Source organism: Odocoileus virginianus, chromosome 14, assembly GCF_023699985.2.
Source record: "Odocoileus virginianus isolate 20LAN1187 ecotype Illinois chromosome 14, Ovbor_1.2, whole genome shotgun sequence".
Lineage (NCBI taxonomy): Eukaryota > Metazoa > Chordata > Mammalia > Artiodactyla > Cervidae > Odocoileus > Odocoileus virginianus.
The window spans coordinates 56,261,362-56,333,450 of record NC_069687.1 but is presented as its reverse complement, the minus strand read 5'-3'; positions in this window follow the sequence as shown (position 1 = coordinate 56,333,450).

Sequence of the window (72,089 nt, the reverse complement as noted above, 5' to 3'; positions counted from 1 at the left end):
TGGTCAATTTCCAGAGCACTGAAATGGTTGCATTTTTTGGTCCAGTTTTATGCTTTTTGTTGGGAGAATATTAGCCTACTTTTCACTCCACTATGGCCAGAAATCTCCCTCCTCTGGTTTCCCAATAAGTGTGTGTGTGTGCTTAAGAAAGCAATTATAGTCTTATTTAGAAGAAGAGCTCTGGAAGATATGGACTCAGTAAATGTACTGTCCTATTAACATTAGACACAGGTGACCTGATTATCTGATATTTTACAGTATAACTGATTTCTGCATGAGTTATGTAGGAAGAAATGGTGGCTGTGTGAAAAAGATGTCTTCTATAATTTTTTTTTCATAGCCTCAATCGAGTGAGTAATTTCCCTGTTGTATCCCCAATGAGTATCTAACAAGAAACCTATTCACCCTCACTGGTTCACTAACAGTCCCTAAGCCCCCAGTTAATTACTCCTTTCATAGCTGTGGAAAATGGCAGGCTCAGTGGGTCTTATATTTGGGTCAAAGAAAAGCCAAAGAATGGATAGCTAGGACCTGTCCTTTAATGGGGAAATCTAGTGGTTTCAAGAGCTTCTGAATTTGACAAACACTTTTGGGGGGAGGCAGTTTGTTTTAGAAAATCAGGGCAACTTTTACTTTGTCAAATAAAACAAACACATCGGCCATCAACCATCATTATCATTACATATTAAAGACATCCTATCACCTCCAAAATAGGAAGGTTTTAGTGACTTATACTGCATGTAATTTTAAATTATTTTTATATGAGATAGGATTGTTAGCTGCAGATACATTTCTAGAAGGGGCATAAAAACATGTTTGTGTGCTATACAAACAGGGATAATACCCAAATATACTTTCAGTTGATTCCACCTGAGCCCACCCTGCATCCAAAGCTGGCACAGGTATTACAGTTCACACTGCAGATCCGAGACATGGGACACAGCAAGCAGACCACCAGACACAGATCCTTTTAATGCAGGATTTTGCTAACTACACATCTGTCTTATTTCAGGTTTCCTAGAAAACCAATCCTAAGGAAGAGCGTACATTCTAATGCTGTAAGGGTGGGTGCCATCCTGGAAAGCAGGAGTAGAAAAGAAAAACAGGAAAGCAGTGCATTATTGGGGCTTCTCAGGTGGTGCAGCAGTTAAGAATCTGCCTGCCAATGCTGAAGACATAAGAGATGTGGTTCTATCCCTGGGTCGGGAAAATCCCCTGGAGTAGGAAATGGCAACCCACTCCAGAATTCTTGCCTGGAAAATTCCATGTACAGAGGAGCCTAGCAGACTGCGGCCCATGGGGTCTCAAAGAGTTGGATATGACTCAGTGAGTGAACACACAGTGCATTACTGAGTTGGTTAAAATTTCACACAAAACCTCAGTGTTTATTTAAATACATGGGATGCCTCTAGAGAGGTTATACACAAACACTGCATGTTGTAAAAATTCCTTGGTGGCAGGCAGCATGGGTGATTTACCTGCTTATTCCTTCTTGGTGAAAGACATCCTGAAAGACACTGAGGTTGTATTATCTAGAACCTCCATGCAACCACTAGAGAAATCGAAGTTTTCATGCATCTGATAGGTTTGAATCTGAGTTCTGATGCTCTTGCAACACTCACTGGGGAGGGGTTACAAATGGAGGCCACGCTGAAACCCACTGGGCACCACTGGGAAAGGCAGAGATAACGAGGAGTACTATTAGATGGAGCAGGAGCAATGTAAGTTATCACAGGGGGTGCTCCAAGGACAAAATAAGCAAGAATCTGAGTCCTGGAGAAGGCACGTAGTTTCCAACAGCCATTTTCCCACTCTACCTGGGCATGCTATAACTCAGCTCAAGTCTGATGTTAATGACCTAGAGTTAGCCCAAATCCTACAAGCTTAGGGTAAAGTGTTAATTCTACCAGAATTGAGTATCAGATCCCACAGGTTAAGGACTCAGTCCTATATGACTATCCTCACCTCAGATGAATTAAAGTCCTGGGGTCCACCCCCATATCTGACAAACTGGCTACAAACTGGGTGTTCCTATGGTGCCCATAAGGTTCGATAATTCTCTAGAAAGACTCGCAGAACTCACTGAAAATGCTGTACTTTATAATTACAGGTATGTTATAACGGATGCAACGCAGGATCAACCAAACTTTGGAGTCACAGTCCCAAGTCAGGGCAGGGCAGACGGGGGAGGGGGAAGCTTTTCTCTATGGCATCAGGGAGTGCTATCCTCCTGGTATGTCAATATAGTCACTGTCCAGGAAGCTAAAGAGTCTCATTGTTCATAGTTTTTAATCTAGCCTTTATTATGTAAGCAAGATTGATGGAATCATTGGCAATTTGATTAACTTCAATCTCCAGCCACACTTCCCTCTCTGAGTATCAGGGGGCAGGACTGAAATCCCAACCTTCTAATCATGTTGTTAGTTTTTCTGGCAATTAACCTCCATCCCAAATAGAGCTAGGAGACTTGCTAGGATAAACTCGTATGTGGTCCAAAGGGTCTTACTGACACTTCTATCACTCAGGAAGGTTTTTTGAAGCTCTATGGCAAAAGAATCTGAACCCCTGGTGTAGATATAAGTCTACTGGAGATGAAAACCAAGTAACAGTTCTCATTATATTACTGCATGGACGAGTGAATCCAGCACCACTGCCAAGTGGCTTTCTGTGGCTCTTGCTTCGTCATGATGGTGGTGGTGGTGTAGTTGCTAAGTCATGTCCGCCAGGCTCCTCTGTCCATGGAATTTCTCAGGCAAGAATACTGGAGTAGGTTGCCATTTCCTTCTCCAGGGGATCATCCCAACTCAGGGATCAAACCTACATTTCCAGCATTGCAGGCAGACTCCTGCAATGCAGGTAGATTTTTTACCTCTGAGCCGCCAGGGAAGCCTGCTTCTTCATGTTGCTGACTTCCAAATAGATATTTCAACATGTCTTACTGGTGAGTCCAAGGGCATATGACTGCCTCTAGACATAAAAATACAAGTACTCAAAAACAAAGAAATTCTCCCCATTATGGGGCAAGTTCAAATGTGTCAATCGTTCACTGCAATGCTGTGTGCCATTGCATTTTTATTACAGAGTGACCCCAAAGCAGCTTTTTGGGAAAAGGTTATTAGACCCCGGAATTTTTTTTCAGAAGCACTTTACTGGCTCTAAGTGAGACATATTTGTTATTTACGATTATTGAACTTTATTCATGTCTTCAGACAGATTTGCAATGCAGTTGACTTTTCTTTACAGTCAAGGTTCTAATTTAAATCATTTGAAGCAAAAGGTAATGATACTGTTAGTGTAGATTATTAGCTGTCTTGTTTGGTCTTAGCATAGATTAGCTGTCTCTGCAGCCAGTGAAAGAAATTGTAAGCTAAGAAAAAAATTGTGCTACTATTACCTCCATATTCATTGGCAATTTAGTCATATCTAATAGATGTTAGTCATTCTATCTTACGATAACGTGTGAGCATAATACTCTCTTATGTTAATAAATCTCACAGAATTCTAGAAGATAAAGAAAATTTTATTCCAATTTTACAGAGAAAAAACTACAACTTTAAGATTAAAAAGTTAAGCACATAGATATTATTTGGAAACAAACAACCCAAGCAAAAAATGGGCAGAAGACCTAAACAGACATTTCTCCAAAGAAGGCATACAGATGGCCAACAGGCATATGAAAAGATGCTCAACATAACTATTAGAAAAATGCAAATCAAAAACGATGAGTGACCACCTCACACCAGTCAGAATGGCTGTCATTAAAAGTCTACAAATAACAAAAGCTGGAAGGGGTGTGGATAAAAAGCAATTCTCTTACACTGTTGGTGCGAATGTAAGTTGGTACAGTCACTATGGAAAACAGAATGGAGGTTCCTCGAAAAGCTAAAAATACAACTGCTATATGATCAGCAACCTCACTCCTGGGCATAAATCTAGACAGAATTATAAGTCAAACATATACATGTACCCTTATGTTGATAGCAGCACTATTCATAATAGCCAAGACATGGAAACAAGTTAAATGTGCGTCAGCAGACAAATGGATAAAGATGATACATATATGTGGTGTGTACACACATTGAAATATTATTAAGCCATAAAATAAATGAAATAATCCTATTTGCAGTAATATGGATAGACTAAGAGATTAGCATACTAAGTGAAGTAAGAAAGAAAAAGACAAATACCTTATGGTGTCACTTAGATTTGGAATCTAAAATATGACCCAAATGACCTATCCATGACATAGAAACAAGACTCAGACATGGAGAACAAACTTGCAGTTGCCAAGTAGGAGAAGAGTGAAGAGAGATGGATTGAGTTTAGTTAGCTAATGCAAACTATTATATATGGAAATGGATAAACAAGGTCCTACTGTATAACACAGGGGATTATATTCAATATTCTTTGATAAACCATAATGGAAAAGAATTTTGAAAAAAATGTGTGTGTATATATATATATATATGTATGTATAACTGAATCACCTTGCTCTACAGCAGACATTAACACAACATTGTAAATCAACATTATTTTTTAAAAAAAGATACTCTGTGGAAAAAGAAGGATACAAAGTTGGAAGGTGTAACTTGAAGGTCCGGGGCTTTTAACATCTCTCTCAACTGCCTGTGAAATATAAACTTTGGATACTCCAGTAATCTAGATTTTGTAGCTCTATCTTTTTAAATAGTTTTATATGATCAATTAAGTGTCCTCAAGAGGGAAATAATCCTCTCAAATGTTCTTCCAGGAAGTTAGAGTTTCTCCTTCCAGTTTAGCACAGAGCGGTCTCAAATACCACTTTCCTTCTCATACACTGCTGTCCTTCTTGTTCTCATCAGCATTAATAACGGAAACATCACTATACTAACCTTAGGAAGGTTCCAGGCTTTGTGCCTAATAGTTCTCAATCAGTCTTTCTCTTCTGGTTCATCTTGGCCCCTCCCACCTACGCGCTGCTTTGTGGTAAAGGCGAACTGTTTGGGATGTGAGTGTTTTACCTCCTCAATAAGGTGACATGGCCCCACATGACTGGGTGTGCCCTACCGTCACTACAGGATTAACCGATAGCTTGCACTGAGTCACTGCTTCTTGGTGGCAATGCAGATCCTGAATGACGGAACTCTGGCTTCTCTTAGGAATCAATCACCTTTTTGTTCTCTTTCCTGTGTAACCTTTCAATCAGAAGCTTTCATTTATAATAATGCAAAAACTAGGAAGTTACTGGTAAAAGAAATTGTGCAAACAGGGCCACCGGTAAACACTTTTAACCTGGAATCAGGAAGCACTTGGGGGCTTTAGTAATAGGAAGATGGTTTGGCACTGGAATTTCTTTTTTTTTTTTCCAGCAAAACTGTCCCTCTTTGCAGGTGAGAATAGGGAGGATCATTGTCATTAATGGGTCCTTTCTATGAAAACAAATAAATGTAAATAAATTATAACTAGAGCACCTTAGTCTGCCAGTGGCTGCATCTGTGTAAAACAGGAAACAGGGCTGAATCCTGGGAGCTGTCACAGGTCAATTGCTCTCAGCTTCTTTCTGACCTTCTATAGTACAATGTTGGTCTCATCCATTTTGGTTCTTGATCATGCATACTATATAATAACAATCTCTTGTTTTTGCAAGGATCTCATCACCCAAAATATGTTGTCCTGAAACATGAAATGAGAGTTGCTCCCAGGGTAATGTTAATTGGTGGTGTCTTATTTAGAATTATTCAGTAGTAATGTGGAAGTAGGGAGAATAGCATGGAATAGAATTAATGGGTGCCATTCAGCAGGCCTAAAGCTTTTGGACTCAACACACAGGAAGATACCTGGTAAGGGAGAAGACAGTGTTGGCTTCTCCATGGAAACAGATCTCATGCTTACTTGACCTGCACGTTATCTTTAAAGAGCAAAGATGTCAACAAAGCTAGATCAATATTTTTTTTCCCAGTAAATGTAAGGATTTAAAAATCTGAGAAGTTAAGATAATTCTAGAAGGAAAGAATAGTCTTTACAACAAATGATTCTGTGGCATCTAGATATCTGCATGCAAAAGAATAAAGCTGGATCCCTCCTTAGAGGAAAGAAAGGAGTAAAACTATAGGAATATATCTTCATTAACTCAGGTTAGACAAAACTTTCTTAGATATGACATTAAAAGCATAAGAAACAAAAGAAAAGATAAATTGAACAACATCAAAGACAAGAACATGGAAAATAAATTTTGTGCTCCAAAGGACACCGTAAAGAAAGTGAGAAGACAGCCTTGAGAATCGGAGGGTGAAGTGAAAGTCACTCAGTCACGTCCGACTCTTTGCGACCCCACATATTATACAGTTCATGGAATTCTCCAGGCCTGAATACTGGAGTGGGGAGCCTTTCCTTTCTCCAGGGGATCTTCCCAACCCAGGGATTGAACCCAGATCTCCCTCATTGCAGGCAGATTCTTTACCAGCTGAGCCACCAGGAAGCCCAAGAATACTGGGGTGGGTAGCCTATCCCTTCTCCAGAGGATCTTCCCAACTCAGGAATCAACCCAGGGTCTTCTGCATTGCAGGCGGATTCTTTACCAACTGAGCTATCAGGGAGGAGAATAGGAGAATACATTTGCAAATAGCATGTCTGTTATGATACTTATATCTAGACTATACACCCAACTTTTATGACTTAAAGTATAAAAACTCAATCTAAAAATGAATATAGGGTCTGAATAGATAGTTCTCCAGAGAAGATATAAAAACTGGCCCATAAGCACATGAAATGATGCTCATTATTAGCTACCAGGGAGACAGAAGTCAAAACCACAGTGAGATACCATTTTATACCCAGTGAGATGGCTAGAATCAGAAAGGCAGATAATAAATGAAATCAGATTAGGGTTGGTGAGGATATACAGAAATTGGAATCCTCATACATTGTTGATAGAAATGTAAAATGTGCAGTTACTTTGGAAAATATTGTGGCAATTCCTCAAAACACAGAATTATCTTATAACCCTGGAATTTCTCCTAGGTGTATACCCAAGAGAAATGAAAGCATGACCACACAAAAATGTGTACACAAATGGTACATGGCACCAGTATTTATAATAGGCAAAAGGTGGGGAAAACACAAATGTCCATTAGTTGGTAAATGGATTTAAAAAAACAAAACTGAACATCCATACATGGAAAACAAAAACTGTAAAACTTCTAGAAGAAAATCTTTGTTACAACGAGGCACTTATGTGACACCAAAATAAAAATATTAAAGAAACTGAACTGTTTCAAAATTAAAAACTTTTGATTTTTAAAAAAGCATTGCTGAGAAAATGAAAAGACAAACCACACACTAGAAAAAAAATTTAGAACCTAAAAACACTCTATTCTATGAGATGGAGTCCCCAACCTCCAGGATCTAATGCCTGATAATCTGAGGTGGAGCTGACATAATGATAATAGAAATAAAGTGCAAGATAAATACAATGTGCTTGAATCATCCTGAGTGCTGAAGAATTGATGCTTCTGAACTGTGGTGTTGGAAAAGACTCTTGAGAGTCCCTTAGACTGCAAGGAGATCAAATCAGTCTGTCCTAAAGGAAATCAGTTCTGAAAATTCATTGAAAGGACTGATGCTGAAGCTGAAACTCCAATACTTTGGCCACCTGATGTGAAGAACTGACTCATTGGAAAAGATCCAGATGCTGGGAAAGATTGAAGGAGGAGGAGAAGGGGATGACAGAGGATGAGATGGTTGGATGGCATCACAGACTCTATGGATATGAGTCTGAGCAAGCTCTGGGAGTTGGTGATGGACAGGGAAGTCTGGTGTGCCCCAGTCCATGGGGTCGCAAAGAGTCAAACATGACTGAGCGACTGAACTGAACTGAACTGAATCATCCTGAAACCCCCAATCTTGGTCTGTAGAAAAATTGTCTTCCACAGAACCAGTCTCTGGTGACAAAAGGTTGGGGACCGCTGCTATAAGAGAATAATCTGCCTGGTCATAAAGGAGTCAAAAAATTAATTAATTTAATCAAAATTATTCCACAAAAGACACATGAATGGCTAAATGCAACATAAAAAATGATCAGTAGGGAAATGCAAATTAAAACCTCAACTAGAGACCAATGCATGGGTTTTTCTGGTGGCTCAGACAGTAAAGAATCTGCCTGTAATGTGGGAGACCTGGGTTTGATTTCTGGGTTGGGAAGATCCCCTGGAGAAGGGAATGACTACCCATTCCATTATTCTTGCCTGGAATTCCATGGATAAGGGAGCCTGGAAGGCTTCAGTCCATGGGGCTGCAAAGAGTCAGGCACGACTGAGTGACTAACACACACAGAGACCAACGCATATTCACTAGAATAGCTATAAAAATAATGACAGTCAGTGTTAGAGAAATTATGGAGTAACAGGAACACTTATACATTCCTGGTGGGAATATCAATTGGTATACTCCATTTTTAAGAGTTTAATAATTTCTTAAAACTTAACATACATTTACTCTGTGTGTATGCACTCAGTCACTCAGTGGTGTCTGACTTTGTTACCCCATGGACTGTATCCCTCCAGGCTCCTCTGCCCATGACCATACAACCTATGTCCACCCCAAAACTTGCACATAAAAGTTTATCAGAGCTTTATCATAGCAGCCTCAAATTGAAAGTGATTCAAATCAATAAGCAAAATATGGAACCAATCTAGTACTGTTCATCAACACATAGAAATGAACTATTGATACATGCTACAGCATCAATGAACCTCAAAAATATTATGCAATATAGAAAAAGCCAGCCTCAAAAAACTACATATCACATTATTCCATTTTCATGAAATTTCTAGAAAACACAAATCTATAGAGGAAAAAAGTAGTCAGTGGTTGCTTAAGGCTGGGGATGGGAGCTGGAATTGACTGCAGACAGGTATGAGGGAATGTTTTAGATTGGTAGACATGTTCAAAGCTGGATGTGGTGTTTGTTGCACAACTCTATAAATTCACTGAAAATTACTGAATTGTATATGTGCAATGAGTGAATTTTATGGTATGTAAATTATACCTTGGTAAAGCTGTTTAAAAAATGACTGCACATATTTCAGAGGTCTACCACTGTAATTCAGGCCTTTGAGATGATGTAGTGCTTTGGTTTTAACCTGTTAGATTCTAGATAGAAGCTTCAACATGTTTATGGGTATACTGGAAGACAGTCTAGTCTAATAAATGCAATTGGAAACTAACTCATACCTTTTAACAAGAGTTCAATCTTTTTAAAAAGTTTCCTTTTTCTTGTTGGAGAAAGTATTTTTAAAATAAAATTAAAATGCTTCTGATTTCCTAGCACACTTCAAGAATCTTAAGGGAAAAATGCTTTGGGGTTTTTTTATTATTAGTATTGATTACATGTGTAATTAAAGGCTGAAAAAGGATCCCATCTGAAAGATAAGACATTCTCTCACTTTACTTCCCATTTACATGTCCTTTACTTATTTCAACAATATATGTCTGGTTCTATTTCTTAAGCTTGATTTTTCAGAACTCTCTGCTTCCATTTTATTGAATCTTATTTTTGGTGTGAACATATATTTTACTATTGTGTTAGGATTCTGCAGAGAAACAGATCAAGAGGATACACACACACACACACACACACACACACACACATATATATATATATACACACACATATGCATTATGAGAAAAAATTGGCTCACACCATTATAGAGATTAAGAAGTCCCATAACTTGCCATTTTCAAGATGGAAACCCCAGGAAAGTGAGTAGTATAATTCCAGTCTAAGTCTGAAGGCCTGAGAAGAGGGGAGCTAATGGTGTAAATTTCAATCCAAGATCAGAAGAACCATGTCCCAACTCAACCAAGCCAACAATAAGGGTGAACCCTCCCTTTCTCCATCTTTTTTTTTTTTTTTGGTTTTTAGGCCCAGATGGATTGAGTGATATCCAAACACATTGGGGATGGCAATGGGCTCCTCTCAGCCTACCATCCAAGTGCTAATTCCTTCCAGAAACACTCCCACAGGCACACCCAGAAACAGTGCCTCACCAGACCTCTGGGCATCCTGTAATCCAGTCAAGTGACACATACAATAAACCATGACCACCGTCCTATGCCTCCTTTCACTAGAGAAAATATTAATTCCAAAAACCATTTTCCACTTCTTTTCCTAGGATCTATTTCAACTGCTCCTTTCTGCTGACTTTGTGAACACTACCCCCAGTATCAAGTTGGCCATTTTCTATTTAGTATTCTCATTTGTAAAATTATATATACACACAACTTAGAATGTTACTTTGAAGGAGATAACCTATTTAAAGTACACAGTACTTTTACTTTCTGAGCCCTCAATGAAGATTGACTTCCTTTGCCTTTTCAACAAATGTGCACTGAAGGAATAAATATTGAAGATAGACCATTTGTAATAAAATCCCTCCATGAGAATAGTATTACACATGAAAATTAGTATATTTTTAGACCTGTCTGTGAAGTCTAGTTTATAATATTGCCCTATGGTTCTCAATCTGGGCTCATATATTGCCAAGTATATGTAATAGCATATAAAATTTATGGCAACCTATTATAAATGTGGATCATATTTTGGAAGTGGCTATTTTTATGCATATAAATCATCTAAGATTCTCAATTTTAGGTAAATAGAGCAAGGAATAAAATGCAAAATGCTCATAAACTTTTAAGTCATACATCTTCAAAAAGATTTCACAGAGAGAGGAATTTATGGAAATGAGGGGATTACACAGTCTTTGCACTCTGATGGACACTTGGGTGGGAAAATCTAATCATCTCTCATCCTGCTTCACAGCAGTATGTACAAAATGATACTTCAGAACCAATCTTCTAAGTTCAATACTGTTACTATGTGACAGTAGTGTTTTGGATGTTAGTTACACAGAGATGAGTCTACACTACTCCCATCCCTACCCTACTGCCCCTTCACTAGTTGCAACATACTTTGACTTGTCTGCCTCAAACAGTGAAGGATAAACCAAATTGAGATTCCTGAGCAGGGCGAAATGGGAGTTTATGGTTCTTGAGTGAAGATCTTAGGTAGCAGGAAAAGGGACTGAGGTGGAGGTCTTGCAAGATTTGGAGAGGGTTCAAGTCTGTTGCAATTAGGGTGGAAAGTAAAGTCTTGGGGAATGGTGAAGATCAGGTTACTTAGCAGGCTCTTGATAAGTAGCAATGATGGCTAAGGTCTTTAGCTGTAGGAATGTATCCAGGAATGATGGATCTGCAGCTTCAAGGATAGCCTGTTGATGCCGTGACATTACTGGCCCTGAGGCAATAAAGGGAAAATATGCCTGAGGGAAAACTATCTCAAGGAGGATGGAATAGCTGAATTGGTTGATAAGAGAAGGTTTTGGAGGCATTGGAATTAAAGAATCACATTAAGTGAACTGAAATTATTTAAGTGAAAGTCGCTCAGTTGTGTCTGACTCTCTGTGACCCCATGGACTATACAGTCCATGGAATTCTCTAGGCCGGAATACTGGAGGGGGCAGCCATTCCCTTCTCCAGGGGATCTTCCCAACCCAGAATTCAAACCCAGGTCTCCCGCATTGCAGGCAGATTCTTTACCAGCTGAGCCACCAGGAAAGTCCAACAATACTGGAGTGGGTAGCCTACTCTTTCTCCAGTGGTTCTTCCCAATCCAGGAATCGAACCGGGGTCTCCTGCACTGCACTGCAAGAGTCTCTTAGAAGAGAAATAAGTCCCTAGTCAGAGTGGATATTCATAGCAATCATTGGTAAAGAAGAGACGTCCATGTCAGGCATTTCAAAGCTGGGGAGAGTCCCTGTATACATCCTGGGAGAGTCCCTATGCCAAGATAGTGCGGGAGGTGTCTGAATGAGCAGTATGGTACAAAGGTCACGAGCTGGCCACCAAGGAGAGAAACCTGTCTCTCAGCTGCTTCTTGTTTGGTCTGTGCTTTACAAACAAGAGGGAATGCCACATACATATTGAGATTTCTGAATTTTATTTAAAAAACAACAACAAAAAAACAAGATCAGGAAAGACATCCTTGTCCTGGCAATAATTAGCTACAGAATGTAGCCCCCAGTTTTCCAAAGCCCTCATCATTTCCTATTGCCTCACACTGAGCTCTCTTCACTCAGGTGTGTGAATGTCCCCATCCTGGAGGCTTTTTAATACCTGCCAAAGACCAAGTATCTCAGGAGGCTCTGTAGCATTCATCTGTTTATTAGAATATAGTTAGGGGATCCTTCTATGTGTCAATTTAGCTACCTGTCCTGTCTTAGCCATTGTTAAATAAAATGAGGTATTACAAATTAAAAACATTTATATTGGTGTCTGACAGAATAGCTAATAATAACAGTAACTATTTCTAGGAAATGAAAATTGATATTGAAAAACTTCTTTCAGATTTTTCACAGATTCGGTCTGGCTAATTCTCCACACCTGAAAATCCTGTTTTTCTCTCAGCATCTGTTTTACTTAAAATGAATCAAATCTGCACTTAGCAGTGAGTCAACATGAGCCTGATGGTTCATACTGAATTCCTCAAGTACAGTGTTGGTCCAGTCTGACTTATTAACTTGTTTATTAATGATCTGCCAATGAGGGGAAGCCTGACAACTAATCTGAATGGTAGTGCTTCTCCTCTGGAGAATAAGATTTAAACACAAAATGAGCTATTTTTAGATGAACCAGGACACCTCTAGTATAGACTTCAAAAGGAGAGGTTTCTTTGTTCCATATTAAAAGGAAAAAAGGAAAACAAACTGCACAAATGTGAAATGCAGTCAGAACTGCTTGAGGCAAACATGGCCCTAAGAGATGTGGTCGTCTCAGAAGATTTCTCATGGAGCTAAAAGACCTCAGGCACCTGGCCCAATGCTCTTCTTTAGTTGAAAAAGTTGCTGAGCTGAAAACGGGGCATGTCTCTGGGGTAAGGGCACTGACTGCAGTGACTGGTGGCCGAGCGAGGCTGGGGTCAGGTCTGCTCTCACAGCCCAGGGCTCCCTCTCCTCCCCAGGGAGAGGAGGGTTCACACAGAGAGATGCGCAGGGGGTCAGATGCTTAGACTTGTCAGACACGGTGATGGATGCCCCGGTGCCCCTCCTACTTCAGCAGTAGGTGGGCTTTTACTGGAGCCCTCTCTTCAGGGTTGCTCCACACCGCTGAGCCATAACTCTGGAAAAGTGCTCTCTGCCCTATTGTTAGGGGAAGCACACTGACTGAAACCGCCCACCCTGGCCAGGCACCATAGTAGCCATTCGCCTGAGTTGTTTTATGGCAGGAGGTCCTGGTAAGGAACATGGAACTAATAAGCCACCACCAACCGGAAGAGTTCAGGAAAGATCAAAAGGAGACACCACATGTCCTACCACCTCCCAGAATCCTCCTCTCTGGCATCCATCTTGGCTGAACAAGGCGTGCACCACCAGGAAGGACTCTGAGTCAGAATGATTGGCTAAAGACAACCCGGAAACTAATCCCATCACCATAAAACTCGAGACTGCAAGCCATGTGGCAGCAGTTCTTCTGGGTTCCCCTACCCTACTGCTCTCCACCCGGGCGCCCTTTCCCAATAAAACCTCTTGCTTTGTCAGCACATGTGTCTCCTCAGACCATTCATTTCTAAGTGGTAGACAAGAGCCCAGTTTTGGGCCCTGGAAGGGGTTCCCCTTCCTGCAACAAAATTGTTCCTTTGATCTGAAGCTTTGGTAAAACCTGGACTTTTCCAGGCATTTAAAACCAAAAACTACTAGTCTATCTTGCACAAGACTTCTTTGGCCAGTCAGACTTTTAGCAAAGATGCCCAAGGTCTTTCTTTAACAGATTTTGCTGAAAACCAACAAAACAAAATTTAAAAAATGTTTTCTTCCTTGAGAAGATGCTGTTTATTCTGATGAGATCCTTATTATCCTTTTTCTTTTTTCTTTTTGGCTAGAGAGAATCCAAGCTTCCATATGTTCAGCAGTACTCAGCAGTGGCAAGGAAGCAATAACATGTGATTTGACTTTTGTTACTGCTCCCTGTAACTTGAGTTGACAGTCCCAAGTCACCTCCATTTCCATAGTGCCTTCTGCTACTGCACAAGCCACTCTTGCTCCCAGGACAGTTCTCTGGCTTGCACCTGGGTCTTTCAGACACAGTGGCTGAGGACAAAGGCAGGGTCTTCCGCATTAGGTAATGAGAACATCCTTTCAGCACCCTGGTGCGAGGGCCCCTGGCATAGAGTTACAGACCAGATATGCATCAGGATGGTGCAAAGCTGTCTTCTTTCTTTCTCTTTTCATTTCTCTCCCTGTCTCTCCCAAAATCTTCCTCAATAGTGGAACATGATCTAAATGTTTTCAGCATGCTATTAAACTCCAAACCAGATGCAAATGACTCTTTCATTTTCTACTTGGAAGCATGGCCAATTATTAAGCCACATCCCTAGGTCTGTAGTTCTGAGATCAGAGTTAACATCTCAATAGAAGAGTGGAGAACCTACCATTTCAGCTGGCCTGGGCCCCTAGAGGGAGAAGGAGCACATGTGCAATCCCCTTCCCAGGCTTGCAAGCAGGCCTGCTCACTTCACCACCAAGCCCAGGGTTTTCAGGTGAGGGGTAACTGGATTCTTCTCCAAGTTAATTTCCAAATTTCTCTAACATGTGGATAAAAATGTTTCCTGCCGTATCAGCCAACAAAAAATGCTGAACCCAGCAAGCCTTTAGCCGCTACCAGTGCTGAGCCTGGAGGGGAGTAGCATGGAGACAAATGGGTTGTCTACTATCAATCATTTAGCCTTTGAAACCACCTACAATGACAAACCCTGGGGGGACTCAGGATGGGAGGAACAGGATACTGGCCCTAGGTAGCCAAGGTGCATATCAAAGGAATGATTTCAGTGAGTCTAGACTCTTGCATCTTCCCATACAAAGAGAAGCTCTAAATTCACTAACTTAGTTATCTAGTTTTCTTTAAATAACCTTCTGATGATCTGAGTACCTGGTCTTTGTTGGAAAAACTCCTATATATCCTGGCTCCTCCCTTACCTTTTGAGAGCAGTCCATCAAAGTGATCTGAGAGGATGCATCCAGGGTTTGAAGGCCTCAGAAAGTCTGCTGAATAAAGCAAGAGCTCTCAACTTTAGGTTGTGCGTTTTTTTTTTTAGTTACAAACATTCTGCAGCTTTTTACCTTTCTATTATGACTGCTGCTCTTTCTCTTTATGGTGATGATGATGATTCTCTCTGTCAAAATTTCAGGTGATTTTACAAAGACTATAGGCAATTTATATTAATACAATTTCTGATAGTTTCAAGGGAACTGACCATTGGTGGCCAATGATGACTTCTGTCCACTCTAGGCAAACCTTAAGGTTCTTAAGGGGTTGTTAAGTAAAAAAGCTTGTTGGTTATTATTAAAAATAATGGGTCAGAGTCAGGAAGCTCCCCTGGAGAAGAGAATGGGTACCCACTCCAGTATTGCCTGGAGAATTTAATAGACAGAGGAGCCTGGTGGGCTACAGTCCATGGGGTTGCATAGAGTTGGACACGACTGAGTGAGTAACACTTTTACTTTTCACTGTCAGTGGATCAGGATAAAGTGATTAAACCACTATCAACTACTTTCTTTCAAGCTCATTCCATTTGATCATTGTTCAAGTGCATTTCTTTATTTCTTGGAGTCAAGGCACCAATGAGAGCTTTATTATTGATTAGTTATATCAATTGGAACATTTTACTTTGTTCTTAATTTTAACGATAGAAGTTTTGAGTTGAGAGAAATTATAATTTCTCTTCAAACACATGCTGAAAGGTAATGAGACAAATTTTTCTTTTCTAATTTTAGAGACAGAGAATGCACTGCTTCTGTGGAGCTCTAAATACAAGAGACATCACCTCTTACATTTCATTCCTACTATATCAAAGTTTGTTTTTCAGAAATGCAATAATGTTAGTTACAGAGAAGATAATAGATTGTCTGTTTTCAAAATTGAATAGCCTTAAAAGAATGTATATTTTAGTAGGGGAGATATAATGGTAACTTCTTATTGTAACATATATATGCTTCATATTTTCACTTTTTTTTTTTACAATGAAATGCATCTTAATGATATGTGCATTGAATATAGAATTTCTTTTTTTCCCTAAAAAGTCATTTACCTGGTGATACATCCTACATTTCATGGCATCTTGCAAAGGAAGACATAGTGATTATAATACCTTATGTAATACTGTAAGGCACTTTTAGTTCTACTCATTTGTATGTATTGTACACATTTTATATGTATGTATATTCACATTCTACAGAGAAAATACGTTTGACATCTTGTCTTCCAACACCCAGTCACGTGATCAGAATTCACTAGATAGTAAAAGCAATCATGATAGTGAAAGAGATCAGATAGTAAACGGATTTCAGAAAAGGACAGATGTGGAAACACAGTTAAGACCCTATTAAGAAATGCGTCTGTACATGAGACAAATTCCCCTCAAGTTGCCCTCAGTTCCCTGAGCAAGTCACTTAACTGAAGTTGAACTCTCGTCTGCAAAACCAATATGAAAAAGTAACTCTTGAAAGATCCCAAAGGACCTTTGCAATTTCTTTAAGCTCAAGCTCAATGGCAAAATGACAATACTCAAACATATTGATTGTTAATATTAATCTCTTATTTTAAACCAAAATAAGAGCCAACTGGGCCAATGTTGGCAGTTCCTTTCAGTTGTCTATTAATACCATTTCTACTTTCAAACTTCAGAGTGTGGTTTGATCTCTCAGGCCAGATAGAATAAACAATAGATTGTTTGAAGAAGAGGAAGGATAGTAGTTCTTTTAGGACTCCTTCAGTATTCATAAGAATAATGATGGGTAGAGGTAGTTCCAAAAGCAATTTGAAAAAACTTGAAGAGATGATGCAAACCCAATATTTCTCCCATAAATCACACTACAAGAGTATTTGATTGACCTGAATGAGACTTGTCAATATTAGGTAGTGTTGTGATCCTGGGGACACCAGGAAAGGGGAGAAGGAGTCTTTTGTGTGGTGTCAGTTCTTTCCAGTTCTGTGTTGCCATGTTTATCTAAGTCATGATGTCTGCTTTACTTAATCTCAGTCAAGCAGAGATTGCCATGTGTACAAGGCATGGCTTAATACCTGCTGACACTGCCATTCCTTGTAAAAAATGGGTATTGTTGTGTGCCTATATGGTTAATGTATTTATCTAGTTACTTATCACATTCCTATTCTATGGCCCTACTCAAACCTGTCTTTCCTTTGAGTAATCACAATGCTCCATTCAAATAAAAATTGACATGGTGTATACATGCCCCCAGTCAAACATTTAGCACTCAAATGAAGACTTAGAGAAAAGTATAAAGACTCTATAGTATACAGGGCATTCATAAATTATGCCTCTGATGAATGTCTAGGGCAGGGTTTTGATATTCCACTGGTTAACAGACCTTCTAAATTTCATCCAATAAAAGGACTCTTAAGCAGTGGCATACATGAAACATCCCAGATCACCACTGACAGAATACGCCTAAGGCTAGCAGTTATCTTGTCAGTATATCTACACTGTCCCATGTGCAGCCGTTTGCAGAGAAGGCAGCTGAGTTTCCTCTGCATTGTGATCAATATTGTACTGTGACAGGAAAAGCAGAGACTGTGTTAATTCTGTTGATGAGAAACTGGCTCAGAGCACAGGAATTCACATCAGGGATTTATCAAGATAAAAAATGGCATTCAAAATACTACCTTCCAACCTCTCCATGTCCCAAGTAAATGTTTTTGTGAGCCTATGAATGCACTAGGCTGAAAAAAATACATGTATTTTTTCCCTTATTTCTAGGCCTGGTCATGCTAATGGAGGATTCACTGTGCTGGGAATGGCTTTTTTCTTTTCCAAGAATCTCACAGCTAAAAGCAGAGCAGCAATGATACAGAAAAAATACTTTATGCTGCATAGATGTTATGTCCATAAGAACTAGTTTGAAATACCTTTCCTTCAAAATATCTAGCTATGCCACAGCTATTTTAAAGAACGATGAATGACTTGCCTCCTCCCACACCCTATACCCCCTAAGTCTACAGGACGTAACGGCCATTGCCCTGGTCACCTCTGATGAGAGAATGGGAAAGGACACAGAGCATCTCAGCAGAGCATTTCACCTTTCAAAGCATCTGAATTTCATTTTTCCTTTGGCATTTTCCACACATATCCTTTTACAACTTGATTCATGTCTTTTTAGCTCTGAAAAAAAATCTTCTCTGGCTGGAATGAGAAATCAGGAATGTGGGAATTCATACGTTGCGTGCATGTGTGGTTAGCGGTGTGTGTGCCATTTGTACACATCACTGACTGGGGAAGTTAAATCATTTTTGGATGCAATTTGTGGCAAGAGTACCCAGCATGCCAACTCCAGGTCTTTGAAGTAACATTCTGTACAGCCTGTTATTGAAATATTTCTTGCCAGCTTAAAGTAGAGGAAGTACCTACTGAAAGAGGAATATTTTCCTTTTCTTGCTATTCAAGCCACACAGGGACATTCTTTCAACTCATTAAAAAAAAAAAAAAAACCCTCCTAAATGTTTCTTTATTTTCCTTCCATCTGGTGAGGATATAATGACTTATGATATGAATATTTTCTCTCAAATTCTCCTTTAGCCTTGCATCACTTCTAGAACAGGATCTAATAAACAGATGTGTAAATAAGAGATGGTTAATGGACAGATAGCTTGGAGAAGGAAATGACAACCCACTCCAGTATTCTTGTCTGAAGAATTCCATGGACAGAGAAGCCTGGTGGGCTCTAGTCCATGGGGTCACAAAGAGTCAGACACAACTGAGTGACTAACACACGATGAGCAGACAGAGTCAAGAGAAGAGCCCATTTCAGGGGGCCAGTGACTGACTTGCGGGGAAAAGCTGAGAAGGATTAGCCTGCCCTCTTGCTTGGAGGACTACGGGTGCAAGTCCCAAGTCCAGGGAGAGTCCAGGAACCCTAGCATATCACATCTTCCCTTGACACTTTATGAATACAGATAGACTGAGCACTGTGGCATCGACCCCTTTGACAGAGTCGTCCTGAAGCTTTAGCTCCTGAATCAGGGAAGAGTAATGTGGAGGAACTTCCCTGGTGGTCCACTGGTTAAGAGTCCATGCTCTCAAAGCAGGGGGCCTGGCTTGAATCCCTGGTCAGGGAACTAGATCCTACATGCCACAAATAAGAGCTGGCACAGCCAAATAAATAGTTAACAAAATAAAATGAAATGTTTACATTAAAAAAAAGAGTACTCTGGGAGCACACACCCCATCATAACAGCCTTAGTCCCCAGCAGAGCCTCTCCTCAGATTCCCAAGGTTCACGAACTTATGGAGAGCTATTTAAGTCTTCAGCCTACTGGGTTTATGATGTGTTGAGAAGTAAAAACCCACATGATAAGAGAAATCTGACAGGCCTATCAACTCCAGCTGTTTACATCCAGGACATTTGATTTTCACCATGGATAGAGTTTTCCAACCAGCATCCCGCTGGAGGAATCACCAGCCTTGCCACAGAGGAGTTTTATGAGGTCTGCAGTTCCTGGATTTGCATAGTGATGGTCTGCTTTGCTTCTAACTCAGCTGAAGAGACAGAGGGAGAGCACACTGGCTTAACTGACTGAAGTTAAAAATTCTGATGCTGAGTGAGGCTGAGCTACTCCTCAGACCACCCCCCACCCCCCCACCCCCGCCCAGGCACACAGCTCTCTCTCTCTCTGGCTGCACCCTCCCAGAGAGAGCGGAATATCCACTGTCACCCGAGCCTGTAGAAGACTAGGATGACCTCATGACAGCTCAGCTAGGTGCCTCCTTTCGAGTCTGGGAAGCTGAGTCCAGAGGATACGGACCCTGTGCTCCAGGGAAAAGGATACAGGGGAGGAGTCAGATCAAGTGTGAACTAGGTGGTTGATGGATGCAACAGAAACCTACAATGTCACTGTCTCCCTCATGAGATCAAAAAGGTGCTGGCAGAGAAAACTTACCCAGGCACCAGCTGCGTATCTGGCCATTTCTTGAGGAAAAAGGAAATGCTTTCTCTAAGTATCACATGTAACAATGCTGTCAAATGACTCCCAAGGAGTGGTTGCCCTTCGCCTTCCTTTAACAACCATTATCATAGTAAAATCTGTTTTGCTTTTTTTTATTTTTTTTAACTCACCAACCCCATAATGCCACCCCAACCAGCAGTACCCTGGGATTCAGAAAGATGAGCTATCAGCTGTGAGACAGAGGCACAGCCTGAGGTCCACCTGGACCCTTTCCGTCACTTCTGTCAGTGTAAGAAGAGCTCAGAGAATCTGGGTGCAAGTTCTGTTAGAGGCGCTGGAGGATGAGGTATGGGCCCTTGTTTGCAAACCCTCTTTCCACACCCCTGACAGTGACCAATGGATCCCCATGCCCTGAGTCAGGAACTGGAGGTCCCATCAGGGGAAAAAAAAAAGTGAACAAGATGCGATAGCCCCAAATAACAGTGGTATTTCTAGGATCCAGGTGCTATCTCTTTCTTCTAATTTGTCCACAATGGAAAATTACTGCTAGGTGATAAAGTAGTTCTTATGGGAAAAGTCCCACCGCCTGACAGCTTTAGAAGTCCATGAGTTCCTACTCAGGTACCTAAGATGCCTTCTGATTTGGGATTTCTGCTGACAGTGAGAGAGAAACAGGCTAACAGGCCCCTTGTGTGCAGGTCTCATAGGCAGGGGGAATGCCAGCTCTCCAGAAAAGTTCCAGGTGAGGACAGAGGTGAACAGAAGAAGAGCTTGAAGTCACGTTAGCTGTTTTCTAGCAAAGTTCATTAACTGAGTCTTGTGAGGGTGGGGTAAGTATGGGTTCGAGAAACATCAGCGCCAAGGAGCAGCCACTCCTGATGTCAGGAGAGCTGATGCCACTTAAGAGGGTGGGCTTTAGGGAACAGTGTGGCGGGTGTGGGGGTGGGGGGTAGAAATTGTATTGGCCACTTATGGCAGAATGTGCTGAACACTTTGCATTTGTCACTCTTCTAACCCTCCTTAATGCTTTGAGAAGCTGGCACTGTCATTCTTATTTTATGGGTAAGAAAAAATGGAAGTTCAGAGAGGCTAAGTAAGTTGCCTCATACTAGGCTGATAACAGTAGTAGTGATGGGATATGAGCCTAGGACGCAGTAGTCCACCAACCTAGTTCTTCTTACACTTTTGCTTTGAGATCCTTCTAAGGAAAGAGAGAATTTGAACCCTGGCAGGGTGGCAGTTGGGGGTGCAGATGAGATTTGCAGTTTCTGGCGCTAATTTTTAAGGTCTCATGTTTTACCTTAAAAGGAATGATGATGTGGCAATTAATCCCCTACTACACTTACTTAAAAATACAATTTCTCTTTCAAGCCTTTGTTGTTATTGTTGCTGTTCAGTCACTCAGTTGTGTCGACTCTTTGTGACTCCCTGAATGGCAGCATGCCAGGCTTTCCTGTCCTTCACTATCTCCTGGAGTTTGTTCATACTCATGTCCAGGGTCAGTGATGCCATCCAATCATCTCTTCCTCTTCTGTCCCCTTCTCCTCCTGCCTTCCATCTTTCAGGCCTCTAAGTATATTTAACCGTCCAGAAGTGAAGGCATGTCAGACCCTGGTTGACTGTTTCCTGAATACAAATGGCTATTCTGAATGTACATACTTTGCAGGCACAGGTGTCCAGTTTGAGAAACACCAGGATACCCAATGCTGCTCCCTTATTGGAGGTTACAGTCACAGATGACCCTATATTGAGTGTGTTATCAGAGGGATTTGTGCTTTTGATAAAAGGCTGGACTACACAAGGCTAAATAACTGCTAATTTTCTATGGGATTAATATAGTGCAGTGATGAAGGGGGAGGTTATGGAGTCCTGAGATTTGAATTTGGACTCTTCTCAACTTTCAGCAGCATGGCTGAGGCAAGCTTCTTCACTTCTCTAAAGCTGTCTCCTAATCTGTAAAAAAAATCACTGAAAAGATGCTCAACATCACTGTTTATTAGAGAAATGCAAGTCAAAACTACAATGAAGTATTACATCATACCAGTGAGAAGGGCCATCATAAAACAAACAAACAAACTACAAACAATAAACATGGAGAGGTTGTGGAGGAAAGGGAACCCTCTTGCACTATTGGTAAGAATATAAATTGGTACAGACACTATGGGGAATAGTACGGGGGTTCACTGAAAACTAGAAATAGAACTACCATATAATCCTGCAATCCAGGGAATATCCTCCAGGGAATATCTCTGGAGAAAATCATAATTCAAAAAGATACATGTACCCCAATGTTCATCACAGCACTATTTATGATAGCTAGGACATAAAGCCAGCCTAAATGTCTACTGATGGAGAAATGGATATAGAAGATGTGGAACATTTATACAGTGGAATATTACTCAGCCATATAAAGAATTTAATAATGCCATTTGCATGACCTAGATGGACCTTGAGATTGTCATACTGAGTGATGTCAGATAGAGAAAGACCAGTATTGTATGATATTGCTTATATGTGGAATCTAAAAAAATGGTACCAATGAACTTATTTACAAAATAGAAATAGAGTGACAGATATAAAAAATAAACTCGTGGTTACTGAGAGGGTAAGTGGGGGGAGGGATAAACTGAGAGACTGAGATTAGCATATATACACTGCTGCATATAAAATAGAGAATGACTGACTGTATAGCCCAGGGAACTCTACCCAGTACTCTGTAATAAACTAAACTGGAAAAGAATCTAAAAAAGAATGGATATGTGTATTCATATTGATTCACTCTGCTGTATAGCAGAAACACACACACACATAGTTGTAAATCAACTATGCTCCAGTAAAAATTAATTTTAAAGAGTTGTACATATGTTAGGCTATGGTGAAGAAAGGAACGAAGTCCCATAGCTTTTTACCACTTTCAAGTGGAAGATCATCTGAATCTGTCTTCAGCCTCCTGTCTCACTGATTTACAAACTGTTATCACTGAGGTACACGTTCATTCAGTGAGAGGAAACAGGAATACGTGCTCATAGTTGTTTGTTTCTGAAGCCAGGTTCTTAGTGTATTTTTATGCCAAGGGGGAGAAAAGGTGTTAATACAGTTTCTAATGAAATCAGATATTTAAATGAATGACTAATGTGTTTTATAGAGAAAAATCACCAAAAAGTGCTTTTCACAAAAGTTAATTCGACCTACCTTATCCTAAGGGGTGTTATAAGCATTGAACCAAGAGTACAGAAAGCTTTTAGCTCAGAGATGGGCATGCATGATGTATTCATAAATGGTGGCCACGGTTATGATTACCCAGGGGGCTCTGGCACCTGAGGAAATGGCCCCCGAGCAATTACACCTTGCACCCCCCCCCTCCACCTCCCCGCCCCGTGCACTCCGCCCCCTCTGCTTCGTCCCAGCAACAGAAGGTGACGGGAGCTCCTCCTGGCAGAAGATGAGGAGTTGATGTTGGGCCACTTCTTCTGCAGCCAATACAATGTCTGGGCTCCCAATTTCCTGCCTGTGGTTTCCCCACCCTTGGAGGAATAGTCTTTCTCACTAAGGCATCCCTTCCTCCCTCTCAGGGCTCTGAGGTGCTGGTGATGGGTATGTGGTTTGGGCTGCAGCAAATGCGCTCACCAGGAGTTTTCTCCTTAGTGCTTACTATACAGTAGCACATCTAACAGTTTGGCCTTCTTATGTTTGTGGCAATAATAAGAACAAGTGATAAAATATGGTAAGGGAATCTGCATTGTATACAGAGAAAGAGAAAAAAAAAATGAGGAAAGTACACTTAAAAAAAAAAATAGACACTGTAACTGTATTTTTAGACTCACCAGTCTTTTGCAATGCATAGAAATTTAGAGTCAGGAAGAGCCTGTCTTCCAGGACTAGCCAAGGCGGAATCCATCAATTGTACATAGTACAGTTTCCACAAATGTGTTGTGTCACCAGCCATGACTACAAGCAGGCTTCCTGCCTGGGCTACCTCAAGAACTCCCCAGGTGTTTCTGAGCCTTCGCGTCTTTATCACTGTTATTCTTATTTCAAACAAAAAAAAAGAAAGAAAGAAACCAAAAGTCCTACTTTTCTTTTCTGTTTGAAAGAACACATCAGCAGGCAAACTGGGTGAATAGTCAGATCCTTGTCCAAAATGAACAACAAGAGGTGAGAAACTCTTGAATAAAACAAGAGGTTGAGTATCTCTGAATAAAACACTGTCCAAATTAGGAGTCTCACAATGACTTCTTAGGAGGAGCCAATCAATCACAAGGTAAACAGACCCTTGTTGAGAAAACAAGTCAGCTGAAAAGTTACTGTTGCATCATTTTTTTGTATTTGCTGACCAGTTTGATTCCCACAACTACAATCGCTGTGTAGTGAAATGGTTCAAAAAAGACCTTTCTGACGGAACTTCCTGAAGAGAATTAACGTAGGAGTGACAAAAATACTAGTGAATGGCGCTCCTTATCTCAGATCATGGAATATTTCCTCTTGGTGGAAATCAGCTTGTTCTGCCAAGAGAATCTGAGGGAGTGATTGGGAGTTTTTGCCTGTTATGTAAGAGAGTTTATTCTGGGAGATTTGGGTATGGTGTGCCGCTGCCTTTAACCACATCTGCTCTATTTCCGTAATGGCCACTTCATCCCTGGGCTGTGTGGAACGCAGCCTACATTACTGCTGGGTGAGCAGTCATTAGTAAGTGGTGAGCCTCCAAAATGAGCGAGATACCTCCATGAAGCTGCTGTACTCTGCTCAGAAACAAACTATTGATTTGGAATCACAAAGACAGCTTTGGTAGAAATCTATTGCATTTGGAATCCCATTCACAAAGGTATCCGAAGGCCCCTTACCTTACTCAAATTTTCTTTCTGGGTGAAATTCTCTGTATTTTCTACTTCATTCAGTTAAAATAAGTAACAACTAATCTTTCTTAAAGGAATCTGTGATGCAAAGTTTGTATGCTTCAAATTTGAAATCCCAAATAGTATGGTTTTGTGTTTGAGAAGTTCATATATCTACCAGGCTTTTCTCACCCTCTTGGTGCACACTCTTTCCTTTCTGTGTCTCTGCCGCCTATGTTATTCTGAGTGTATTTCTTCCAGTGTGTTTGGGGTGCTCTCTCAATTTTCCTCTTTCAATTGGCTTGACAACTGCTCAAGCATAATTTTCAAAATGGTAAACAACAGGATTCTCAAGGTCATATCAAACAAACACACGAGGATTCTAATTAACTCATCAATTAATAGAGGAGTCGATAAGACATTAAAACCAGTCCAAAGAGCACTTGAAATACTACCCTATTGTCAATTTAGAAAAGAAATATCAGGATAAGCTGTCGGGGTTGCATACCACATTGGTTTGGTGTTCAACAGGCCTCTAACATTAACAGCCAATTCACTCCAGTCAGAAATTAGTTGCCTCTTTACTGGGTTAAAAAAACAAAAACAAAAACTCCACCTTCTGCCATCATAGCACTATAAACTGCAAGAAAGTTGTAAAAAGTGCAGCCTAGCATTTTACTGAAAGTACCCCCAGTGATATCTCCAAATACTGAATAATTTTTCAGACACCATCTAGAGTCTCTCACATTGCAAACAATTAAACCAAACCAAACAAAGTGTCTTACTGGATTCTCCATCTCTGGTCACCTCTTTCCTATCTTTTTCATTCCTTTTCACAGCCAAAGTACTAGAAAAAGTCACCTCTTTTCATCAGCTCATTTTCTCACCTCCCATTTACTGCCAGACACGACTGAAGCGGCTTAGCAGCAACAGCAGCATTTACTGTCTAATCCACTCTAATATGAATTCTGGTCCAATATTATATGTGTTTTTCATCTTTTGCTCTGGTTACCAGTGACTACTCGTTTCTAGAGCCAGAGAATACTTTTTATTTCTTATCTTATCCGACCTTTCAGCAGCTTCTGAACTCTAGACAGTGTACTCCTTTACACATTTCCTCATTTTGGCTTCTGGGACCTAATAGTCTGATGGCTTTTCTCCTACTTCTTGGGATGCTTCTTCTCCGTCTCCTTTGCAGGCTTGTTTTCTATAACCTGCCATTAGATGCCGGAGTTTTTCCAGGTTGTGTGCTCAGCTCCCCTCAGTTCTTCAATGCTCTCTTTTCAGGTATCACTTCAGCTAATAACTTCAGTTATCCCCACTTGCAAATGAAGCAACCAATTTGAATCTCCAGGCTAGATACTTCAGCTCATACATCCATCTGCCTACATGAAATGCTCTCTTGAATTCCTAGAGACATTTCAACTTCATTATGTATAAACCTGGTCTTATGAACTCCATTTCCAACATTCCGGATTAAAGCCAGCCTTCTTTCACAGCTCCATAATGACATCATCGCCTGTTTGGTTATGCAAGAAACAACATAGGGAGCAACCTACATGCATCACTTTCACCAAGTCCTACTGCTTTCAGATCCAGGGTAGATATCTACCTCCTGCAGAGAAGCTTTCCAGAGTTCCATGAAAAGGTCTTTAGAATTTAGAACACTCACAAAAAAAGTTTTCAGTTATTAATGGGCCAGTTATACTTGAGAAATATCAGGTAACTTAGATCCTACTGATATACTTTAGAATGTGCGTCCCAGTTCCAAAAGGAAGCGTGTGGGAGTAAGGGTTTCAAGGAAGGACAAAGTTTGTTGGTTCAGAGAGGGACTACAGACAGGCATGGTGGACACAGTGGGGTCTGGGTTGTGTGAGTGCTTCTGCTTCTTCGGGTACAGAGAGAGGAAATCAGGATGAGAAGAAGAAGAAGAAATGAGGTAGACTGGAAGAAGATACCTTTCTTTTTCCTTCTTTAATGACATTTACTTTTCTACTGTGATACAAAAAGAAATACTCTTTGTAACAACTCTTTGAATATATAAAGAACAGAGTTCAAAATCAGCTAAAATCCATCACCCAAATGAAATCATTCTTACCTTTTTGTTGTATATTTTAAATATTTCTCTACACTTATAATTACATATAACTAATATGCATTCATATATTTCATTAAGTACGCCCTAACTATATCTAATGATGGAGAAAGAGTTCCAGTTTCAAAGATAAAATATCCTAACTTTGAGAATTTGTTAAATTTTCTCAGAGATTTACCTCTCTGAAGTCTAGACTTAAATGTCAAGTTAAACATACTGGATTACTGATTGCCTTTCAATATTTCCTTTCCTGCTCGCCATTTTTCTGCCTTCCTTCATCACTGCATCCCAGTCAAAAACCACAGTAAACACCCACGACACAGGTGAGAATAAGAGTTCTACCCAGAAACAGTTTACAGAGATGAATATTTAGAAGAGGGTTCAGCGTACACTTGAGGCAAGATAGCCACGTTCTAACAACAAAATGGATTTTATTTATTCTTTTCCTCATCCATTTAATTGCTTTCATTTTCTGGTGAAGCTAGAAGATAAGATTATAGCAGAAGGAATGGTATATTTTCTACCTTGCTAGGAGTTTACATTACATAAGTGGACATGAATCTCAACATCAGATGATCAAAATTATCAGTAATAAAAATTATCAATAATAAAAATTATCAGTAGTAAAAATTTCATCTCCAACTGAGAAATCATGAGTCCAGGGAATATTACCATCACAGAGTATTCCATTTTTCACCTGTAATCTTATATTGACTCTTTTGATTACAAATAGAAGTTACAGTTCTTCTTAAATATAAAGAGCTTAAGTTAAAAATAATTTTAAAATAATGAGGCAGAATAAATATGTCCCCCAGAATTACTTGATGAAAAACTTATATATTTATTTCTGTTGATATGGGAAAACATGATAGAAAGAAGCCCCGATACTTCAGAATATTGACATTGCTGCAATTATATATTATTATAAGAAGAATTATAGTGATTGTCAATACTTCAGAGTTTATCCTCCCAACTCCTTGTTGGTATCAATAGAACCATGTGGGCATATACCAAAAAAAAAAAAAAAAGCACAATATCAAATATCAAATTAAGTATTTGAAATCTCCTCAAGGAAATATATGTTAAACAGGAGCTGATTTCTTGGAAGTGGCCTCACTGTCCTTAGCCTGCTGCTGAGAAGAAAGCTGAAGCATTAGTCACTTGTTATTGCTGCTTTGGAGCCACCCACATGTCCAGAGAATGACTTTACTTCTTACCAGAGGGTCCAGGAGAACCACCTTTTGTATTTGACAAATGTGGCAGAGACTTGCAAAGGAGTCATCCATCAAACCCATGTCCTGTTTCTCCTGGGCACACAGCTAGTCTACATCCCCCAGCCTTCCTTGCAGTTAGGTGTGACCTTGGGGCTGAATTCTTGCCAATAGAATGTGGGCAAAATTGACACAGACCTGTTCCTTTCAGGATTGGGCCCAATCACATCTCCTCTCTGCCTTTTTCCCCACTCTCCCTTTCCCCACTGGCAGATGGAGCCAACTGAAGAACTGAAAGAACTGCAAGATAGAAGGTGGCTGGGTTCTTAGATCACTTCTTCAAAGATTATCTACTAAATATGCTTTCTCGATCTGTGCATGACCATACCCTTCTCTATCTCTAGGCCTGGGGTTCTTTCAGAATCTCAGGCTTGTTTTCTTAACCAGTGATCGTAGACCACTTTTCTTTTATTTGTGGGCTTGTTTTTGTTCATCAGCCATTCCCCCGCCATCCCCGGTAGGATATAAGAACTCCCAGCACAGTATGCTGCATATCTTTCCACCACTGCCTGTCTAGATCTGGCACAGAGACTAGCTCGTGAGTTATAGATGCTCAACAAATGCTAGTTGAGTGAATGAGCCAATGCATAGCATCTGCCTGCCTAGGGATGGGCTTCTAGGAAGAGTTCCTAATGGAGTTGATGCCTGATCCAAACTGTAAAGGGTAAGTAGGTATTTGCCTGGAAGATGGAAAAGGAGATTCCAGGTAGAGAGTACAGGTATAAGTAAGATCATAATACATGGCCTGATGTTTGTGGAAAAAACATAAGAGATACAATGGTTAGAGCAAAATTACTAAGAGTGGTGGATAAGGCTGAAAAAATAAACAGTAGGGAGATTATTGTTTCATTTTTGCTTTTCCAACTAAGCGCCTTCTCTGAATTCTGAAAGTATTTCACACATAACACATGCAACATTATTACTATGTTTTTAAACGTATCTATGGGCTTGAATGGGAGAAGCTGATTCTTACTCACTCTGTGCCCCCAGCTCCCAACTTGATCATCGATGTAAATCATAAGCAGTTCAGAAGACAGGGGGTGCATTAGAATATTTCTGGGCTATTCTTCCAACAAAGATAGGCGATCCCTAGCATGTAATATAGTAGAGTCACAATGTATACTCACAAACACTATAGTGGCAGAGGAGAAAAAGGCCCTATGGTGTACTTGCCTCTCACAAGGTCAGAGGGGGACATAGCATGGTGTCCTTTCTACTCACAAAACAAGGAACAAGACAAAGTTGATAAAGTTTCAAATCTAGAACAGACTTGAGCTGAGCCCTGACAGAGCCTCACTCTAATCTTGAGTGCGTAGTAAGTTTAGAGATACTAATGTTGTTAAAGAAAAGATACTGAGCCTGAAAATGGCCTATTTTTGCTTCCAAGAAAAGTAGAAACAAGCATACATAATATCAAGCTGAATCCTTAGGAAGAAAGACATAAAGAAGCTTTACCTATAATACACACCTCAAAACTTAGGAAACAAATACCCTAGAACTTTAAAAGATTTTTTTTTCCCCATGTGTCTGATTATAAATACATGTGCTCAATATAAAACATTAGGATGAAACAGAAATTTTGTAAAACCCTAGTAACCAGAAATAAATGACTTTTACCATATATCCTTCCAGATAGTTTTAATCAAACACACATAAAATGAACACACACCAGCACGCATGTATTTTATAATGGGCGGTCATATTACACATGACTATTTCAAAATCTGCTTTTCTACTTTAGCATCTCATAGATATGTTTCATGTTAATGGCTGACTATAAATAATTATTTTAAAAGTTTTCATAGGATAGAGTCTACTGTATGAATACTGAATTTATATATATTTATACATGATTTAATACATAATTTATTTGCAGCTCAATCAGCAAATTTTGACTGAGTCTCACTCAATGCCGGTGACTGCTCTAGACAAGGAAGCGGAGCTTCTATCTGGCGCCTTAGACCACTTGGCCACCTTGACATTTCCAACAACCGTTCATAGTGACCAGTGCACAAAGCAGGCATCAAATTACTCATATTTAACTTGAAGACGAGGCACAAAAAATAAACACGTAGATAAATAAATTCAGGTACTGATGACTACTATAGAGACCATAAAAGATAGTCATATACTAAAGAAACTGATAAGGTTACTGCAATTTCTGATATTATGGTTGACTAGCCTGAAAAGTCTTTTTATTTTTTTAATAATGCAACACACATACAGAGTTTGTAAAGAATACACATTTTTTTTCCTTTTAGAAAGTATAGTCAAACCAGCAAGAAAGTGAGGAAACTTCAAAAAAATCAAATATAAAAGGTAAGTGATTATTTCACATAACACTTAGCACTGAGTCACCCTGAGGCTACCTATCAATATGGCATTTTAGGCTTCAGGGTTATAGGAGATGGCAGAGCTCAACAACTAAAAAGTCACGCAAATTCAGGGCCCCTGGAGGGCTAGCCACTTAGTGAAAACTTGGAATAAAAACCATTCCACCTACCTTCTGAAAGAGATGAGCAGAGAGCTTCTGTCTCGGTTTTCAATCCGGGAGGAAGCGAAAAATGATCTCTCCTGAGCATTCACCACCACAGCCCTGCCCTTGCGTGGGTCTGAGGTTTAAATCTGTACCACCTGCATGGCCTGGGAAACCTGAAACAGAGGAATTGACAGAGTGGAAAGCGCCCTGGGCACCTGGCCAAAGCCAAAGGAAACCCTCTGCTGAGGTGAACTGAGGCTCTTCTGAATACCAACAGATTTAAGTTGCTTAAGTAGCTCAAAAATATTGAAAGACATATAGGAAAACAACCAGCATGAAAGTGAGACATGTGATATTAATAGACAGCTATAGTTTTAAATGGTTACAGAAGAAGTGGAAAAGCACTGATAAAGATCTAAGCATCCAATCTTAGAAGCTGAGGAGAACATAAGATAGGAGAAAGAAGACATGAAAGAAATCATAGAAATCAATAGAAAGCAAGTATAATATCAGAATTTTTTTTAGGACTAATTAAGTAGACCAAACTCAGCAAGAATGACCAGCAAAGAAAGAGAGAAGGTACAAAAAATATTACAAGTGAAAGAGGTACAATACTGAGGGGTGAAGATTAAAAGAGTATAAACATCGTACCATGAATTTGTTTATGCCAAGAAATTTGAAAACTTGGGGAAAGTGGATCATTATCTTAAAAGCCAAAATTAAGACTGATTATAGAAAAAAATAGAAAGCCTGAATAGCTCTAAAATCATCCTAGAAGTTAGATCAGTACTTAAAAATCTACCTACCAAACAATGCTCATGTGCCTGGAGGCTCCCTCATCCAGGCTCCAACCTCTGAGTGGTCCATTTCAGGTAAAACTGAGTGTTGAGAAGCAGGGAGCTCCAAGTATCTAAGACAGTGAGAGAGAGACAGCAAAACAGCAGACACAGATGAAAAGGGCTCACTTAAGATAATAACAAGGGGGATTCTCAGGTGGCTCAGTGATAAAGAAACCACCTGCCAATGCAGGAGACATGGGTTTGATCCCTGGGTCAGGAAGATCCCTTGGAGAAGGAAATGACAACCCACTCCAGTATTCTTGCCTGGGAAATCCCATGGAAAGAGGAGCCTGGCTAACTATAGTCCACAGGGTCACAAAGAGTTGGACACGACTTAATGATTCAGTACAAGAAACGCACAAACAGATAGTCTTTACTGAATTTTTCTCTGCACCTGTTGCAGAGCTCAGAGCTCTTTTTATGTGCTTTTCAGTCCTCAAACACCTCTATTTTATAGAATAGGTGTCAGAAGCTTAGAGAGTTTAAATCTGATGGCCCACAGGTGAAATTCTAGGACTGGAAGCCAGTTTGACGTCTGCATTCTGAACTGCATGTGCTGCACCTAAGGAGAGAATGCTCTAAACAAATGCCACCTGGAGCAGTGACTCCAAGCATGGTCCCCATCGGCAGCATCAGCATCACCTGGGGTCATGTTAGAAATGCAAATTCTCAGATTTGCAACCTTACCCCAAATCTACTGATTTAGAAACTCGAGGCAGGGGTGGGGGCACCAATATGTTTTTAACAAGCCCCCCAAGTGATTCTCAACTTCTCGTCTAGAGCAACTAGAAAGGTAGGATGCTGCCGTGGAAATGGCGTGGACTTTGGAGTCCAATAAATCTGGATTCCAGTCCCAAGTCTGCCACTCCTAGCAATGTGATTTCTACTTATAACTTTGTAGCTTATGTTTTTGTGGGGATTAAGTAAAATCACGTAAATATTAAGATAACAACACGTGTCCCATAGAGAGTACTCAATGAATGTTCTGGAAAAATATTTGCTATTAATATTCTCTCTTCCATCCTGGGAGTCTGTCTTTCCTTATCCTTGCCACAGACACTGTGCACCCTCACTGTGTCCTGGAGAAGAGGAACTGGCAGGATGGAAATATCTGGAGCCCAGAAAAACAGCTGGAATTGAGCCCAAGTGAAAACTAACAGGGGCTTCCCAGGTGGCACTAGTGATAAAGAACCTGCCTGCCAATGCAGGTGACTTAAGAGATGTAGGTTCGATCCCTGGGTCTGGAAGATCCCCTGGAGGAGAGCATGCAACCCACTCCAGCATTCTTGCCTGGAGAAATTCCATGGACAGAGGAGCATGTTGGGCTATGGTCCTCGTGGTTGTAAAGATTCGGACCTGACTGAAGCGACTTGACTTAGCATGCATGTACGAAAGCTAACAGAGGGCTCAGGGAAAGCTAACATGAGCTCCGTGGCAGAGGAGAGACATGAGCTGCTCCTCCGGAGACGTGGGTAGACCTGGGTGCCTGGTCAGAGGTGGAGATGAGCAGAGCAAAGTCAGAGATGCGTCTGTGCCTCTAGTCGGACTGACAGGTTTAGAGTGGTTCCCGTGGGAAAATGGATGCAGGAGGAAGAAAAGGTTTTGGGGGGTATGATAATGTGTTCATCCTTAGGCAACTGAGTTGGAAGTACTGGCTGTAATGCAGGAGTGTCATTACAGAGAAAAAGTGTGCCTAAGGAGAGAGTGCTCTAAACAAACGCCACCTGGAGCAGTGACTCTGAGCGTGGTCTGCATCAGCCCCATCAACAGCACCTGGGATCCTGTCAGAATGCAAGTTCTCAGATTTGCACACGGACCCCAAACCTACTGAATCAGATCTGTTGCGTTTGTGTGCGTGTGATGTACGTGTGTGAGAGAGAGACTAGAACTCTAATGTCAGTGGGACCACCGAGGCTCTTAGTTCTTTGCCATTGAAACTGCTGTTTCCTGTGGGTCCCAATGTGATAGAGAAGCGTGTTCCTTGCAGCCAGCAGACCCTGCTGCCAGTGCCATGTTCTGCTGATACCCAGCAATCGTGGTCGGTGCTGACGACACAAAGACATGTCACTGAGGAGACAGAATATGTGAGGAGGGAATGAAGCCATCACTAATGAGTAGGTTAATGGAACCTGATGAGCAGTGAAAATCAATGAGGCAAAAAATGCCTGCCTCAAAAAATAAATGAACTAGGAATGGACGAGTGCCAAATCACAGCTTATCTCAATGCTGTAACCCAAAATGTGTCACCCAGTGAGACAAAATTCACACCAATCACACATCCCTGGCATGGTCATGGGATTATGGCCATCAGCGCATTCAATGCTAAAATATTAATAATAGCACAGCCCTGCAGGGCTAAGGACAGAACAAGACACGGAGCATAAAGTGAGGAAAAAGACCCAGTCCCTGCCCTCATGGAGTCATCCAATCATAGGCCAAAAACACATTTTAGCTTCTTTAACCCTTACAAGGACTGATGCTGAAGCTGAAACTCCAATACTTTGGCCACCTGATGCGAAAAACTGACTCATTGGAAAAGACCCTGATGCTGAGAAAGATTGAAGGTGGGAGGAGAAGAGGATGACAGAGGATGAGATAGTTGGATGGCGTCACCAACTCAATGCACATGAGTTTGAGTAAGCTCTGGGAGTTTGTGGACAGGGAAACCTGGTGTGCTGCAGTCCATGGAGTCACAAAGAGTCGGACAGAACTGAGCTACTGAGCTGACTGAACTGAACCCTTATATATAAATTAGTACATACATATCTCCTCCTCCTAATCAAAACTACTACTCTCATAAACCTCCTCATCACTAGTATTATTTAATTACCTAATGTCATCCACCAACTACCTCTAGATCTCTTTAGATGCTTGTAACTACCTATCTTGAAAGATTATAAGCATCATACACAATTATGAAACTTTATCTGTTATTCCTATCTGTTGTCCAGATGGCACTTGCTGTATCTGGTGCACATTGTGCCACTTTCTCTAATACCAGAGCATCCATGACATCGGGAGCTCAAACTGTCTTGAGTACAACTCGCAGGCTCTCTATGCCAGGCTTCCTGCTAGACTTCGGAGTGCCCTAACAGGAGCTGGGAAGGAGAGCATTGGTGACTGAGCTCTCCAGCCCTGGATTCCCACCAACTGAAAAATAAACCCTTCAGAGAGGAACTGAAAACCTTCTGAGCAAAGGTAGATCCTTTAGACACAGATGCTCAAGTTTCTGGATTAACAGAACCAACTGAGCTGACTCAAGACTTAAATAGTACCAAATGATGGAGACACCCATGGATTCCAAGCCATGTATTCTGTTCCTGACTCAGTCTCCTTGGATAAGTCAGTGCATTTATCTGAGTCTCAGCTTTCTCACCTGAAAAATGGCCACATCCAAAGCAAGCCATGGCGTTTTTGTATTTAGACTTCTCCATAATTTAGTGACTCACCAATTTCATTAACTAAAGAGGGCACGAATTAGTGTTTTACATTTTCAGGAAGGCATTTCTCCACCCAGTGCTACATCCCACATCAGTGATCCAATGTTTGCATCTGAAGGCTCCAGGCAAGCTGCACAAGGCTATTGCTTCTTTGTTTAATAGAAGCAGCAGATGAAAGTCCTCTTGACTGTGGAGAGGTGGCTTCTAACATAGAAGCCAAGCCTTTCTCATGCTGCATTGCCTGTCCACTATTTATTGGCTACTACAGGCTCCCAGATTCAGCAATCTTATCTGTTGGCAATTGTGCCTCCTGGTTTCAAGGCCACCACTTCTATTGAATGTGGGACACCCGCCCAAATCTCTGTGTTCCTGCCTGGATTTCTGATTCCATGTTTTGATTAAGCCATCGACTTAATGGTCCCTGGATTCTGGTGACTCCTCACAACTGCCCCAGATCGGGGAGACTGCATCCCTTCTCAGACACGTTAGCCTCACACCTTGATCTGTGTCTGAGACTCATGACAGCCTGCTGTTCAAACAGTATCACATAGATACAACTGTATGAAATGGTGCTTGACTGGCTTGATAAAGGGTGTTTGCTCAGTTGGACACTGCAGAGAAAAGACTTCAATGATAATTACCAAAGCTGTATTCATTTACTGCTCTTCTCTGCCTTCTACATCCCTGCTCGGATAAAGGAGAGGGAAGGGTTTGAACCTGCTCTGCCTTTCTGCTTAAGGACTTGCTCCAAGAAACTTGCTCTGGTCTAGACCTCTGCACAAGGCCTAGCAGCTGCTGCCTTTATCACACGAGGCAACCTGAGATAAACAAAATGAATCGGAACCAAACGGTGTAAGCAAGGGCTATTATTTCTGTCATTTTTGGCTGCCAACAAAATGCCAAGAAAATTACAATGTAATAGCTACCACTGTGAAAGAGAATAAGAAATAAAATAAACTTTTTATGCCTCAGGAAAAGCTTTCCATTCCCTCTACTTTTACCGGGCAGCACAAGAGCTTTCTGTGGGTCTTGGCAAGCTGACATCCCATAAACAATCATTTGCACACACTAGGAATCCAAATGTGTACTGTTCCTGGGGTCTGTATCCTTCACCTTGACTGGAACAGGGACAGAGTTTTAATCAGATTTATTTTATATACAGCAATTGCCTCTTTTGTCAGCAAGAAAGAAATCCAGTTAAACAGCTATTCGTATAAAAAGCAGCATAAGCATTTTTTAAATTAAATCACACTTTATGAGACTCAGTCTATCTTTCCCTTCTCCCACTTACCGCTAAATTCACCACACAAACTTGGCAATGAATTGCCTTCTTGCTGTTCAAAGCAGCCTCCACAGAGAGAAAAACTATTGTCCAGTTAAGCTCTAAGTATACATTCAAACCCTGTTGAAAATTTTAAAAAAGAAAAGGCCTCAGGTGGCAGTGTGACATTTCACTTGTCTCCATGGCCTTTTCTACTTTGCTTTGGGATTGAAATCTGTGGGGTCTGGATGGGGCATTGATGGGGTTGGGGGGTCCTGGAGTTGTCTGTCTGGAGCCAGGAAGGGACTACAGACTGGGAAAAAAGCCAAAGTAGGGGCCAAAGGGAGCAGTAAGGGAAGAGATGACTGTAAATTTGTTGCTTCGGTTCATTTTAGGATCCAATGCGTTCACAGATGAGGCTGGTGTGGCTTGCCTGGACTGCTGCTCACCCCTGCAGAGCCCATCATGGGCCAGCATTTTAGATAGCTGCAGAGTTTGCTTCATTAGGCCCCAAAACAATGAGAAGCTTAGACTGTAAGTTCCTCTAGGAAAAATAACATGTCCTGTACTTTATATGTGCCATTTGTGAAGACCCTGTTAAAAAAGCCTCAATCTCCTTACCTTCAGCTCTGAGCTGTTTGTGTTACATCACATCAGTATGATATTTTATTTTGGAAAGGAGCAGGGAGATGAGAGATTGAGAATAAAATGTCAGGATCTTGGAGCGGCATTTGTCATGTGACTCACAGGAAGTTCCTCTGGGAATGATAGTGGTTATTTGCATTGGGTGGATAAGTGTCTTAACTTTATGCAAAAAACTGAGCATTTTGTAGCAAAAAATGTAGATCCATGTTCTGGTTCTGCTATTTCCTAGTAGTAAGATTTTGAGCATGTCCCTTAACCTTTTGAAAGTCAATTTTATTCATCTATTGATTAAGGATTGGAGAAGGAAATGGCAATCCACAACAGTATCCTTGCCTGGAGAATCCCATGGACAAAGGAGCCTGGCAGGCTACAGTCCATGGGTTGCAAGAGTCGGACACGACTTAGCAACTAAACCACCATTAAGGATAATGCTTGCTTGTCTTCTTTTCTCATCTGCTATTAAAGGAAGTAAAAAAAAAAAAAAAATGAAAGGGATTTGTAAATATAGCATAAAGTGTTATCAAGCAAGCATTACTTGATCAAGATGAATTAAGCAGTCTCAACTCTTAAAAATCAAATACCTTAATAAACAAGTATTTGTTTATGGGGGGATGCACACCTATTGAGGTCTATCTTGGGGTCAGCGGTAACTGGTAGGTGATGCCAGAGAAGCAATTTTTGAAGAAAGAGCAATAAAACATATCTCCATGCCCTGTCAGGTATGTTAAACTCATCTTAGATGTGGTGCCACAAACCAAGAGTAGGATTTGAGTGGAAGGTTGGGATGGCTTCTATCCCAAGCAAAATGGTGTTCACTCTGACCATCTCCATGTAATTCAGAGGAGAGCGTGAGACCTTGGCTCTCATGCTTCTGGTCTATTTTCTAAACCTCAGCCTTTATTCTCTCATTATCACTTTCTAGGAAGTCCAATAAGGAGATAAATTGGAGGTGAGATTAGAAAATTGCTTGTTTTCAAATGGAAATAAGATGGCCTGATAGTTTTCATCCATCTAATGATTCTCAGCTCAAATATGAATATAAAAAATATAGTTAAAATTGTCTGAAATGTGACCACTTTTTAATGTTACTCTACAAATGTATATGGTGGTTCTTAACTCCCACCTGCTAAAGTGTGAGAAGGCCAATCTTATAGATCCCTCTCTAAATGTTTCCAGAAATTCACCAGGATACTCATGTGCCCCCAAATTAGATTTTGCTGTATCTTGCCATTGCTGGCCAACCAAACCAGTGCATTGGGATCTCTGAAGTTAAAACTACCGTGACAGCCACTTTCACAGAGCTGTAAACTCAAGGTTCCTATTCATGGTGCCCACAGTGGAGAAACTGGATGATGACTGTGCCTTATGACTGGAGATCTTGCCACCACTCTCACAAAGTGACAAGGGGACATTTCAGTTTTAAGCTATGCTTGGTGCTGGGGAGAGGTTCTCAGTAAGGTTACTTGAGTCCCAGGAGCCAATTGGGACTATTCAAAGGCTATAGCCAAAGTTCCATGTACCTAAAGCTGCATTTCTTTCAGTGAACACAGTCACCTCTGTTCCCCAAAACAATGCAAGGGTGCTGGGTCAAGATGACTTGTGGAGTCCTTTATCACATGTAACCTGGAACTGTCACTCTCCTACAATGCTCAAGCCTGCTTCTGGTTTGGGTTCACTTTTCGCAGATTTCTCTCCCTTGTTGGGACCACCTCAACAAGCTGACACAAGAGGTGACTGAATTTCAGGGTGAACAGATTTCAGTTTCAGGATGCTCCTCGGGCCCCGTGTCAATCAGTGGATGCAAGCAGGCCTGGGGGAGATGGGACATCACCTTCCTCTGCTCACTAGAGCTAGGTGAGCCTGGCCAATGCCCCTGTTGCTGTTCTCACACCAGCAGCTTCTGTCTTGTTCTATGCATGTGGTGAGTGCCTTTTTGTTTCGGGGACTTGGCACTTACTTTTCCTCTTCTAGGGTGTCCTCTGCTCACCATTCATTCCTTCAAGCCTCAGCTTAACTATAACCTCCTCGGAGAGCCAGTTTCTCAGCCTGTAGTATATTGCCCTCTCTAGTGCTTTTCACAACCTACATCTTTGTTGTTTATTTACTTGCTTCCTCATTTCATGGAAATGCCACGAAAGCAGCAGCCTGGCCTGTCACTGCCGTATCTCTGGACCTGGCAAGGTGCATGGCAGAAAAATAAACAACAGTCAACACTGATAGGGCACTTAAGCGTTGCCGTGTATTGTGCTGAGTCAGCTTCTATGTACTAACTCATCTAATCTTAAGTGCAAGCACAGGAAGTAAGTGCTAGTATGCTATCCGTTACAGGGGAGTTGAGCCTGGGTATGTGGAGTGACTTATCCAGGGCAAGGATCTACTACGTGCTGACACTGAACTTCTCTGGTGGCTCAGGCTAAAGAATCTGCCTGCGATACAGTAGACCCAGGTTCCATCTCTGGGTCAGGAAGAGCCCCTGGAGAAGAGAATGGGAATCCACTCCACTAGGCTTGCCTAGAGAAGCCCATGGACAGAGGAGCCTGGAGAGCTATGGCCCACGGGGTGGCAAAGAGTCAGACACAGCTGAGCCACTAACACTTTAACTTTCTCACCTTTCACTGGGATGAACACCTGGACAGCCTGACTACAGAGTTCATGCGTTTAATGACTGTGTCAAATAGCCTCCTAAGTCACTGCTCAATTGGTAGTCATTTTGCCCTATTCCAGGCATAAAGCATGCTCATGCTCACATTTGAGAACACAGCCACCTTGGCACACATTCAGAGAGTACATCTATAGAACACCAAATCTAGTGGAAAATATACATGGGCAATAAACACCTCTCAGGCACTGGCCCTGCCAGATATTAAAACCTGCAATTTATTACACATATATAATTTCATGAGCCCCGATTCCTTCATTAACACATTCTAGGTTAGAATATGAATGCAAAAACCACTGCCTGGGTTCAAATCCTGGCTCTGTAACTGACTAGATATGCAAACTTGGGCAAATTTGCTAAACCTCTCTGCATCTTTCAGAGGATTACTGTGAAAAGCAAATGGATTAATATGTGTAAACCACTCAAAACATTTAAGAACCATTAGCTATTATTGTTAGCATTTTCGAGTCTTTGTGTGACTAGTTTTCAAACGCTACTGCATTTGATGTCATTGAATCTTAAAAAAACCCTTTTTGTAATTATCCCTTTCTGCACATAGGAAGCTGGAGCTTAGAGGGGGCTTTCGAACCTGGCCACATGTCAAGTACTCAGTAAAAGACTGAACTATGGTTTGGTCCCATCAGTGAACTGCACAGTTTAAACTTTCAACTTCACATTATTCTGCCTTTTCTCATTTGATTCTAAAGATGGTCCTGCAATCATAGACCAAGGTTAAACTGTGATTCCAGCACCTTTTACCATTTCAAAATTTACCGCTTTATTTATTTACCTGTTTAAAAAAAAAAAAGGTACCATTGCCACCCCCCACCCCCACCTCCAGTATTACATCTTACTTTGGGGGAGAATGTCCTGGGTTACCAGGATGTTTCAGCCCCACATTTTAAGACCTGTGTGGACATATTCTCTCTAGAACAACAGGTGGCTGGTAGTAGGGGGTTCAGTTCAGTTCAGTCACTCAGTCTTGTCTGACTCTTTGAAACCCTATGGACTACATCATGCCAGGCTTCCCTGTCCATCACCAACTCCTGGAGCTTGCTCAAACTCATGTCCAGCGAGTCGGTGATGCCATCCAATCACCTCATCCTCTGTCATCCCCTTCTCCTCCTGGCTTCAACCTTTCCCAGCATCAGGGTCTTTTCAGGGCCTAGTAGCAGAGGGACTTTTTGCAATAAGTTCTCCCATCCATCTTCCAATGCACAGATGATTGCCAGTAGCTTTTCTCCTCCCCATGAGTAAGCCTTCCTAGTGCTCTTATAATGGGTGGTGTTTGTTCTGATATTAAAACTGATTTCTTTCCTTCATTGTGTGTGTGTGTGTGTGTGTGTGTGTGTGTGTGTGTGTGTGTGTGTGCTATGCCTGGTGTTTCTTCAATACCCACTGCCACATAGCCACCAGCTCCCTCTGCACTTAATGCCCCTTTCTTGCTCCTCACATGACAGGGCAGCAGCTTGCCCGGACTTGGGACGGACTGGGGAGAGATTTTTTTCTTTTTGCTGCCTGTGATACATTATTTCCTTTCCCCAGAAAACGATTCCTCCAATGCTGTCTCCTGGGGACACGTTGCTGCTCTTGCCTGGAGCTGCCCTGGTTACTTGGTCTGGGCTCATGCACAGCTCTAATTCAATTTATAATGCAGTTACATAACTGTTCCCAGTCTCCAGTTGACCTTGATGTCAAGCAGCGGTCAAGTTGTACCAGCCCGGGGAAGGGAGGAGGAATCTCTGGTCAGCCCTTGAGAACATTTTAGCTGGGGTTCTGGAACGGAATGTGGCACAGAAAGGCCAAACCAGACCAGTAAATTCTTTGGAAGGGGAAGCAAGGGTTGTTGGTTTCTGTAAGATGGATGCTGTTGACTCTTAGGGTGATCCTGTGTCACTCGCTATCATGAGAGCCGTCCTCTTACCAATAATAAGCGGGCTGTCTTCTTCCCTGTGAACTGCTGTTAGCAAATAAGCCTTTGGCCTTAGGGGAAGTGCTCCTAGGAGTGTCTTCAGCTTGGAAACCTCTCAAGGACAGACTTTCAGCACATTGTTTTCTGGAGAGTCCTGGTTCTACTCAGTTCTAAACAGTGACAAGAATAACCAAGTTCTGAGACTTTTGCTTCTGGTCTGAATAAAGGAAGGAAAGCCAGGGGATTCAACACGAAATCAAAACTACAACGTCAAGATTGAACAAATCAGTTAAAATTTCAGAAATTCAATAGTATGAAAGCTCTCTGAGAGCAGGGGATCTGTTTATTTTGTTCTCTGTTATATCCTCACACTGCAAAAAATATCTGGCACAAAATAGAGACTCAGAGAATAGTTGTTGAATGATGTCTCACAGATGCATAACATGATTTATGGGTAGTGGCAAATGACTTTTTTCTAGTTTATTCACCCAAGGCTATCACACCAGAGGTTTTCAGAACTTTATTTTACATATTTTAATCATATATGTGTGTATATATATATGTGTATGTGTGTGTGTGTGTGTATAATGAAAATGTAATGTTAAACATTGTACAAATTTATATTTATATTGTAAATAAATATTTACATGTATATACATATATGTTGTCAATCCTAAAGGAAATCAACCCTAAATATTCATTGGAAGGACTGATGCTGAAGCTGAAACTTCAATACTTTGGCCCCCTCATGTGAAGAGCTGACTCATTAGAAAAGACCCTGATGCTGGGAAATAGTGAAGGCAGAAGGCGAAGGGGATGACAAAGGATGAGATGGTTGGATGGAATCACTGACTTGATGGATATGAGTTTGAGCAAGATCTGGGAGATGGTGAAGGACAGGGAAGCCTGGTGTGCTGCAGTCCATGGGGTTGCAAAGAGTCAGGCACGACTGAGCGAGTGGACAACAACATACATACATGTATATATACACGGCCCTTAACTGGTCTTCTGTGACCGGTACACTAATTGATTGTGCCTAGATTTAGCAGTTTTGCCTTAGCTGTAGCTCACTCACACTGATTCGGTTCTCCCCATCAGCAGGACTGGCTTCACGGGTGTGGTCTGGTACAGTAGTCAGGACCACTTGATTAGAAGCGCCCTGTACTTAGGTTTCATGCTCTGCCATCACCATATTGAAATTGTTAATAATTTTTGGAACAGAAGGACCCCATTTTCATTTTTCATTGGACCATACAAATTATGTAGCTAAGCCTGTCAAAAGTCCAGAGAGAGCTACTGTAGAGAAATACCATTTTATACCACCTACCAGTGCTAACAGCCCTTGATAAGAAAAAAATAGCTGCTTACACTAGTATAATATACATGTTGAGAAGGGAATAGTCTATTTCCAAATCACTAAGAGATATTAACGGATCCATTAACCTTCCTAGTGGCAGATGCACAATACACGTATGCTTTGAGAAAAGAATAATCCGGGGAATAACTCGTGAATTCACTGGCACTTCTTCTCTGCCACAATCTAGCTGTCTCTGCTTTAACTATCTTTACGAACCAAGATTCTAGCAATTTTTCTACCAAATATTTTTACGTTATTTATACTGTCAACCTTTACCTTTTCTTACAACACAAATGCCTCAGATCCCTTCTGTCCATACTGCTTAAATTCTACCACATTTCAGCACTTGGTCAAAATCAATTTGGCACTTCAATACATTCTATATAGTGCTTCAAGAGTAGGGTTTCCACCTCAAATTATTTCCATTATCTTCCTTCCCAGGATGCATAGAGGGACAACACACATAATGTTAATTTTTCTAGTAGTGTGTAACCTGGACTAGGCACATACAGCCACTGACTAAACATCTAATTCTGTAGTTAAATTTAACTAACTTTAAGCTAACTAGTAATTTCCTAGGTATCACACACTAACATCCACCTAATAACTTTTACTTTATTACATATCTTTTTAATGTAAAAGTTAAACTTTCTAAACATCTGTTTTTGCTTAAATAAAGCTATTTAATTTGCCATGATATTATTAGAAGACAATAGCCTATGCATGTTAGTTGTGTAAGAATGAATTCATGGAATAAGCAAACAAGCAAAACACTATAGAAATAGATTCATAAATACAGAGGATAAACTGGTAGATACCAGGGGAGGGGGTGGTGAGAGGACAAAGGAAAGTATTTCATACTGTGTAAAATATCAAATCGCTGTGTTTAATATGTGAAACAGATATAGTATTATATGTTAATCATAATTCACTTGGAAAAAATAAATTCAAAACTTTTTGTTGCCCAAACTAGAGAGCTAAAGAAATGTTAAGAAAAACAAGCCATTGAAATAATGGATGTGGTCTTTTTGTAGATTTAATTTTCCAAAAAAATCTCCCCCAGTTTTCCCAATTTTAATTCTCCCAATTTCAAAGCACACCAGCTGCTCAGGCCGAAAATTGCTGGGCCATTTAACACTCACTTGAATCTCATAAAGTTTCCCATGTTTATAATTTCAAAGGATATTTTATGACAATCTGAATACTTATTTATTTATTAAAATGTCAAGTCTCTCAGCGTGTTGGCTGATCAGAGTAGTCTGATTCTAAGACACATCTTGATGCGAAGCAATGATGTTGCTTGAAGTCAAACTGGGGCCAGAGCGTCACAGCCAGATAGTTCTTAATTGCTTGATTTTCTAGATAAGAATTTTCTGAAATATATTTTCTTTGCAATGGAGAAAAATGTTAAAGCTTTGCTTTCACTTCACAGTGAAAATAAGAAACAGGCAGATGGAAAATAACGAGTTTCCTCAATACTGTCTTGGAGGGAGAAATATTTTTTTTAAGACTCCACCTTTTTCTACAAATTCCAGCAACACCGAACTCCTGTTTTTCATTAGTTTGATTCTTGTTAGCTACACTTAGCTACTCCTCTCTGGATAAAGGCGATCACAGATGGAGTGCCATCCCACCATGACGCCCAGACAGCAAGCATGTTCTCAAACTTGGACACTGATAGCGAGTCCAGCATTTAAACTCACAGCATCACAGACAGCCTAGCGAGGGGAGTCCTCATTTATGCTGTTCTTTTCTGAAGTGGCTCAGGCTTTTTATTGTTTCTTTGATTAAAAAAAAAAAGTCCCTAGTCCAACAAAGCAAAGCTCAAAGAATACAACAAAATAATGGGTTACAATATGTAAAAAGACTAAAGTAGAGTAAATGATTTCTGGAGATAATCAACTTAAAGTATTTAAATAGCTATTAGTTTAGTCATGAAAATAAATCAAACCCACATATCCAGGCTAAATGAAACAAAAAGATTAGGTCTAAAGAGATCACCAGGCCAAGTTCAATGCATGAAACAGGGCCAGAGCACTGGGACAATGCTGAGGGATGGGGTGGGGAGGGAGGTGGGAGGGGGGGTTCAGGATGGGGGACACATGGACACTCATGGCTGGTTCATGTCAGTGTATGGCAAAAACCACTACAATATTATAAAGTAATCAGCCTCCAATTAAAATAAATAAATAAATTTTTTTTAAAAAGAGGCATCTTAAAAGCACCTACATCTCTCATTATTTTTTACACAGTCTGCTTTTTTATAGAACTCTTTATCTTTGGGGACATTTGATCCTTCATTTGCTGCAGAGAAATGACTCTCTTTTCTTGTTGTCAAGGCTTTCAAGTGGGGATTCTACTTTCTCTTAGGTCTTTCAGGCTTGTCTGATTTTCAAATCACAGTTTCTCCATAAATATTCACCTATATTCACACTGTAAGATACTTTCAGTAAATCTACAATAATGAATTAGTTGATTAAGCACTCATTCCAGAAAGTAAGAGAAAGAAAACAAAACGAGGAGCTTGAAGGGATTGGTTTAAGTAGGTGCTTCACTAGGGCGATGGGACCAAATAATTTCCCAGACTGAAATCCTTGTAAAATACATCTTTATTTTCACATGAGATAAAACAGCTGACTGACAGGAATTCAGCTGAGGCAGGAGGCATGGAGAGGAAGCAAATGCTCTTGATCAAGTGAGCACTGATACAGATTCAGTTCAGTTCAGTTCAATTCAGTTCAGTCGCTCAGTTGTGTCCAACTCTTTGCGACCCCATGAATTGCAGCACGCCAGGCCTCCCTGTCCATCACCAACTCCTGGAGTTTACACAAACTCATGTCCATCGAGTCGGTGATGCCATCCAGCCATCTCATCCTCTGTCGTCCCCTTCTCCTCTTGCCCCCAATCCCTCCCAGCATCAGGTCTTTTCCAATGAGTCAACTCTTCGCATGAGGTGGCCAAAGTACTGGAGTTTCAGCTTCAGCATCAGTCCTTCCAATGAACACCCAGGACTGATCTCCTTTAGGATGGACTGGTTAGATCTCCTTGAAGATCCAGTATACATCCCCAACTTTCTGCTAGTTAGGTATATCAAATCAACCATTTGGAAGGGTTGACAACTCATCCTTTGAGCTAGTGTCAGTGTTCAGAAACCGGTGTCACCATGTGAAAACACAAATTTGACACTGACTAACACTGAGATTTAGAGAAATTAAGTGCATTATTAATGACCTTATGCAATTCCAGCTGAGCTATTTAAAATCATAAAAGATGATGCTATGAAAGTGCTGCACTCATCTGTCAGTAAATTTGGAAAACTCAGCAGTGACCACAGGACAGGAAAAGGTCAGTTTTCATCCCAATCCCAAAGAAAGGCAATGCCAAAGAATCTTCACATCACCATCCAATTATGCTCATTTCACATGCTAGCAAGATTATGCTCAAAATCCTTCAAGCTAGGCTTCAACAGTATGTGAACTAAGAACTTCCAGATATACAAGCTGGATTTAGAAATGGCAGAGGAACCAGAGATCAAATTTCCAACATCCACTGGATCATAGAGAAAGCAAGAGAATTCCAGAAAAAAAAAAATCTACTTTTGCTTCACTGACTATGCTAAAACCTTTGACTGTATATATCACAATAAACTGTAGAAAATTCTTAGAGAGATGGGAATATCAGACCATCTTATCTGTCTCCTGGGAAAACCAGAATGCAGGTCAAGAAACAACAGTTAGAACCAGACATGGAAAAACTGACTGGTTCCAAACTGGGAAAGGAGTATGTCAAGGTTCTATATTGTCACCCTGATTATTTAACCTATAAGCAGAATGTGTGGGTGCATGCTAAGTCTCTTCAGTCATTTCTGACTCTTTTCAACCCTATGGACTACAGCCCACCAGGCTCCTCTGTCCATGGGATTCTCCAGGAGAGAATACTGGAGTGTGTTGCCAGGCCCTCCACCAGGGGCTCTTCCCAACCCAGGGATTGAACCTGTGTCCCTGGTGCCACCTGCATTGCAGGCAGATTCTTTACCACTGAGCCACTCAGAAGCTCCTGCATGCAGAGTGTATCATACAAAATGCCAGGCTGGATGAACCTGGATTCCATTCAGCACAAGCTGGAATCAAGATTGTTGGGAGAAATATCAACAACATCAGATAGGCAGATGATACCACTCTAATGGCAGAAAGTGAGTTCAATTCAGTCACTCAGTCATGTCTGCCTATTTGCAACCCCATGGACTGCAGCATGCCAGGCTTCCCTGTCCATCACCAACTCCCAGAACTTACTCAAACACATGTCAATCAAGTTGGTGATGCCATCCAACCATCTTATCCTCTCTCATCCCCTTCTCCTTCTGCCTTCAATCTTTTCCTGTGTCAGGGTCTTTTCCAATGAGTCACTTCTTCACATCAAATGACCAAAGTATTGGAGTTTAAACATCAGTCCTTCCAATGGATATTCAGGACTGAGAATCTACTGGTTGGATCTCCTTGCTGTCCAAGGGACTCTCAAGAGTCCTCTCCAACACCACAGGTCAAAAGCATCAATTCTTCGGCACTCAGCTTTCTTTATAGTCCAACTCTCACACCCATACATGACTACTAGAAACAGTGTAGCTTTGACTAGATGGACCTTTGTTGGCAAAGTAATGTCTCTGCTTTTTAATATGCTGTCTAGGTTGGTCATAGCTTTTCTTCCATGGAGTAAGCGTCTTTTAATTTCATGCCTGCAGTCACCATCTGCAGTGATTTTGGAGCCTGCCAAAAATACAGTCTGTCACTGTTTCCATTGTTTCCCCATCTATTTGCCATGAAGTAATGGGACTGGATGCCATGATCTTAGTTTTCTGAATGTTGAGTTTTAAATCAACTTTTTAACTCTCCTCTTCCACTTTCATCAAGAGGATCTTTAGTTCTTCCCTTTCTGCCATAAGGGTGGTATCATCTGCATATTTGAGGTTATTGATATTTCTCTTGGCAGTCTTGATTCCAGCTTGTGCTTCATCCAGCCTGGCATTTCATATGATGTATTTAGCATGTAAGTTAAATAAGCAGGGTGACAATATACAGCCTTGACGTACTCCTTTCCCAATTTGGAACCAGTCTGTTGTTCCATGCTTTTAACTGTTGTTTCTTTCAGATTTCTCAGGAAGCATGTCAGGTGGTCTGGTATTTCCATCTCTTGAAGAATTTTCCACAGTTTGTTGTGATCCACACAGTCAAAGGCTTTAACAGTCAATAAAGCAGAAGTAGATGTTTTTCTGGAACTCTCTTGCTTTTTCTATGATGCAACAGATGTTGGAAATTTGATCTCTAGTTCTCTGCCTTTTCTAAATCCAGCTTGAATATCTGGAAGTTCACAGTTCATGTACTGTTGAAGCCTGGCCTGGAGAACTTTGAGCATTACTTTGCTAGTGTGTGAGATGAGTATGATTGTGTGGTAGTTTGAGCATTCTTTGGCATTGCCTTTCTTTGGGATTAGAGTGAAACCTGACCTTTTCCAGTCCTGTGGCCACTGCTGAGCTTTCCATATTTGCTGACATATTGAATGCAGCACTTTCACAGCATCATCTTTTAGGATTTGAAATGGCTCAACTGGAATTCCATCACCTCCACTAGCTTTGTTTATAGCGATGCTTCCTAAGGCAGAAAGTGAAAAGGTACTAAAGAACCTCCTGATGGGAGTGAAAGAGGAGAGTGGAAAATCTGCTTAGAACTCAACAGTCAAAAAACTAAGATCATGCCATCTGGTCCCATCACTTCATGGCAAATAGAAAGGAAAAAAGTGGAAACACTGATATATTTTTATTTTCTTGGGCTCCGAAATCACTGTGGAAGGTTACTGCAGCCATGAAATTAAAAGACACTTACTCCTTGGAAAGAAAGCCATTGCAAACCTAGACAGTATATTAAAAGGCAGAGACATCACTTTGCTAACAAAGGTCTGTATAGTCAAAGCTATGTTTTTTCTGTAGTCATGTATGCATGTGAGAGCTGGAGCATAAATAAGGCTGAGTACCAAAGAATTGATGGTTTTGAATTGTGGTGCTGGAGAAGACTCTTTAGAATCCCTACAAGGAGGTAAAACCAGTCAATTCTAAAGGAAATCAATCCTGAATAGTCATTAGAAGGACTGATACTGAAGCTGAAGCTCCAATACTTTGGCCACCTGAGTAGTGAGGAACCTACTCATTGGAAATGACCCTGATGCTGGGAAAGGTAGATGAGAAAAGGATAAGAGACAGCGGAGGATGAGACGATTAGATGGCATCACTGACTCAGTGGATTTGAATTCGAGCAAACTCTGGGAGATAGTGAAGGACAGGGAAGCTTGGCAAGCTGTAGTCCATGGGGTCAGAGACGATTTAGCAATGAAACAGTAACTGCAACAATTAATGACCTTAAGTTAGAGTTCATGAAATTCTCAGGACACAATTTTAATTATTTTTAATTAAGAGAGGTTCTATCATATATTGTATGAGGTGAATGAGAGGAGTCAAGACTGTCAAAAAGTCAAATCCTAATACCTTGTGCTATGACTTTAAATAGGGAGAACATTACTAGCCAGTATTATCCACTGCTAATATTTTCAAAACCTTAAACTTATGACTTCAGTGAGACGCCTGGCTGCGGAGGCTTGGTCAGTCAGCTTTCATCCAACCTGAGTTGAATTCCCAAGAACACTCAGGCAAGTTAGGGCTTGTCAATAAACAAAAACAAAAGTTAATTTATGCAGTAATTGAGAATATTTGTAGATTCAGATGAATATCAAGTTGCATTCATATCATATATTCATTATTATAAAGATTATATCTCAGGAAAAGCCACATAGAGAGATGCATAGGGCCAAGTATTGGGAAAAGACACAGAGCTTTCATACCCTCTCTGAGCACTTGCTCTTGGGTTTTATGGAGGCATTATTAAATAGGCATGATTGATTAAATCACTATTGTTTGATTGATCAAACCTCCAACTCCCCTCCCCTCCCTAAAGGTTGATGGGTGGGGCTAAATTAAAACCCTCAACTCCTGGTTGTTCTCACTACCTGAAGCAACCAGCCCTCCTCCCTAGGGGATCTCCAATAGTCACCTTGTCAACATTAACTCAGGTGTGGTTGAAAGGGGTTTGTAGGGTGTGACAAGTGCCCCTTTTACCTCTATGCTTTGAAAGTGATTTCAGGAATTGACAACAAAAGACCAAACCTTATAACAAAAGGTATTCCCTTTGTGCTTATACATAGGAAATTCCAGGAGTTATAGCAGTTCCTAGAAATGGGATTAAAATCAAACATACAATTTTTAAATTATTTGTAATCCATAATAGAGTCTACATCTATCAATTAATCATGCTATTGAAAATCTTTTAAGCCAAAAGAATAGCAAGCATCAGTTAAATGTACTTGCAGAAATATCTGTAACTGAATTGGACTGATAAGCTAGAAGCATCCCAAGGATGTTGGCAAAAGAGGAGGCAGAGAATCTTGGGAGGCAGGGAATCAACTTCAGCTGGTGGAGTGGCTAATGAGCTCTGCCTGACCTGGGCAGGGAGTTCCTACTGAGCAGCGGCGGCGGACCTGATGCTTCCCCAAGGTCAGAATAAAGAGAACACTCTCTTACAACATTGGGGACAGTCCTCTCTCTGTTGTGTGATATTTTTCACACCCTGGGACTGTTTTATAGGTTAATTTTAAAATTCTTTCCTATTGAGATCTACGTTTGCAAGTACCTACACATCATGAAGTGTCCTAATTTTAAGAAAAATAGGAAAGCTTGCAAAGCTCTTACAAGTGCTTTGGCCCCTAAAAGAGATTAAGTATATTGAGTTTTACAATAAAGAGAGGTCATCTGCAACCCGCACCTCACACAAGGACAAGTCATTGAACTTACGTTTTCAAAAGGAAGAAAAAGAGCTTGGAAGAAATTCTTTAAAATGAGTAAAGCCATTTACAAAGAAAACCAAATAATAAAAAAAGCTGATCAAATTGCATGCAGTAACTCTGTACTTAGTAACCAATTAATGATGGTATTCGGGTAGTCTGTCTAGCACTTAATTTTCTGAGTTCTGAAAGAACAGACACATATAATAGAATCATGAAGAACAGAGGGCCTGACAGGTGTTTTTTGTTGTTGTCATTTTTTTAACAGACATCGATGCACTTGGAAGTCCCTAACTGAATTCACAAAGCCAGGCAATATGTTGACGTGTTTGTTACTGTAAAGCTATGTTAAGTATCAGAATAGATGTTTTGTGCAAAGGCATTTAAATAAAATTTTAAAAGTTGTTTAAATAAGAAACATAATTTAAAGAGGACCATGACTCAGTGATGGAAAACCAGGGCTTTTCCCTAATCCAGCTATTTAGTGCAGCAAAGGTAATGATAATCACCAGATTGACAGGCAGTTTTTAATTTCTACTAGCTGTCAGTGGTATGTCGAAAAGGTGCTGGTACTGGACTACGGATAAAAAGGAGCCTTTAGAGAGATACACAGCAATAGTTAAACCTTCTAGAGTTGATCTGCAAAGTCAAATCTCTCATGCATGGGTTTTTTTTTTTTTAACTTCTCTTCCTCCTTAAACTATCTCCATTATAAATTTTCCTCAACTAAGCTGGCAACTAAAGCTGAACAGAGAAAAATCCTACGTATTGGCATGAGAGCTAGAAAAGCCTCTCCTCAGATCAAGACTCTACCATTTAACAATGCCCTGCCTTCCTCTGTAGGAATGACCAAGATGCTCCAGGCAGTGCTGTCGTTGGAATTAGCCATGATAATAAATAATGACAATGATAATGAATAATGATAATAAGTGAGTAGTAGAATGTTTGTTGTTGTTCAGTCACTCAGTTGTGTCTGACTCTCTGCTACCCGATGGACTGCAGCACGCCAGGCTTCCCTGTCCTTCACCATCTCCCAGAGTTTGCTCAAGCTCATGTCCATCGAGTCGGTGATGCCATCCAAGCATCTCATCCTCTGCTGCTCCCTTCCCTTCCTGCTCTCAATCTTTCCTATCTTCAGGGTCTTTTCAGATTAAACTCTCTTCACAGATCTGATTGCTCTTTGGCTTCAGTCTCCACCCCCTAGCCAAGGCCTTTTGAAGGACCCCAGGAGAATCTCCCTGGAAATCCTTCCTTTCCTCACTTGCCCTGCTTCTTGCTCCCTGCTGAGGCAATCCACCTTATCAGCCCAGGCTGACGCTGCTGCTTCTTGACTGACTTGTAGGGGGGAGGCTAGGAGGAGAGAGAGCAGTGCAGGAGGGAGAAAGGAGAGGCCTCTGTGGGCTCTGCGCCCTGCAGAGTGGAGGGGAGCAGAGCCTGCGGCAGACCTGTGCAGACTGCAGGACTTGCACTGGCCTCCCTTATCAGCCAGAGGGGTTACTTTGCCTCATCAGCAGGACAGAGGCTACCCCTGTGCCTTCACTGCCTGCCTCCTGGAAGAGGGCACGGGAGACCATAGGCATTCTTCTGTTTTCTGCCATCATGTAAGTCATACACCTTCCGAAGGCAGGCCCATCTCGCCAGGCAGGACTGACTTATTCATTTGACACCATTAGCATGGTCCTTTGACTCAAAATACCTTTCGCTGTTATTGTTTAGTTACTAAGTCATGTCCAACTCTGTGACCCCATGGACTGTAGCCTGCCAGGCTCCTCTGTCCATGGCATTTCCCTGGCAAGAGTACTAGGGTGGGTTGCCATTTCTTTCTCCAGGGGTTCTTCCTGACCCTTCCTGACCCTGCATCTCCTCTTCTTTACAACTGAGCCACCAGGAAAGCCCTTTAGGGACCCACAAAAATATTTTGACTGCTTTTAAAATCAGAAGAAAAATGAACATTTACATCAAAAATAATGTTCTAATATATACTATTAACATATTAATCTTTATACCAACATTGCCAAAAAATAATAAGTTTCGAGTTTTGGTTTTTTAGAGAAAGGGGTTTACATAATATACTTAAGGCCCATGAAAGTCACAGTGTGGTGCAGCAGCCAGGATCTCACACTTGTTCTTGCTGTACTGACCTGGCAAAAGGGGTCTGCACTCCCCATGCAGACAGAGTCTGCTCAGCAGGACCACGCTCCCCCACGTGCAAAGGGAGATTAAGAGACATCACCTTGACTTTAACCCAATTTGTCGTTTCAACATGATTTTTACTAGACATCACTATTGGTCATTGAACCAATATTGATGTATTGGTCGTATATGGATGTGAGAGTTGGACTGTAAGGAAAGCTGAGCACCAAAGAATTGATGCTTTTGAACTGTGGTGTTGGAGAAGACTCTTGAGAGTCCCTTGGACTGCAAGGAGATCAAAACCAGTCCATCCTAAAGGAAATAAGTCCTGAATATTCATTGGAAGGACTAATGCTGAAGCTGAAACTCTAACACTTTTGCCACTGATGTGAAGTGTCTCATTGGAAAAGACCCTGATGCTGGGAAAGACTGAAGCCAGGAGAAGGGGATGACAGATGATGAGATGAATGGATGGCATCACTGACTCGATGGACATGAGTTTGAGCAAGCTCCAGGAGTTGATTATGGACAGGGAAGCCTGGCATGCTAGTCAGTGGGGTTGCAAAGAATTGGACAATACAACTGAGTGACTAAACTGGTTGTTCATTGAGTCTTTGCCCATTAACAAAGCTGACTTTGTTTAGCTTTTCTTTTTGGTTTCTTTTTTGCCTTTATTTTTCTCTTAATTTCATCTGACTATCAACTTCTGTGTCTGTTTTGTATCAGGTTAAAGATGGTTGGGAGTAGAGATGTATTAGGTCCTCATAATTTCCAAGAGATTTCCCCAGTTGTCCATGACCTTTTTCTACATTTCCCTTTGGAGTGAGTTGGTCCAGCTTTATTTCCATTAGAAACTAAAGATTTATTTTGGAATCCAAGAACTTCAGAGTAGACCAAGAGTTGTGCAAATACAAGGACTTAACTTCAATAAAGGAAACTTTTGTTATCAAGGATACTCCTCATAATACTGAGTCTCATAGTACTTGCTGGCTCTAGGTCATAGGGATCTGTTGAGGTTATTTTGCACCACAATTGTAAAGTATTCCATCATGATTTACTGAAGGCTTACTAAGTTTAAGTCCCTATGCCTGACCCCAGGGGTCATAAGATAAAGACCCGACCCTTTGAAATGGTGGTGTGCAGAATGTGGTGATTGAGTTGAATTGTGCATGCCTAGTCGCTAATTCGTGTCCTACTCTTTGTGAGCCCGTGGACTGTAGCCTGCCAACACTCCTCTCCATGGAATTTTCCAAGCAATAATACTGGAGTGAGTTGCCATTTCTTCCTCCAGGGGATCTTCCCAACCCAGGGATCGAACCCGAGTCTCCTGCGTCTGCAGCATTGGCAGGCAGATTCTTTACCACTAAGCCATCTGGGAAGCCCAAGTTGAATATGTTGACAGCTTAGCACCCAGTACTTCTAAATGTCACCTTATTGGGAAGTAGGATCATTGCAGATATAATTAGTTCAGAGATCATTAGGGTGGACCCCAATCCAGTATAACTGGTGTCTTATCAAGAGGGGAGATTTGGACAGAGACAAGCCCTAGGGAAAATACCACATGAAGCTGAAAGTAAAGCACAGGGTGAGGCATTCGTAAGCCAATCAATGCCAAAGATCACAAGCAAATCCCAGAAGCTGAGCAAGAGCACAGAAAAGATTCTTCTCACAGCAGTTAGAAGGAACCAGCCCTGCCAATACCTTCTTCTATGGCTTCTAGCTTCCAGAGAAAATTTCTGCTATTTAAGCCACTCAGTGGCTTGTTATGGCAGTATATTGTTATGTATATTGTTATGGCAGCTTTAGGAAACTAATATTGTTGTTGTTTAGTCATTCTGCTGTGTCTGATTCTTTGCAACCCCATGGACTGTAGCCTGCCAGTCTCCTCTGTCCTTGGGATTTCCCAGGCAAGAATACTGGAGTGGGTTGCCATTTCCTTTTCCAGGGAGTCTTCCCGACCCAGGGATTGAATCTGCATCTCCTGCATTGCAGGCGAATTCTTTACCACTGAGCCACCACTGGAAAACCCAGGGAACTAATATACTAATTAACTAAACCACTCACATAGAACAATAGAAGCACATAAAATGGGTTTAAAAAAAAATCTATCCCACAGAAATATGCAAAAAGACATAAAGATGCAAAAGCTTAGTGAATACTTTCATTCTGAAAAAATTAAAATTGTCTTTTAAAACTATCAGGGAAAGCTCCATTTTGGTTTCGCTCATCATCTTTGGAAGAGAGGGAAGTTGGGTTTTTCCATTAACACCTCATGCTGCTTTCCTCTCCAGCCTGGGTGGTGACTGTGCGGCTGTCAGCTCTCTTCACACCACTCAGCTGTGGTCAGGGTTGGCCCAGGATGCTGGATTTGGTGTGGCCCTTTCAACAGACTAATTTACTGGCAGATAGCCTGCTGCCACAGAGAGAATTTTTTGACCAGGTTGTGGCAATTTGCAATAAAAGGATAAACATAAATGGAACTCTCTGTACTTTTTCATTATAGAAATAGTCAATATTTTGTACTTAAATGATGCATTGTACTCTTCTCTGAATTGCTCTGCAGGAAGCATTTTAAAATATGATATCTAGGTCCCTAAATAGATAGAATGTAATGGCTTCAGATCCACTCTGAAGCTGAAAGGAGACCTTGTAAAGCCTTGCACACATTACAAGTGGAATGATACAGTACCTCAGCTCAAGACATTAATGAAGATAGAATCTAGAGTGTCCACTGTGAAAAGTCTGTGAGAGCAAACCTTTTCCTATCTTAATAGGATTTTCACAAACATCCTATGTGGATGTTCATCTTCTATGGATGTCCAAGGTGGACAAATTAAGTGGATGCCCAATGCAGGCAGAAAAGAGTAGAATAATTAAAGAGGAGGCTCATAGTAGAGATGAAATATGTGGAAACCCCAGATGTAGAACCATCAGCCTGAAAAATTACTGAGGGCAAAAAGTCAATGTGAGACTAACCAAGAAGACAGATTGAAGTTAGTGAAGCTGTGTGTATCAAGGACAGAGTCCACCAAGGGCCAGATTCTCAGGATTGATTGGCTCATTCATTCATTCATTCTTTCATTCACCCATTCAACACCACCAAAAACACATAAAAGTGGTAAACAAGGCACTTGGGTCTTGTCTTCATGTAGTTCTCCTAGGACACAGGAAAAGAAGTCACATACAATTAGGCCAATACCGTACAATGTGGGGAAGTAAAATCTGTTACAGGAACTAGTATTATCAAAGAGATAGAAATGCCCTAGATTTCAGATGAAGGTCTTCATTACTCTGACTTCTACCATATTAGAATCAATGGGATATAAGTTACATGAAATAGAAATTTCTAGATACATTACACATGATAGGTGTTTTCTAAAGTAAAACACACTCAACATAATCAAATCTTTCTTTGGTGATTTAGAAAGCCAAGACTGGGAGAATACTGCTTCAGTTCAGTTGCTCAGTTGTGTCCAACTCCTTGCGACCCCTAGGGACTGCAGCAAGCCAGGCTTCCCTGTCCAGCACCAACTCCTGGAGCTTGCTCAAACTCATGTCCATCATGTCGGATGCCATCCAACCATCTCATCCTCTGTCATCCCCTTCTCCTCCTGCCTTCAATCTTTCCCTGTATCAGGGTCTTTTCCAATAAGTCAGTTCTTTGCATCAGGTGACACAAGTATTGGAGCTTCAGCTTCAGCATAAGTCCTTTCAATGAATATTCAGGACTGATTTCCTTTAGGATTTTTTTTTCCATTTATTTTTATTAGTTGGAGGCTAATTACTTTACATCATTGCAGTGGTTTTTGTCATACACTGAAATGAATTAGCCATGGATTTACATGTATTCCCCATCCCGGTCCCCCCTCCCACCTCTCTCTCCACCCGATCCCTCTGGGTCTTCCCAGTGCACCAGGCCCGAGCACTTGTCTCATGCACACAACCTGGGCTGGTGATCTGTTTCACCCTAGATTATATACATGTTTCGATGCTGTTCTCTTGAAACATTCCACCCTCGCCTTCTCCCAGAGTCCACAAGTCTGATCTATACATCTGAGTCTCTTTTTCTGTTTTGCATATAGGTTTATCGTTACCATCTTTCTAAATTCCAGATATATGTGTTAGTATACTGTAACGGTCTTTATCTTTCTGGCTTACTTCACTCTGTATAATGGGCTCCAGTTTCATCCATCTCATTAGAACTGATTCAAATGAATTCTTTTTAATGGCTGAGTAATATTCCATGGTGTATATGTACCACAGCTTCCTCATCCATTCGTCTGCTGATAGGCATCTAGGTTGCTTCCATGTCCTGGCTATTATAAACAGTACTGCGATGAACATTGGGGTGCACGTGTCTCTTTCAGATCTGGTTTCCTTGGTGTGTATGCCCAGAAGTGGGATTGCTGGGTCATATGGCAGTTCTATTTCCAGCTTTTTAAGAAATCTCCACACTGTTTTCCATAGTGGCTGTACTAATTTGCATTCCCACCAACAGTGTAAGAGGGTTCCCTTTTCTCCACACCCTCTCCAGCATTTATTGCTTGTAGACTTTTGGATAGCAGCCATCCTGACTGGCGTGTAATGGTACCTCATTGTGGTTTTGATTTGCATTTCTCTGATAATGAGTGATGTTGAGCATCTTTTCATGTGTTTTTTTGCCATCTGTATTTCTCCATGTATTTCTTGGAGAAATGTCTGTTGAGTTCTTTGGCCCATTTTTTGATTGGGTCATTTATTTTTCTGGAGTTGAGCTGGAGGAGTTGCTTGTATATTTTTGAGATTAATCCTTTGTCTGTTGCTTCGTTTGCTATTATTTTCTCCCAATCTGAGGGCTGTCTTTTCACCTTGCTTATAGTTTCCTTTGTTGTGCAAAAGCTTTTAAGTTTCATTAGGTCCCATTTGTTTATTTCTGCTTTTATTTCTGAAATTCTGGGATGTGGGTCATAGAGGATCCTGCTGTGATTTATGTCGGAGAGTGTTTTGCCTATGTTCTCCTCTAGGAGTTTTATTGTTTCTGGTCTTACATTTAGATCTTTAATCCATTTTGAGTTTATTTTTGTGTATGGTGTTAGAAAGTGTTCTAGTTTCATTCTTTTACAGGTGGTTGACCAGTTTTCCCAGCACCACTTCTTAAAGAGGTTGTCTTTTTTCCATTGTATATCCTTGCCTCCTTTGTTGAAGATAAGGTGACCATAGGTTCGTGGATTTATCTCTGGGCTTTCTATTCTGTTCCATTGATCTATATTTCTGTCTTTGTGCCAGTACCATACTGTCTTGATGACTGTGGCTTTGTAGTATAGTCTGAAGTCAGGCAGGTTGATTCCTCCAGTTCCATTCTTCTTTCTCAAGGTTACTTTGGCTATTCGAGGTTTTTTTGTATTTCCATACAAATTGTGAAATTATTTGTTCTAGTTCTGTGAAAAATACCGTTGGTAGTTTGATAGGGATTGCATTGAATCTATAAATTGCTTTGGGTAGTATAGCCATTTTGACAATATTGATTCTTCCAATCCATGAACACGGTATATTTCTCCATCTGTTTGTGTCCTCTTTGATTTCTTTCATGTCCTCTTTGATTTCTTTCATAGACTGATTTCCTTTAGGATTGACTGGTTGGATCTCCTTGCAGTCTAAGGGACTCTCAAGAGTTTTCTCCAACACCACAGTTCAAAAGCATCAATTCTTCAGCACTCAACTTTATAGTCTAACTCTCACATCCATACATCGCTACTGGAAAAACTGTAGTTTTGACTAGAGTGACCTTTGTCAGCAAAATAATATCTCTGTTTTTTAATATTCTGTCTAGGTTGGTCATACCTTTTCTTCCAAGGAGCAAGCATCTTTTAATTTCATGCAGTCACCATCTGCAGTATCTTGGAGCCCCCCAAAATAAAGTCTATCACTGTCTTCATTGTTTCCCCATCTATTTGTCATGAAGTGATGGGATCTGATGTCATGAACTTAGTTTTTTGAATATTAAGTTTTAAGCCAACTTTTTCACTTTCCTCTTTCACTTTCATCAAGAGGCTCTTTAGTTCTTCACATTCTGTCATAAGGGTGGTGTCATCTATGTATCTGAGGTTATTGATATTTCTCCCAGCAATCTTGGTTCCTGCTTGTGCTTCATACAGCTCAGCATTTTGCATGATGTATTCTGCATATAAGTTAAATAAGCAAGGTAACAATATACAGCTTTGATGTACTCCTTTCCTGATTTGGAAACATTCTGCTGTTCCATGTCCAATTCTAACTGTTGGTACTTGACCTACATGCAGATTTCTCCAGAGGCAGATCAGGTGGTCTAGTATCCCCATCTCTTGAAGAATTTTCTGTAGTTTGTTGTGATCCACACAGTCAAAGTCTTTGGTGTATTCAATAAAGCAATAGTAGATGTTTTGGGGGAATTCTCTTGCTTTATCAATGATCTAATCAGTTCAGTTCAGTTCAGTCACTCAGTTATGTCCAACTCTTTGAAACCCCATGAACCACAGCACGCCAGGCCTCCCTGTCCATCACCAACTCCTGGAGTCCACCCAAACCCATGTCCATCGAGTCAGTGATGCTATCCAACCATCTCGTCCTCTGTCATCCCCTTCTCCTCCTGCCTTCAATCTTTCCCAGCAGCAGGGTCTTTTCCAATGAGTCAGCTCTTCACATCAGGTGGCCAAAGTATTGGAATTTCAGCTTCAACATCAGTCCTTCCAATGAACACCTATGACTAATCTCCTTTAGGTTGGACTGGTTGGTTCTCCTTGCAGTCCAAGGGACTCTCAAGAGTCTTCTCCAGCACCATAGTTCAAAAGTATCCATGCTTCTTTACTCAGCTTTCTTTATAGTTCAACTCTCACATCCATACATGACCACTGGAAAAACCATAGCCTTGACTAGATGGACCTTTGTTGGCAAAGTAATGTCTTTGCTTTTTAATATGCTTTCTAGGTTGGTCATAACTTTCCTTCCAAGGAGCAAGCGCCTTTCAATTTCATGGCTGCAGTCACCATCTGCAGTGATTTTGAAGCCCAGAAAAATAAAGTCAGTCACTATTTCCACTGTTTCCCCATCCATTCACCATGAAGTGATGAGACTGGATGCCATGATCTTAGTTTTCTGAATGTTGAGCTTTAAGCAACTTTTTCACTCTCCTCTTTCACTTTCACCAGGAGGCTCTTTAGTTCTTCTTCACTTTTTGCCATGAGTGTGGTGTCATCTGCATATCTGAGGTTATTGATATTTCTCCCGGCAATCTCGATTCCAGCGTGTGCTTCCTCCAGCCCAGCGTTTCTCATGATGTACTCTGCATATAAGTAAAATAAGTAGGGTGACAACATACAGCCTTCACATACTCCTTTTCCTATTTGGAACCAGTCTGTTGTTCCATGTCCAATGGATGTTGGTAATTTGATCTCTGGTCCTTCTGCCTTTTCTAAATCCAGCTTGAACATCTGGAAGTTCATGGTTCACGTACTGTTGAAGCCTGGCTTAGAGAATTTTGACCATTGCTTTGGTAGTGTGTGAGATGAGTGCAATTGTATGGTAGTTTGAACATTCATTGGCGTTTCCTTTCTTAGGGATTGGGATGAAAATCGATCTTTTCCAGTCCTGTGGCCACTGCGAAGTTTTCCAGATTTACTGACATACTGAGTACATCACTGTCACAGCATCATCTTTTAGGATTTGTAACAGCCTAACTGGAATTCCCATCACCTCCACTAGCTTTGTTCATAGTGATGATTCCTAAGGTCCACTTGACTTCACATTCTAGGATATCTGGCTCTAGGTGAGTGATCACACCATCATGGTTATCTGGGTCATGAAGATCTTTTTTGTATAGTTCTTCTATGTATTCTTGCCACCTCTTCTTAATATCTTCTGCTTCTGTTAGGTCCATACTGTTTCTATCTTTAATTGTGCCCATCTTTGCATGAAATGTTCCTTTGGTATCTCTAACTTTCTTGAAGAGATCTCTAGTCTTTCCCATTCTATTGTTTTCTCCTATTTCTTTGCATTGATCACTGAGGAAGGCTATCTTATCTCTCCTTGCTATTCTTTGGAACTCTGCATTCAAACGGGTATATCTTTCCTTTTCTCCTTTGCTTTTTGCTTCCCTTCTTTTTACAGCTATTTGTAAGCCCTCCTCAGACAGCCATTTTGCTTTTTTGCATTTCTTTTTCTTGGGGATGGTTTTGATCACTGCCTCCTGTACAATGTCATGAACCTCCATCCATAGTTCTTCAGGCACTCTGTCTATCAGATCTAATCCCTTGAATCTATTTCTCACTTCTACTGTATAACCATATTTGATTTGATTCAGCCATACCTGAATGGTCTAGTGGTTTTCCCTACTTTCTTCAATTTAAGTCTGAATTTGACTATAAGGAGTTCATGGTCTGAGCCACAGTCAGCTCCCAGTCTTGTTTTTGCTGACTCTCTAGAGCTTCTCTATCTCTGGCTGCAAAGAATGTAATCCATCTGATTTTGAAATTGGCCATCTGATGATGTCCATGTGTAGAGTCTTCTATTGTGTTGTTGGAAGAGGGTGTTTGCTATGACCAGTGCGTTCTCTTGGCAAAACTCTGTTAGTCTTTGCCCTGCTTCATTCTGTACCCCAAGGCCAAATTTGCCTGTTACAGCAGGTATCTCTTGTCTTCCAACTTTTGTATTCTAGTCTCCTATGATGAAAAGTACATCTTTTTGGGTGTTAATACTGCTTAACAGTATTCTAATGTAATTGCTACCTGGTTCTTAACAGGAGTTAGTGACTCAACTCAAAGGGATGCTCTTAGGTTTAAAGGACACAGGAAAATTTAGAGTTTAATGTGTATTTTCCCTTGGTCTTTTCATTCATGCTCACCCACTCTCAGTTAATCTATCAGTACTTTACTGACTTGTTAAGACATAATATGTCTTTTGTTGCCCAAACATTATTGACCAGAGATACCTCAATATGTTTTTAGAGAATCATACAACTAACCCTACCATGGAAGTTGTTAGAGCGTAAAAGTGACTGAGCATTCATCTTACAACTTATGATTGTCATTATCATTCATATTTTGCTCCGTTAGGTTTTTGTTCCAACATTTTACAAAAATGAAACTCACAGTGATGGAGAATGTTCCTTTGTTTCTACTAGAAGAGTAGATTGAAGACACATTTCTCAAAACTTAGAAGACTTTACAGATGTGTCAGGTGTAACTATTGATGTAATAACCTGCAAAGTGTTAGTGAAATAATAATTTTTAGCTGGCCAAAATAAAAATCGCTGGCTACAGGCATTGGCTTCTACAAAAATCCCCTGGTCAATAATGAGCTAAGGATTCTCCCTGTGAAGCATATCCCAGATCCCAAATCCTTCTCCACCTACCTAGCCCTTAGCATTATCTTTCTTATTCATCTTCTGCTCTTTTTCACAAGACTGTAAGTTCCATGAGGACAGACACCGTATATATCTTGGTGACTGATGTGTCTCTAATACTTGGCATATCTCTGGTAATCAAGTGCCATTTGTTGAATAACTAAATGTGTTCCTCTTTTACTATTTGCTATATCTATTGAGTCAATTCCTTTCAGTCCATTGCAAGGAACATAAGCTATGTTTCACTTAATTTTCTTATTGAGGGCATCAAGAGAGAATAGGACACAGCCTTAAGAACTGTCCAGAAGATATCATAGCCACAGCCCCTCAGACCCGTGACCTGGGCTCTTCCTTAGGAGAAGGTGTCTGTTGCTCTCTCTTCCACTGTCTGGAGACTTATCCACCCACTTTGTTTTGAGAGATCCTGCCACTCTTGATGACTCCCTTCCTGAGTGAGGACCTGAGGAAGACACAGCTGGTGGTGGAGGTCCTGATTCGGAAGGCTTCATGGGCCACTGGCTCACCTCACCTAGATCAGAGGTCGGTGCTCATCCTCCATGAAAACAGCTGAGACCAAGATGACAGGGACTCTACAGGGATAGAATATATCCCCCACTCATCCTCATAGAGGGGTTGTGGGCAAAACAGCCATTCTGGGCCTTCTCAAAAGGAGAAAACATCTGTCAAGTAACTCTTCTAGTCTGTAAAATAATATTGGAAGTTCCAAAATGTACAACCATAAAAATGGATGAGGCTGGAGATTGGATAAACACAAAATTACAGAGCAAATACATTCTGAGGGTTAATCTTAATTGGTTAGGATTAATTTCTGATCATTTTCTAAACATGTACAGTCAAAATGTATATGTTTGGCCAGTTTTTTAAAAATAAAATAAATTGTTTGTAAAAATATTTATCAATTATAAGTTGCCCACATAAAAAATATGGTTGGCTACAAAGTTGAAAACACTGGATACAGAAGTATTCATAGATTTAAGCATCATTGCTTAATTTTAAGTGTTTTCAGTTTTAGAAAATGGTGCATTTGTTTTTAAAGATTTATTTCAATATAATCACAATATAAGGCAGTTTGGTTCAGCATTTCTCAATAAATTTGTATTTGTGAGCAAAACTGTACCCACAAGGATATTCATTGCATAATGGTTTGCAGTAGCAAAAGTCTAGAAGTAACCTAAATTCCTTTAAATGAGAGACAGATTAGGTAAATTACATTACATTCTTAAAACAGAATGTTCTGTATCTATGAAAAAGAAGTTCAACCTACACATGCTGATATTGAGAACAAATTTCAAAATATATCAAGTAGAAAAGCAAGATACAGAAATATGAATGCCATGCAGAAAAAAGGTGGCCTCCAAAGAAAGGACTTGCTCTCTGGGATGGGAACGAGGCCTACTTTTCAATCTATAAGCTTTTTCTTTTTAATGTTGGATTTTGTAAAATTCCATTCATAAATTGCTCAAACTATAGAAAAAACAGAACCTCATTTTCATATTAAGCAACATATATGTAGTACTAGTTTTCCATTTAGTTTAGAAGAAATAGAGAAGAAATCTGAATATTCAGTACCTCTTATATTAAGAAAACTAAGTCTGTCAGTACCTAAGGAATTTACTTAGTCTTTGCCATTTTCCCTACTCTGTTTATATAACTCGTAACATGCAGAGCTTAGAAATAGAAAATCCCTAAATACAGTATAAGGATTAAAAAGCATTTGCAATGTAAGAAAGTACTTAGTAACAAAGTGAATGTTTCCCTGAGGAAGAACCAGTTAGACATGGACTCTCATTAGTCACTAGGTTCTCCTGGGCATTTAGTATGACACACAAATTATTTAATTCTACAATTAATATAAAGAATGCTATGCAGTCCTTTTATACTTTAGCTATTATGAGAAAGTAAAGATAGAATAAAAATAAATTTGATGTTAGGCTTTACACTGCTTGTATGACTTTCCTCTTTTCTCTCTGCCTTAATATTTACTTGTATTATCTTTTGTATTACTTAACAAATTAAGACAGAGAATTAAGGATAAATTCATATTTCTAGTCAGGACAGCATTGTAAATTCACAATTTGAGACACTCCAAATGTTCTAAATATTTTAAAAAGAGAAAAAAATTAAAAATAGAAATTATAAAAAATCAGACATTTTCATAGATCAGAATAGGAATATAGATTATAAAGTGAAAAGGTGGACTGAAGTTGAAAGATGTTTTAGCTGGGGACCTTTGGGCTCTAGGTGTGGAAACTGGCAGAGGATCTAAGGATGCTCATGCTTGAGGGATAATGGGAATTGAAATTGCCTGATGTAAGACTGGAGGCTGGCTTACTTCTTGAACTCAGAGGTTAGGTTAACCTCACATGTAAAAGAGGCTACAATAACACTATTTGCTGTCATAGGCTTGGGCTACAGTGCCTATAAAGCTATGTGATTGTGATACAGTAAAGAGAAATATAGCCTCAGTTCCAGGATATGATCAAAACGTTTACTAACTTGGACTGGATGTATAGTTGTCTTCAATATTTTCCATCATGGATGCCCTGAATATCCAATGAAGGTGAAAGTGTTAGTCATTCAGTTGCATTCAACTTTTTCTGACTCCATGGACTGTAACCCACCAGGCTCCTCTGTCCACGGAATTCTCCAGGCAAGAATACTGGAGTGGGTAGCCATTTCCTTCTCTAGGGGATCTTCCAAGCTGAGGGATCTCAAAGCCAGGTCTCCTGCACTGCAAGCAAATTCTTTACCATCTGAGCCACCAGGGAAGCCCTATAGAAGGACTAAATCTGAATTCTGGGTCCTGAGGAAAAAGGTAGAACCAAGCACAAAATTAGTAGATAGCAACAGCAGATTTCCAAAAGTAAAAAGAGGAAAAACAATACTACCTGAGATTAACCTTCAACTGAACATCCCATACATGAGAGGGTTACAAATGCCAACAAAGTCAGAAAGTAGGAGAGAAGTTTACCTAATGATAAGAACAATACAGCAATCTGAACATTGGTTTAAAACTAGTGTATTAAGAAGGTTCAAAGTAATAAAAAGGAAGAACACCTCCTCCCTAAAATAATAAAAACAGTCAAACACAGAAGTAGTAAATTAAAAGACAGTTTTAAGGAGTGGATCCCGGACACAGTATAGAGAAAAAAGTAATTTAAAAATGTAAAAGAGCAGACGAGAGACATGGATGATATAATATATCCAACAGAAGCCCTAGGAAAAGAGAAGAGAGGGGGAATGAAAGGGAAGCAATATTCAAGGGAAGAATGGCAAAAATACTGTCCAGAGTTAATGAAATATTAGACTTTTAAGATTTAAAGGGCACATATAGTACATATCAAAAGCAATCAAGCAATCTAGACCTAAATATTGATATTTTATATATCAAGTATATAAAGAAACAAAGTATAAACTAATATACATAGAAGATAGATGACAATCAGAAAGAAAGAAGACTTCTATCAACAGCAATGGATGTTAAAAAGCAATTGGATAAGAGATTTCTGGGATGATTGCAGATTAGGATGAACCATTCATTGGTTTCCCTACCTCGATAAAAGTTACACTGGCAGAATCTGTCTATTCAACAACTGTTTTGGAGCTCTGGAGCCTGTTGAAAGTTTACAACTTTCAAGGGTAGCCTTTCTGCTCTTGGTGGGAACAGAAAATGGATGCAGAAAAAAACCCACAAAAACAGTATGGCAGTTCCTGAAAAAATTAAAAATGAATTACCATGTGATCCAGCAATTCCACTTCTGAGTATTTACTCAAAAAATTGAGTTGAAAGTAAGGCCTCAGTGAGATAACTCTACATGCATGTTTAAAGCAACATTATTTATAATATCTAAAACCAGAAAGTTATTTATAAAACTAAAACTAAGAAGGCTGAGTGCCAAAGAATCGATGATTTTGAACTGTGTTGTTGGAAAAGACTTTTGAGAGTCCATTGGACTCCCAGGAGATCCAACCAGTCTATCCTAAAGGAAATCAGTCCTGAATATCCATTGGAAGGACTGATGCCGAAACTGAAGCTCCAATACTTTGGCCTCCTAATGCAAAGAGCTGACTAAGAGAAAAAACCCTGATGCTGGGAAAGATTGAAGGCAGAGAGAGAAGGGTTTGACAGAGGATGAGATGGTTGGATGGCATCACTGACTCAATGGACATGAGTCTGAGCAAGATCCGGGAGTTGGTGATGGACAGGGAAGCCTGGTGTGCTGAAGTCCATGGGGTCACAAAGAGTCGGACACGACTGAGCGACTGAACAACACAAACCTGGAAGCAACCCAAATGTTCACTGAGAGAGAAATAAAATGTGGTGTATACACACAGTGGGATATTATTAAGTCTTAAAAATGAAGGAAATTATGATACATGCTGAAAAATGGATGAATATTGAGAATATTATACTGAGTAAAATAAGCCAGTGATAAAAAGACAAATACTGTATGATTCCACTTGCATGAGTTACTTAGAGGAATCAAAATCACAGAGACAGAAAGTAGAATGGTGGTTGCCAGGATCTGGGAAGGAGAAATAGGAAGTTTTTGTTTAATGAGTACAGAGTTCTAGATTTATAACGTGAGGAGAGTTCTGGAGATGGATGGTGGTGATGGTGATATAATAATATTAATGTACTTAATACCCTAAAGTGTGCACTTAAAATGTTTAAGATAGTAAAGATAGTAAATTTTATGTTAAGTGTGCTTCACCACAATAAAAAAAAATGAAAAAGAGAAAAGAAAGCAATGGGATAATATTTTTTAAGTGCTGACAAAAAATAAAGTAACTGCCAATAAAATTCTATAATCAGCTTATCTATTATTCAAGAGTGAGCTATGAATTCTAAAACATTCATAACCATTGCTGAGAAACCACTAGTTGACATACTTAACAAAGGAAAGCAAACCCAGGGGAAAGATATGAGACATAAAGAACAGGAGTAACTGTGGAAATTGAAATATGTTAATGTGGCAGACAGCATTTTCCAAGAATGATCACAGCAACATTTCCAGTCCTTCCTATTGTGGAACTTTGCCACACCACTACCAAGAGATTGAATCTATCTCCCTTCTCTTGAACATGATCAGCCTTTGTGGCTTATTATGAGTAGGATACAGTGAGAGAGGCACTGTGTGACTTTCAAGGGTGGGCGATATGTCTCCCGCTTGGCTATCTCTTTCTTGGGACACTTGTCCAGGGAACCAGCCATCATGCTCTGGGGAAGACCAACTAGCCTACACAAAGAGGCCACTTGAAAATGAAGGCCTTTGGTTCAGTTAAGTTCAGTTGCTCAGTTGTGTCTGACTCTTTGCGACCCCATGGACTGTAGCACGCCAGGCCTCCCTGTCCATCACCAACTCCCAGAGTCCACCCAACCCCATGTCCATTGTGTCGGTGATGCCATCTGACCATCTCATCCTCTGTCGTCCTCTTCTCCTCCTGCCCTTAATCTTTTCCAGCATCATGGTCTTTTCCAATGAGTCAGCTCTCCACATCAGGTGGCCAAAGTATTGGAGTTTCAGCTTCAACATCAGTCCCTCCAATGAACACCCAGGACAGATCTCCTTTAGGATGGACTGGCTGGATCTCCTTGCAGTCCAAGGGACTCTCAAGAGTCTTCTCCAGCACCACGGTTCAAAAGCATCAATTCTTTGGCACTCAGCTTTCTTTATAGTTCAACTCTCACATCCATACATGACTCCTGGAAAAACCATAGCCTTGACTAGACAGACATTTGTTGGCAAAGTAATGTCTCTACTTTTTAATATGCTGTCTAGGTTGGTCATAACTTTCCTTCCAAGGAGCAAGCATCTTTCAATTTCATGGCTGCAGTCACCATCTGCAGTGATTTTGGAGCCCAGAAAAACGAAGTCTGACACTATTTCCACTGTTTCCCCATCTATTTGCCATGAAGTTTGTGTAAAACAATGACAAGCCATCCTTATTTTACTTTGCTCAAATTCATAACCCACAGTGTCTATAAGCATAGTAATGATTGTCTTTTTTTATGCCACTAAGTTTTGTAGCAATTTGCTACCAAGCTGTATGGAAGAGTTAGTATATTTAATTGTTGACTGTTAAAAAGTTAAATATACAGTAACAACAACAAAAATAATAATAACAAGGATAATGAAAGCTACTAAATAGAAGTGGTTTAGGAGATGAGCTTCTTGCTTAATTTGGGAGAAAAGTAAAGATGTATAATAAATTCAGGCTTTGATAACATTTTACAGTTAAGCTTGTGTGCCAAAAATTCAAAGATAAACATTAAAAAGAATAGAAATTGAATCTAATTAAGCAAAGAGTAAATGTGAGAAAGGTAAAAATGAAAGTTTTATAAATATATACAATCAGAGCCAAACAACATAATAATAGACTAGTTCACTAGCAATGTAAATTGCTTTTCAAATTCTCAGAATTCTACTTGATTTTGTCTATGTTAAATAAAAACTTAAGCAGATACCTCCAGATTTTCTGATAGTGCAAAGTTCAGAAAGTTTTAGTCTTTTCAGCTATTTTCAGTATAAATCTCTATACTTTTGAAAGAGTGCCAGTGGACAAAGAACAGAAACGAAGTGGTTTTTTGGGGCCATGTATCATGATGTTAGTTGCTCAGTTGTGTCCGAGTCTTTGTGATCCCGTGGACTCTAATCCACCAGGCTTCTCTGTCCATGGAATTCTCCAGGCAAGAATAGTAGAGTAGGTAGCCATTCCCTTCTCCAGGAGATCTTCCTGACTCATGGATCAAACCCGGGTCTCCTGCATTGCAAGCTGATTCTTTACCGTCTAAGTCACCTGGGAAGCCCTAGTTATAGTATATGATTACTACGTGATTGTTAAAAGAGCTTTCTCAACTCTCTGCTGGAAGAACATGGAAGATACTAATTTTAAATAGTTAATTCTAAACCACACTGAATAAGACAACTGATTCCACTAAGGAAGAAAATGGCAGTTGTTTTCCCTCATCTAGGTAGATTGTTTGGAAGAGGGAGTTGGCAAATTGATGGGGAAACAATGGAAACAGTGACAGATCTTATTTTTTTGGGCTCCAAAATCACTGCAGATGGTGAGTGCAGCCACAAAATTAAAAGATACTTGCTCCTTGGAAGAAAAGCTATGACCAACCTAGACAGCATATTAAAAAGCAGAGATGTTACTTTACCAACAAAGGTCCATCTAGTCAAAGCTATGGTTTTTCCAGTAGTCATGTGTGGATGTGAGAGTTGGACTATAAAGAAAGCTGAGCGCCAAAGAATTGATGCCTTTAAACTATGGTGTTGGAGAAGACTCTTGAGAGCCGCTTGGATTCCCAGGAGACCAAACCAGTCCATCCTAAAGGAAATCAGTCCTGAATATTCATTGAAAGGACTGATGCTGACTTATGAGAAGAACTGACTCATTGGAAAAGACCCTGATAACAGGTAAGATTGAAGGCAGGAGGAGAAGGGTTTGACAGAGGATGAGACGGTTGGATGGCATCACCGACTCGATGGACATGTGTGTGAGGAAGCTCAGGGAGTTGGTGCTGGACAGGGAAGCCTGGCGTGCTGCAGTCTATCCGGTTGTGAAGAGTTGGACACAACTCAGTGATTGAACTGAGGCAGGTTGTTTGCTAGCCCACCTTATTTTTATTTAAACAGCACATACAAGATAATAATCACTCATGACAGTCAGTATTTAGTTCAATTTGCCAGCACATCCTACCACGTTTTTTGTTTACCATTGTCCTCTGTGTCTCGTACTCACCCCATCTACCTTGATTCTATAGGATGTACTAACAAACACCCTGAAAAATGCTCTAATGGGGGAAAAGGAGACAGAGGCATCATGGCTCTGTGCTTTTAAGCCATGTCCTTTATTCTATTCTTCTCATTTCTCTGTCAATGAGATCCAGGCCATGGTGCCAAAGATGGCAGGCAAAACAAAGAAAAATGGAAGAGGATACCAGAGAGAAGTCATGATGGCTTTATTTGCAGTACAAAAGAACTTTCTCTAGGCCTCCAATACGTTTAACAGTACTTATTAAAATGACCTCTGATTTCTGTCTTTGTTCGTGTGCTGCTTTATACTGATAATTTAACTATATGTATCGTATCTCTTCAATCAGGCTATGAGCATTTTGAGGGGCTGTATTTCATTAATCTTAGTCTCTCAGCACTTAAATTAGTGCTGGCACAGAGTGAATACAACAACATTTGACAAATAAATAAATGCTACAGTTGAGATATGAATTTTTACATAATTTTCTCTATAAAATGAAATTAAGAAATCTGCCCAAGAAATTTAGTGACAGAAGCAGGGACAAGAAACCAAAGACTGCTATCCTCTGTCCACCCCACCAGACGCAGAGCCACTTTCTCTAAATACAGGAGGGCCATCTTCAGAAACCCCCAGATTCCCTCCTGGCAAGCCTGTGTGACACCCACTAGGCTCCCATGGGAAGATTTCTATGGTCTCTGCTGGTTGTAAAATACCATAACAATGATAGGGTGCTTTTAAAGTTTATCAGCAATTTTAAGTAAAGAAAGTAGTTTAAAGGCAAATGCATACTGTGACCATAATCTTCGGTGGACTCCTTGTGTGCTATATTATTTGTATACGTAAAAGAAACATTTCATCGCTTCTAGAGCTCTTTCTTCCCTTGAAACTCCATCTTGTCTGACACTCTGTGACCCTCTGGACTGTAGCCCGCCAGACTCCTCTGTCCATGGGATTCTCCAGGCAAGAACAGTGGAGTGGGTTGCCATGCCCTCCTCCAGGGGATCTTCCCAACCCAGGGATCGAACCAGTGTCTCTCACATCTACCTGCATTGGCAGGCAGGTTCTTTACCACTAACACCATCTGGGAAGCCCCAGTGATCTCCTATTTGCCATTATAATGAGTATTTATTTAATATTACATGTCCTTCCTTTATAGTTTCTGTGTTAATAATCCAATAATCATGGGTGCACTACCTTCCTGGATTCCAAGGGTGAGACAATAATTTTCTTTCTTCTCAGCATATTCTTTCCCTATTTTATACACTTTCTCAGTTTCATATAAGTCTTTGGGGAGAACACGAAAAGCCAGTTGGCAATTACAATTTATGAATAATATAAAAATTCCCAAGTAATTTTCTGTGGGTAGCTTAGATTTTTTTTTTTTCTTTTTCCATTAGAAAGGACCTATAGGTTCATTGATCAGGACATATTTTTCTTCCTTTTAACCTTATCTTTGAGAGGCTTGTGAAGCTCTGCCTTACATTTATTGCTTAATAGACTTGAAAGACAGGAGAAAAGTGGCAGCAAGAACGGCTGAATAGAATTGTTGATTATGATTGACAAAGAGCTGCAGTGTGTAAGGGAGAAACAAGCGGGCCTCTGTGTGGTGGGAAGCATGTGACCAGCTGCCCCAGTTCAGCCAGAGCAGTTCCATTCGTTAGTCTACTTTTCTGGATTTTCTTCAAGATTCTGATTGAACTTCCTCCTTTCCAGAGTCCTTACCCTTTCCCTCAGTCCTCATAAGGGTTAAGAAAAAGTCAGACTCCTAAGAACAGCCTTATGAATTGTTTCATTCTCTTGGCTTTTTCCTCCACGTGTTTTCTAAAGCATAATCTCCAAATACTTTTGATCAAGGCTTTAACAAGTAAGGCCTATGGCCCTGTTTATAAATTATATTCATGAGCTATTTATGTTAACACTTGGTGCTAATATATTACATGTCTTATAAAACACACAAAAAGAAAGTAAAAGAGTGATGCAAAACAAATAGAATTTTTCTTAATATCCCCTCCCTCCCTGCACCTTAATACATCACTTCCCTCCCAAGTTGTTTGTACCCTATTTTGGAGGCTCCTGACTAAAAGATAGTTGTGAGTTGACCAAAGAAAAGTGTAGTCCAATCTGAGAATCTGCATCCTCTTTAGGACATC